The following is a 60948-nucleotide window of genomic DNA, read 5'->3' as shown; positions in this document are numbered from 1 at the left end:
TATAGTATTTCTTTATTTCGAGTTGACATTAATTTTCATCTGGATGAAACTATGTAGTATTTGGTTCTACTGAACAGTCGGTCATTGGCATTTTTTTTTACATATTACATGTGTATATATAACATATATATAGCCTAGCTGGCCGAGTGGTCTAGGGCGCTGGACTTTGTGCAGGCGGTGTTGCCATAGATGTCAAAGCGGCACGAGTTCGAGTCCCGCGGAGGGAATGACCAAAAATTTGCATCGCAAATTTGACAGTTCTAACATTGTTGGGAATTTACATCAAAAGACGAGCTTATAATAAATAGAAAATCATCCTTTATGAAAATTTAATATTGTGCAGTATTCCATATAACAGAATAAAGGTACAACAATTAAGAATTTTGTATAAAATTTTGCAAGTTAATCACAACATGAATGTAGAACAAATACTGAAGGATTTCATTGTTCACAACCTGAAAACAGGAAATTACTAAATGTAGATGTACACTTGAATGTCAATAGATCAATGTACTCTGAAAGTTTCTTTTTATTAGAAAAGGTTTCCCAAAATATCTTGCATAATTATATGTTCAAATTTGAAACAGTGGCATCAAGCAAAAATACACATTTTACGCCTACAAGGAACCAAAATAACCTTCAAGTGTACATTATCTTTTCTATTAATATCATAATTATGGACACCAGAACTTCTTTATAATACTTATGTTATCAAATTCTTTAACAAAAATTTCCCTTGAGCACAGCATTAAACAACCACAGCCAGTTAAACTCTGTTCATTTCAGGCAAGTGTAGATACAATGTTAGTTTTTGACACATTAAACATAGGTATTTACAGTTCATTTTGGACACAACAATTCATTTAAACACAATATTGCTTAATATTTTGAAACTCAATTTAAGTATAAAGGTCTCCTTCAGTGTACATTCATGGATTATTTGTACCTAATCCTCTCAAAAATAGTAAATGTTAGGGTTAATTTGGTCTTAAAGCACTTGTATTGAGGCTGGGATTTTCACTTGGAATTCAATAAAAAAAAAAATTCAAAACCAAAAATAATTTTAAAAAATTCAAATTTGGGGTGTGGTCCCCTTCAGCCCCATGTAACTCGAATACCATAAGAAATATCTGAAATCTACTGATTTAAATACATTAACAGATTTTAATGAGGAATCTAATAAAAAAAATCAAAATCAGACCAGAAATGAATAAGCTATGGTCAAGAAATCAGAAAAAAATACTTGTTACTGGCCCCTCTAACCTGGCTCAAAATCAATCCCAGTCCTCCTTTTGTGATATGGCACCTCGAAATACGATTTCAAAAAGATTCATTCACTAATAGTAAAGTTATTTGCCTGGACATCATGAAAATGCATGTTTCTGGCCTCTCTTTTTTGCCCCTAATTTCTGATAAGACTTTACCCCAAAAATCAATCCAAATCTGACAATTGTGGAACAATATCACAGACATTCCTACACTTTTTATTGGATTTGTATAGTTAAATTCCATGAAATGCTTGTTTTAGGCCCCTAGTTCTAAAATGGTTGTGGGGCCATAACCCCCAAAATCATTACCAACCTTTCTTTTGTGGTTTGAAACCTTGTTATAAAATTTTATATGATCAACCAACTAATACTCAAGTTAGTGCACAAAAACTAAATGTATACAAACAGTAATGACGACACAGATGAGGACAATGACAGTGCCATACCAATATACTACCACAATTTTTGTGGTCACATGAAAAGAGTGAAAAGGATTCTACAGAGCTGTAATATATGAGACCATGTAACTCCTATTGCCAAACCTGGAGCTGCAATATGAGACACCATATCACTCATATCATTACAATATCCTTCACTAAGTAAGAGTCAAGAAAAAATGATGGTGTAAGTGCCATTAGCATAAATAGAAGAACATATAATCTCTCAAGGGTTGAATTATAATAAAAACAGTACTGATACACAACAATAAGAATTACATGGTTCACATAGGTGCAAATATTATAACGACATACATATTATTTTCCAAAGTTAAAATAGTCTATTAATGCTGTATCTTGTAATAATAAAACTACTGGAATTTTCCTCAAGTTTGTAATGTGAAAAATGTTCAATAGATGACTTTCACATCCACTTCCGTTCTGGAAAGTTTTTTTTTTAATTTGTAACAAAGTCAACTAAGGTCAACAGGTGTAAGAACAAAGTCACTGCAATGGAAGGCGAGGGAACAGATACTTGATCACTACAGAGAATTATTAAATGATACATTAATCATAGAAGTATTTAAGATATTTTAATGTTCTGAGTCACCTAACTATAACTGTTCTTCAAATCTGATATCCTTTCTTTTCTGGTATGAAACCATAAACCAGTATCCACCAGATTTGATGTAAATGACAAACATGAAAGTAATCTATAGTTTCAACATTTGACTTGAAATAGGTAATAACAGAAACTAGAAATCAAAATAGGTAAAATAGTAACTATTCAAATAGGAACAAGAAATAAATCAAGCACTCCATTAAAGTAATGGTCTAAAAAGAATCTAGAATTATCAAAATGTAGCCCTTAGGAGCCTGATGGCTCACCATGTCAAAACTACATACTGATGTAAAGTGGAACAGACAACTTTGATACAGAGTTTCAGAACTTAAGATATCTGAATTAAAATATTGTTATTCTAATAGTTTCTGTTGTTCTACATTGTTTAGCACTCTCACATCATTTATCTACAGAATATGGATCATGTGTTTTGAGTCAGAGTACAGTCCTGTTATGTTTAGAGGACACAAAACTACAAAAAAAAACACCAACAAATTAATCTAATTGGAAAAAAAAACAGGACAACATAAACTAAAATTAGGAATCATCATATAAATCTGTGTAATGTTGAAGTATTTAAGTTGTTCTAGATTTCCTTCTATTAATTTGTTTTTAAGATATAATTTTGGAAAATTATCAATTTAAGATACATGAAACATTGATGAGTGCCAAATAAACTGGCATGGCTACGATGAGGTAATTACCTAAAACAGAAACAAACTTTTATCACAATGAAGAGTTGTAACAAATAACTTCAACACAGGAAGAATAAAAGAATCAAGGAAAAACTCATGAATTGTGGTTATGTACTTCAATATTATGCTATTAGTGTAAATAAACAAAAGATAACAAGTGTAAATATAAAACATTAACTAAATCACCATAACTATAAATAAACATTGAGTAGAAATGTCACTGAATGCTGCTGTAAACAATCAACTTGTTCAGTCTGTGTTCGATGTTAAAATGTACAGTATAAATGTATAATAAAACACACAGATTCATTGCAAGAAAAACAAAATTAAGTTTGGTTTATAATAAATATCAGCCAGATAAAAAACACCATATACCATACATTTAATATTAGTTAGAGACTATACTAACACAAAGGGCTTCATTTCAGCATCGAATTTATCATTTTTTAAAATAGTTTTAGTATTACATACTAATAAAACATGTATAAGGTTGATACTGTGGAGTACGTATAAAAGAAGAAAATACTATGTACCAAGGTTCTGACATTGTTGTCGTAATATCAATAATTTCCATTATTTACTTTAAGTAGATGTGACTTAACAAATATGTAAAAAAAGCAAATGAGTGGAGAGCGGAATACTGTATCCCAAATTACCACATATCATATATCAAAGAAGAGCATATTTAAGTATTCACAAATGAGATTGTTGAAATTAAAGCAACACAATCTCATAAAAATGAACTATAGGTAGAGTGCAATAAATAAAATCTCACAGAAACGAACTATAGGTAGAGTGCAATAAATACATTCTCATATTGCACTAATGCAAATTTGATCTGACACAGGCTATATTGCCAAGGAAGTGCAATCTTACATTCTACCCAGCACAATTTTTCTTACTATTCACACAGTAAACCTATAGTACTGTAAACTTGTTAATTTTTGCACTTGCTTTTTTCCCAATAAACGTAATCATAGTAGTCGTTTTATGTAGATATAATTAAACACTTCTTTGTATGAAAAGTAATTTTTTGGGATACAATCTTTCACACCATATATTCACTATGAAAATAGTGAATATTATTTCAATGAGAAAAATACTACATTCAAATTTCTTACTAAACAATCAAGTATGAATAAATTTATCAAATAATGAGGAGAGTTAATAATTCACTGTTGTAAGGAATGTATTGTGAACACAAATTTGAGATTACCGACTCGAACAAAAGTTACAGTGTAACTAGTTTTAAGACTCCAACAGAACATGCCAGCGGCATACTTGATCTCCTTTGTTTTCCCTCATATCTGTCCAATGTGATAGCTCTTCTTCTCCACTACTGTTCAGTCCTGAAAGAAGACTTTTCATATTTAAACTTCATATCAGTCATATAATGGTTTTGAAAATATAATAATAATACCCTTTAAAAAGCCCCTTTCTTCTTATTATCATGTTTTATTTGTATTTTATTCATATTTAGTTCTATTTTCACCTTTTTAATAAGGCTACTTTAAATTGCATAAGAGTAAGCTTAAAGGTGTTTCAATTCAAAATTACATGTGACTTGATACCCTCTGTAGAATCCATTAAAATCAGACCAAGAGACCTCAATCTTACCCTCTGTCGAATCCATTAAAGTCAGACCAAAAGACCTCAATCCTACCCTCTGTAGAATCCATTACAGTCAGACAAAGAGACCTCAATTTTACCCTCTGTAGAATCCATTAAAGTCAGACCAAGAGACCTCAATCCTACCCTCTGTAGAATCCATTAAAGTCAGACCAAGAGACCTCAATTCTACCCTCTGTAGAATCCATTAAAGTCAGACCAAGAGACCTCAATCCTACCCTCTGTAGAATCCATTAAAGTCAGACCAAGAGACCTCAATCCTACCCTCTGTAGAATCCATTAAAGTCAGACCAAGAGACCTCAATCCTACCCTCTGTAGAATCCATTAAAGTCAGAACCAAGAGACCTCAATTCTACCCTCTGTAAAATCCATTAAAGTCAGACCAAGAGACCTCAATTCTACCCTCTGTAAAATCCATTAAAGTCAGACCAAGAGACCTCAATCCTACCCTCTGTAGAATCCATTAAAGTCAGACCAAGAGACCTCAATCCTACCCTCTGTAGAATCCATTAAGTCAGACCAAGAGACCTCAATTCTACCCTCTGTAGAATCCATTAAAGTCAGACCAAGAGACCTCAATCCTAATCAATCAATAATCTGTTATCACACAGATTTGACTAGCCTGTTGCACATGGACACTGTTAATCAAAAGTTGATAGTCACATTGTTACTAATTTCAAAAATTTTGAACAATATAAAACCATTTGACACCAACAAAGTGGACAGATTCCTCAGGTACAGTTGATTGTATGGAACTGTGTAATGAAGTGATGATTCAATAATGTAAAATTCAATAGACTATGACTTATTTAGAAAACTTAACATTCAAATCTTAATATGGATGCCAACACCGTAAAAGTAATACTTTAGTCTCACCTTCCACATCCTTTGTCTCAGGTGAGACAAAAACTTGAAGGAAGACAATTTGCAATAACAAATCAGTATGTGTATATGAAGTGAACTAAACTATGGAAAGACTATGACAAAATTGTCATTTCATACAAACAAGTTATATCATAGTAGCAGTGAAACACCATTCTGCTGTAGTGCCATTAATCAGTATGTAATTAAACAAACCTAAGGAGAACCATCCAATCATCTCTTTTTTCTTCATACTTCGTTTATTATATACAGATACCATTAATGTGACCTCAGCTAACTGAAATAGAGCCACCTGGAACATGAATGTCTCCTTAAACAGTGGATTAGGTTGTCCTCTCCGTATTGAAGTCTTACTCCTGGTTATCTCCTGACCAGTCGGAGACATCAGTGTCAACTTTACATAGGTATCTGGTAATCAACAGAAATAATATACAACAATAGTAACATACAGAGTAAGTTGATGAAATTTTCAAATGAAATAACACAAACCTTTTTTCCCATAATTTATACTTTACACATGACGGAACAAAATCTCTTCAAGCTTTCATTTAAATTTTGAAATGATAAACAGTGGATAAAGATCAGGATAAATGGACACAATTTTATCACTGTAATGAGTTTCAATTTCAGTAAAACAATGGAATTTTATATCCTGGATCTTTGTGCAATGTTTTGATCCTGCTATTGAAATCATGAAATTTGTGAAAAAATTTGTAAATTTAAAATAGTCACAAACAAATAAGTCAGAAACCAAAATTATTCTTACAGATAATATACATATTAAATCCACAATCAAGAAAATAATCATGATTTAAAATACAATATCTTAATTCTTTGAAATTTTGTATTAAAAAAAAAACAACAACAAAAACAATAAAAAAGCCCACACATTTTTATTAAATGACTGTACTGCCATTGTCAAAGAGGACAGCATGAGGTTCAGTGTAATTTTTCTGGAATTTAATTCATGGGGATATTGGGCCATGGCCCATTATTTGTTATCAAAAAAGTTTTACTAAATATACTAATTGTTTCAAGTTAGACCTTTTACATCAAGATTTCTTTAAGTTACCATTTCCATTTATAGAACATAACAGAACATGTGTATAAAGTTGTTTAGATCTTCAATATCATGTCTTACTGAACTAAATAACAAAAGCATTTTACCTGGAGCTCTATTCATAGCCATGTTCCTAAAGTTACTTCCTTTGATCACTTCTACAGTAAGACGACCAGTTGTGCCATTGTACCCTAAACCTAGGAGAAGTTCTGGCATGCCTCCATGCTGCATTGACTGGGTGGATGAAGCACTGTCACTCCTTGACAAGCTGGAAACATCAAACTGAGAGTCTCCACCCTGAAATAGGCAAAATAGATTAAATCAGTGGCAGTTGATTAACCACAGTTACCAAATCAATCCAGTCATCTCAGTACTATTACCTTTTATAGTAATGAAGTCAGCTGAGACAGTAGAAAGTTATATACAATATGAGATGTCCCTGAACATTACTTCACCTTCCTATCCATCTAAAGATTTGTTTTTTATGTTTAGTCTTCAGCAATATTTCTAAATTTCATTTTAATCAATGAAGTACAGTACTCCTCAGTTTAAATTGTGATAACTGTAGTCATTAAAGTGAAGAAACCTTAGTATTTGTGAAAAATGTATACCATGCCACTTCTTGGAAAAAATGTGACTAGTAATAAAAACTAGAGCCTGATTTACTCACCTGTTCAAGAAAAGTCTTTTTGGTGGAAAGGCAATAACTAATATAATTCAATTTGGATCCTATGATACTCATTTCATTAGTTCAAAGTTTCTTTTTATCTATTTTAGTTTTTAAGCTAATATACAGGCATAAACAATTCTTTGCATTTTAAAGGCAATGACTCTATGAAGTTATCATCTTCCATACACAAGGACTATTATAGGTTTTGTATTGAGGATCATAACATTAACTGAAAGTTTCTATCTGTCATGATTCTTTTAAAGTGATAATCTAAAACCACAAAAAGAGTAATTTTGCCCTATTATGGGCAATAACTCTAATAAAGAGTCTTCATACAAAATGAACCATATGAGAACTTCTGTAGACCTTGACATCAGGATCATTTCACCAACTTGAAGTTTCTTTTTATAATGGTTATTTAGTTAAAACAACAATAAAAAACATCACAAAAAAAAACACAAAAATTATGATTTTTGCCTTCCCAGGGCAATAACTGTAATTAGGAGTCATCATACAGCTTGAATCCTAGTTGGACATTTATAAGATGACTCCTAAGGATCATTTTAAGTAGTAGTCTTTGTAAGAGTCATGCAAAGTCTGTAAAATGTGGTACACCCCTAAAAAACTACACATATTTATTTTTGTTATTAAGTTGCTTTATATGTCTATATGAAAAAATGTATAATAATTATTCATTCCAATCTTTCTGCTCTTAGGAGATAATCCACAATGAACATCCAACAGTTTCTATTACATTTTAGTGTCATTTACAGAGTTATCTCCCTTTATTTTGAATTCTTCAGTAAATTCTATATAATTTTTATCTCCTAAGGGCATGGGTTATACGAAAAACCACATGTTAATTTCTGTTAACTATAAAACTTTAAACAAAATATCAAAAATAAAAATAAGTAGGTTTTCCAACCATGTACCCCCTTGTTCTTTATTCAAAAACTGCAGCATTGCTTGATAACAGAAAAAAAATTCCCATCTCAGTTTTGGGCAAGTGACTCTAAGGAACATTAATACCAAAACTGGTTCCAATTGGTCAGGAAGTTTCAGAAAAGAAGATTTTTTAAATATTTTAACATTTATATGGAAACCAAGTGGTCGTTAGGGCCATGTGGATATTAGATTGTTTCTATCTAGCATTTAAAAACATTTCTTTGATCAAAAATCAAAATTCACTTTGTTTCCCAAACCAAACAATTTCCCCACTCTTAACCTTTTTTGTGTATTTTCATTTATTTAGAAATATATCTTAGAAATACTTGAACTACCTAACATTCATCTTAGTATTCATAGGGTAAGTGTGACATAATAATTATAAGGTTGGCCTATTAATGCAATATGTACACAATCCCTTCCCTTTGCAGAAGATTAAATGACTGGTTGATCATAACAAGCTGTATCGTGAACAATTGTAATGGACCCCCTCAAACAGGAAGTTTGTGTTGAGTATCCCACAATATGGCAGACTTAAAGAAAGCTTTAGGAAAAATATCAAGATGCTGTGATGAGTAGTTACAGGGAGAGGGGATTTTTTTTTACATATAAACCCCCTGTCAGAAGTCTTATTGAATAGTGATAAAACCATATAACAGGCAGGTGCATGTTTTGTATTTTACAAAGTTCTAAAACCATTAAATAATTAAATGTGTCTTAGTTTAACTAAGCTGATCTCACTCAAGTTAAAGCCTGGATGAACTCATGACACCCAACAAAATAAGACTCTGTAAATTGACAGGGGTCTATAATTCTCTGATGTACCAAGTTTGACAAAAGCCACTGAAGGATGTTGATTCTAAAATGCTTCAAAAGATATATGAACTTAGACTGTAGTGTATATATATATCATTTCAAATCTTCCTTTCATAATATATATACAGTCGAACCTCATTGTGTTGAACTCGAATTAGTCGAAATCTCAGATAACTCGAACTAATTACAAAGTCCCAGCAAAACTCCCCTTACTCCAATACAATTTTACCTCGGATGACTCGAACTCGGATGAATCGAACTCGGATGAATCGAAACCTCAGATAACTCGAGGTAATCAATCAGTCCCCTCGATAGGACTTCGAGGTTAATTAACCCTGATGTCTCAAATTGAACTAATTAGTCGGAAAACTGATTGCTTTATTACAAACCATGATCGAAGTGTGTTTTAACAACAATTAGCATGGCTTTTAAAATTACTTCGTTGACACTCTTTATGGTTTGATTTGTTTATTTAATCAATTTAAAATTGTGTGTGTTGTTAAAAGAAATGAATTGTATTAATAACACGTCGGAATTTACACTACGAATTTTAGGATATTTTGATACTTTGAAAAAAAATTTTAAAAATACAGATGAATTGTAATGGTATCTATTTAATGAAACATCAAACGGGTGATAGTAAGGATATTTCAACAACTACATTTGTTTCGCTAGTGAATCTGAAATTTTATCGTAATATTGTAGAGCACATGGTTTGACGATACTCTAGATTGTGAATCAAACAAAGCAGCATGTTATGAACTATGACATTTTTGATATAGAAAAAATAAAAAGGAAATTTCACTATAACACTCGGTGCCATTCAGTATTTCAAACATGATATACAACATACAAAAAAAAATCTTCCAATATGAAATGTATGACATTACGAAGTACCATGTAAAGTGAAGTACATGTACATGTACAAGCATAACAAATGATGTAAATACAGAAACAATCATGGCCCATACTACTAGTATTTCCGGTCTATCCTCGACCTCAGATTACTTGGACCTCAGATAACTTGAAATTTTTTGCATGGTCCCTTCGACTTCGACTTAACGAGGTTCGACTGTGTATATATATATATAATATATAATATATAATATATATATATATATAATAATAAATAATATATATATATATGTTCGAGCTCGAGTCCCGTGGAGGGAACGACCAAAAATTTGCATCACAAATTTGACAGTTCTGGCATTGTTGGGAATTTTTCAGTATCAATTTGATCCGATGGAGCAGTGTAGCGAATAGAGTTTTCACTTTCTGATATATATATATATATATCTCTATGAGAACTTACACCAAGGTTACTCCTAGGTTCTAGAATGATGAAATGAGTGGAAGCATTTTCAAGATTCAGAGAAGCAAATCCAATGATACTCTCTCCAATCATTCTTTCTCTTCTCATTCTCTCTACACCATATAATCGAATACGTATGCCCATGCTGTGAACCTCTTCTGCAAAACACAAAACCAGAAACTCTAAAAAATAATCAACCATATCATACTGATACATGTAAAACATAACTTTCATATAAATTAAGCAATATATTCAAGATAATTGAGTAATGCCAATTTGGGCCTGCTTGTAATCACCTCAGAGGTGTAACTCTAAACAAATGGTACAAGTATGGACAAAACATTTGATACAACTCTAAATTTTGATGAAATGTTGAACAAGATTCTATTCATAATTAAAAATGGTCAATAAATTTAATAAAGAGCAACATTGAGTGCAGCAGGTCTATTTTAGCATTTTTAGTTTTTGACACACAAGTTCTGTGCCACAGGGCCGATTATCAGCCCAAAGTAATGCTTCTTTCAGTGCCAGAGGTCAGATGCATTGGCCAGTCAAAAACTTGTTGTTTTCTTGGCGTCACAGTAGCAAGGCCTTTGTGACAACGAAACATTATATTGAGAGGCAAAAGGGGAGGGTCAATAAAAGAAAGTTTTGGTAGTTCACCAGTCATTTTATCAATCAATTACCGCTTATACATATTTTTAATTTACTCGGCTGGATGACTGGCAAGCCTAACGTCAACAAGTTTTTCCCTCATGCTGTTACATGTACTTGTTATCACAACAACTAAAACATTTACGGTAACAAATTACCTTATGAATTACTTACATACCCTTTAGTGCTAGACAAGAAGTTACATGAATTCAATAAACAGTGCACTTGTATTCATTTAAAGATATGAGCCTTCGCTAACATGAATCTCATTTTACCAATTAATTGTTTGTCTTTTAAGACTGCAATTAAGCCGTTATTTGATTTATATCAGTTGCTAGAAACAAATGTTTGATTTTTTATTTTTGTCCTGTTTTTCTATTTTCACATTTTCTACAAAACAAGGCCACGCATCTGGTCCTATTCCCTTAATCCCCCCCCCCAAAAAAAAAGCTGTAGGCGTTGTTTTGCTCTAGGCATGCAAAACTTTACAGGAAGCTGATATTGGAGATCGACCAAAATCACTAACAACATATGCCCCATCTTAATTCTTTATAAAGCCACGACAAATTTTAAACCAAACCCATCCATTGGAAGCTGAGATAATCAGACAGAATGAAGGACAGACAAGGTGGTTTCAATCTCGCTGAGTGAGGGTTTAAGGTGATAAAATAAATAAAAAGTAAAACCAATGAATACACTAATATGGAGGCAAATATCTTGAATTTTCAACTTATTATCTTGAATTTTTTTTTTTTATTAAAAAAAGAGTGGCCGATATATAGCTTCCATACACAGATCATAATTTACTTCACACTTCACATAAGTGGATAAGATAAACAACGTAAATTCTCTTTGCTTAAGTTTTGTAACCGTGGTACATTCATTTTTATCAAACTTAACCGCAAAAACAAAAGAGTGAAGTGTTTGCCAAAAAATAAGGCACAGTTAGTATTGTCTTTGTCCATATATTAAATGGATGGAAATTTAATCAACTGTAAGATAATGTGAATTTTAAAATCTGTCAAAAGCTTTCTTAGCTATACCCCCCTCCCCCCCCCCCAAAAAAAAATATGGTGTGATGGGTAAGAGTCCTACCGTAGGACTCGCCATGCATGAATCATGTCTGCCTTCCTATGTTTTGCTTGCGCTTGTCCTCTTATACTGCATTGTATGTGAATGTATATGTACAATGCAGTAAAATTGTGACCAAGTATGGCCTGCATATTTTGAAGCTCATAGGTGAAACTCCTCCTAAACCATTCATTGAATGGAAAGACAATGGAATGCAAACTAAATAATATATCTTTAAATGTATCGATGAATAGCATTTTCCATGAAATCATCTTTGTCTGATAGTACTTACTGCCCTTTTTATGTTATTTTTTATGAAAAAAAATTTTACATGTACAATATAAGTTAAAAGCCTACTACGACTGTAGTTACAATATCCTAAGGAACATTCACAAGGACAACAATGACATTGGACGCCAAGTGATGGCAATAGCTCACATGGCCCTTTGGGCTAGGTGAGCTAATAAAAATTGGATATTTTTTCTGCATGGTCCAATTTTGTACCCTTTTTTACTCCAAAATAGTTAAGGATAAGTCTACCCTGTAAAAACTATTATAATAGAATTTCAAAAGAAACATATTTACATCTAAATAAATGGATCAACAATCAACTTCAATTCTAATGAAAACACCAATTTTTTTCCCCTTTAACCCCCTTATTTTCAAATTACATGGGGCAAAAATCTTAAAAAAATAAAGTGCCCTTTGCCATGTCCCAATGTTTGATATCTTAAAAAATTTCAAAAGGATTGGATGAGTTTTACTCAAGTAATTGTAAATAAAAGAAAGTTAACCGACCTCAATGAAAATGACGGAAAACTATGACGATGATGGCAGAAATAGGGTGATACCATTATACAATCAAAACTTTTTTTGTGGTAGGATAAAAATTTGCAATTAAACATAAAAAAAGGCAATTTATATCAATAGAGTGTCAGCAACTTCCTCTACACCAAAACTAAGAATGGCTAAAAATATATTCTGTCAGAAGTGAAGAAATTTGTCGACACAGAAGTAGATTACTGAGCTATTGCAGAAGCCCTGTTTTGTCTAAAATATGTCATGGAGCGCCATCTATCATTGGCAAAGCCTAAAATCATATTAGAACGTTCAAGAAAATTCTTATTTCTTATTCCTTTGTAACCCATAACTCCTAACAGAAGGCTCTCAAAGAGCCTGAATAACTCACCTTGTAAACTAAGTATGTAAAGGTCTCATGATTTGTTACCTTGTTTGTTAAAAAATTGCTGAATAAATAAAAAACTGCTGTCTGATCCCTATGTTCTATTTTTTAGTAACGGCAGCCATGTTTTTCTACCAATCAAAAATCGAACATACACTTTGAGCAGGATATCCTAAGGAACAATCATGCTAAGTTTCATCTAAATTCATTCAGTAGTTCAGAGGAGATGTTTGAAAAAATGTTAAAGATAAGGACGACCAGGTGAGCTAAATAACCCTTAAATGCATCAAAATATTCATTTGTGGTATAGGACCTAGTAGTACAATTTCATTTGAGAGGTCATTCACTTTTACTGACTGGAACCCCAGTCAATACAAGCCTGACTTTGATGGTATGAAACTTTGTGATACAATATCACAGAGATCCACACAAATATATAGGATTTATAAATGCTTGCCTCTGACCCCTTTTTCACCCATAATCCTAAATAGTAAATGTTATAACCCACAAATAAATTAAAATGTCCCTGTGGTGGTATGGTACAATATAATAGATATTCTACATGTATTGTTTAAAAACGATAATTATGTTTGTTATTGGTCCTTTTCATTCCCTAAATCTGACACAGTTCAGTTCATAACCACCAAATTCAATCACAACCTGACTTCTGTGTTACTGAATATTGTAATACAATATCATATAGGTCCATACACTTGAGCTATACAATTAATTTTAAAAAGTTCTAGTTTTTGTAAAATATAAAAATCAACCAACTAATATTCAAATTATCCAGTGAAAGCAAGCTGTCAATGGACGACAACAATAGCATGGATGACAACAGCTCCATACCATTATTTGATCAAAATATTTTTGTTTCAGTAATTCAGAAAAAATTAAGTACTGGTATTGTGATTGCATTACAGTTGAATATTTTGCAAATAAAATCTAGTACCATATATAAGGTACATTACAGTATTTTTAAAATTTCATGCTCATAGAACTCTACTTCCTGCCTGTAAAATCTAGATTATGTTCTAAACATATAAATTAACCTGATATGTATGTATACCTGGTGGTATCTTATTGAATATGAAACTCTCCTGAAATACAGGGTTGTGACCAGATTTGACTTTAGTTTTATATCTCTGCTTTTTATTTGGGAGCAAGAGAATCCTGACTTGTGAATGGCTGGCACCTCCTCTGTCTACACTTGGTATCTCCTGAGCTTGATGTACAGTTATTGCCATTTTTCCACGATTCATATTGTAGGAAAATGTCATTTCTATACTTCCACATTTTGATATTAATGGAGGCTCTTTTTGCAGATCACTTACATCAAACAGGTGCTCCTAAAACAAGAAAACAGAATCTTTGTAAAATACAAATATTCATTACATTAACTGTATATGCCAAGAAAACTCATCATAACTACTGAAGAAAATTATTGAAGTTCCCTTAAAGGTAAAATCTCTGGAGTTCAGCCAAGCACCAAAATCAATTCAAGTTCCATTGTCAGAATGATGATGAATTTTATTAAAACACATTTGTATAAACATTAAGTGCTTTATTAATTGGACCTTTTGCCAAAATTCATAATCAAAACACCAGCTATTACTAACATGGTCAAGTCATAAATCAACAACTCAATATGTTCTTATACTATACAAAAATATCCTTGATCACAAAAACATTTTATGGCTGTAAGACAGTCCATTAATAATGTACAACCTTGATTGTACTGTGGTCTAAGATTACAGTAACAGTTCTATAAACAAAACTACTTACAACAGATGTTTCCTCCATAGTACGGCATTCTTATAGAATACTGACATATCTCTAAATGTTAATCAATATCATTCTAAAGCATACTTGATTATCTAGTGACTCATACTACATGTAGTGCCAATGGATACCATTTAATTAATCTTGGTCAAAAGGTTACAAATAAATTCTTCAAATTAATTTGAAATGATTAGAAATTGAATTATAAGGAGTTCGTAACATTAGATAGATGATTTTCTTCAACCTAAATCACATTTTTTTTAATTATTAAAAAGGGACTTAAATTTTACTTTATTTTATAACATATTTAAACTTTTTTAACCAGCAAGCAATACTTTACCTAAATTTTGCAGACTGAAATTTTCTAGATGATAAACCTCAAAGCCCATGATCATCAGAAATGTTATAGAATGATTAATAGTTCAACCTAGTAATATGCTTAAGAATGTAATTGTTTTAGTAATAAATTAAGAAGTTCAGTGGATGGTTCAGTTTCAATTCAGGTTCAATTATAATTTGAAGTAAATAATGAAATTCAGCCTTATTTCAGAAATGAATCTATTCCTGTTGTCTCTAACAGTTAAAACAGGCATTGCTGGACATAGAAGTGTAACACAATAATGGTTTATCACCACTCATCACTGGTGACCTCAACATTATTGAGTGATGTCTGAAATGCAACAAGTAGATTAATACCATAATGGATGCAGGTGAAGATTATGCTGAAGAAACAAGAACCAGAGACTAATTGTTAGATTGGGTGTGTGTCCTAACCTAACACACTGCATGAATGATTGAATATAATCAGTGTTCAAATACCAAGAAGAAAATAAATGTCTCTCCCACTTTCATGAGAAATATGTTGTTGTACAAAGCCTCTAACAACATTGTTTGTACATTTCTACCAATGCTTAGGAAAAGGAATCAACAAAAGTATGGGTAATCCTACATACAAATATGGTACTTTTAACAGGGATGAAATCCTAGTTCATCACAAGACCTTCTTTCCCTTGTTTCTGATAAGTCTACAAACTGATTGGATCTTCACTGGAATGAAAAGTTGTTTCATTGGCATTATTTCTGAAGTTAACTATTGACAAAATCCCTAAAACAAATTTCTCAATTTAAAGTCCTTCCATTATTAATGTATTGCAGCACTTCCCATTTTTTCTATACTGGTATTATCAATAGAAATATTTATGAATCTAAATTTTAACAACTTCTGTATAGAAGTAGTCTGATTGGAACCATTGGGCTGTTCAAAACATGAAATATGTTTTCATATGACTCATAACAAAGATAGGGTGTCAGGACATGCTGGAAATGGTATTTAAGTACTGAATGTTTTAAAATATCCAAACATATCATTTAACAAAACAAAACTGAGTGTAAACTTATAAATACTACATACAAATGTAACTAAACTTTTACAAAATACAGTACTCATAAAAAAATATCTCATTGCTCACTAACTTGATACCCTCCTTCCCCACTCTGATAACATGCACATTTTGACCACCATATTGATTTGGATCAAAATCTAAAATAAGAGTGCACAATGGGAAAATGTAATAAAGATTCTGAGAAAGTTTCATTCAATTCCATTCAGTGGTAGAGGAGAAGTAACAGATAAGGGATTGGATTGATTGATTGATTGTTGGGGTTTAACGCCTGAACAGCATTATTTCAGCTATATTCAGGCGATGAACATGAAATGGATGATAAAATGAACATGAAATGAATATGAAATGAAATATAGGATGGGATACAAGGATAATGGGGTGGACAAATTTTGATTGCCACTGTAAATAAGGAGAAGTGGGTAGGGTTGGACAATTTAGCCTCCTGTGGCGGAGCCCTATGGTACCTACTCCGGGAGAATACCACAGAAGGGTTCTTTTCTTTAACGTTCGAGGAACATGGCTTCTTTCCCAACATGGTGCATCACTATGGTTTGTGATCATGTTTTCCCTATTATGGCCTGACGACCCCAGCATGTAACATGCCAGCGTTACCCTATTCCACCACCTGGGGGACACAACCCAGTTGCTCTGTTGGCAGAGTACCCTAGCCCCCGGCCAGGGTTCTGAGCACTATTTAGTTGCCTTTTACGACCAGCTTAGTGCTGCTGTGGGCCTATTCTTTTGACACCTTTTGGACCTGCACAGGGTGATATGTCCCACATGTCACTATATTCTCAAATGACAAAGTTCATGTTTAGCGCTATGTAAAACCTATAAACTGATTCCAGTCAAAATCTGAAACAGGAGGTGTACAATAAGAACATGTAATAAGAACATGTGGAAGTTTCATTCAGATCCATTCAGTGGTATAGGAGATATGTGATTGGTCCCCCTTTGTCCCTATAGTCACAAATGTTGAAGTCCATGTTTTGCTATGTGACACTCCCAAACTGATTCCGACCATAACCTGAAATAGGAGGTGCACAATGGGAACATGTAAGTAATTAAGATTCTGTAATAGTTTCATTCACTTCTATTTAGTGGTATAGGAGGAGTAACAGATAAAAGATGACCCCCCTCCCACTGTTTAACAGAAGGAAGGAAGAAAGGACAAACAGACACCCCTAAGAGTATCACTATATACCTGGGGTATAAAAAAATAAAGTTAATCTATATTCTAACAACTATATTATTTTGGTTGGCCCACAAGAATGAAATCACAATACTTGTAAATTTTAGGCTGTATGGCTCACCTAGATTTAATCTGTAAAGCAGCTCAATGAGCCACCTGAATGGCATCCAAAATTAATTGTGGAGAGAGATAATTTTAATCTATTCAGGAATGATAAGAATTTTGACATGCCTTTTCCAAGTTTGCAATGAAAAATGTACATTTTTGACTTCATTTTCAAGATATATATGTCCATAGTTTTGTTCATACTTTTAACAGTTTTTTTTAAATTACATGTTTTTTTAATAGCAGTATTATTTAAAAAAAAAAAAAAGACAGTTGAAGATAAGTGCATTATCTTTTCATTATATATTCCTATTATAATTCCAGACACAATGTTAACAAGTACATGTACTATCTTTAAAAAGATAGCGGATGCTTATTCTCCTTTAATTATACCCAAATCTGATTCAGATTTTATCTGGTGAACTGTGTGATCACTGTTCTATGTTTCCTATTTTAATTCTTTTATTGGTTCTACAAGTAAAATATTTCCAAATATTCGATTTATAAAAGGTTATTCAATTTATAAAAATGACTGAAAATATTCGAGACACCAATCCCCCAATGGAGCCTTGAATTACACAGTTGCTATAATATTTGTCCAATGAATGCATGGTTGTAAGTTACATGGGTTAGGTTGCCATAGTTACGCATCATGGATGACATGTGATGTCAAAGCAACTCAATACTGACTGTGTTGGAATAACGATTATTTTAGTGTTTTTTATGAATAAATTTGCATGTACAAATAAAATGATCAGCATTATGCAGCTTAGTGCCACCACTGAGGTCAACCTTGAACAGTTGAGACAAATACGGACATAACATTCAAACTTGATACAGTTCTTATTTGTTACAGTTGTAATGTTTGTCTAAAGCTACTGATGTTAAGACAATGCAACTGCAGTCATTTGAAGAATTTATACAGGTTGCCTTGAAACAATAAACTGAAACGAATGTAGCTAACATGAACACCTAACATTTCTAATATTTGTAGATAAAGACCAGCCTTTCAGTCAGTTTTTTTTTTTCAGGTCAATAAGACACCAACATTTTCATTTCAAATTTAATCCTAACCCTTCTTCTTGATAAAAGTAGAATGCTCACACCCACTTCATAATGTAAATTATCTGATCCTTGCTAAGCCCTTTTTGAGGCAATCTGATTAAAATCAGCTGTTTATTTGGCTTCAATAGCCACACTAGTGGCATAGTATGTAGTAATCGGAGCCAAACAAACAGCTGATCACGTTTGTATGTACTTATTTGGATAATAAATCATATGGTGATTACTAGAATCTCTAATGAGGGCAAATTGTATAAGGTACAAAAAATGTATGCACACAACTCATGTACCAAACAGCTGGTAAAAGTTATGTTGATTTGAAAATGAATCTAATGATACAAGCTGTGATTTGCATCTGAAGAGAGAAAAAAATGGAAAATTTTACTCTCTTCCAAATAATGGCACTTATTTTATTTTGAAGCAAGTGCTTTCATATTTTTATGTATTCAGCTTTTTAAATCACTGATGCTCTCTGTGAAATAGAGACATACTGTCAGACTCATTATTACTGTGATATTGATTATGAATACTCAGCAAATAATCTGCCCTTGCTACATAATCATATTCCTCTAAAACAATGATGGTCACCTACAAGCTATAACCTAAAAATAAATCATTTTACACTGAAATGGTCTTAAAGATTTACATATTTTTTTGGGGAAAAAAATTGAAATGAATACTGAAAAAAAAGAACTACCGATATAACTTCGACATGTAAAATAAGTTTTTTGGAAGTGAAAAAGCATTATTGAACACATTTATTCCTATACATTAGCATTCAAACAATTCTAAGAGTTCATGGAACCCTGATGTCTTATCTGATGTTTTCTGTGAGGAAAACAAAAGTAAAGATGAAACAAAACATAGATGATAGAATGCTAGTATATTTTAGACTTACATCATTGTCTTGTGAAGCAATGTCCTGCAATTCTGCATTAAAATCACTGCCTGATAATGAAAGTGTTGGTTCATTCTGGTAAGCTGCATTGTCAAATATCAACTGGGATTCTGTACGACCTACATCAAGAGCATTTTTGGTTTGATTTTCTTTTGAAACATCAGCCTCTGCATCACTGACACTGTAGGAGTCAACAGGTCTTTCCCTTAAAGAATCAGGTGTGCTAATCACAGTTCCTGTGGAAACACATGTAGTTCATTCATTTCAACTTAGATAATTGGCTAATCAAGTTCATGGTTTACCAGTATAAATATCTAATTACTTCATTTAAAGGCAACAACTAAAACAACAAGAGACTCCCAGGAGCCTGAATAGTGTTGAATTTTGCCTTTCAAAGGCAATAAATTAAACAAGAAGTTGTCCAACAATTTTGACTCAAGAAGTCTTTGGTAGGACTTATCACAAGATCTTTTCAACAATTGAAAGTTTCTTTTAATCTATCATAGTTTTCAAGATATTGACTGAAAACTATTAAAAAAAAGTCATTTTTCCCCCTTCAAGAGTAATAACTCTTACAAGGAGTCTGAAGACTTTTGTAGTCCTAATAATATGGATCATTTCAGCTATTGAAAGAATTTGGATAAACCTAATGGTTTTGGAGATATATGTGAAAAACTACTGTCTGACTCCTATGTTCTATTTTTAGTAACAGTGGCCATGTTTTTGACGAATCAAAAATCAAAAATCCCACATCAGTTCTATGCAGGATACTCTAAGGAACATTCAAACCAAGTCTGGTTTCAATTGGTCAAGTAGTGTCAGAGGAGAAGAGTTTTGAAAGAAATAACATTAAAAATAGCAAAAATCGTTGAAAAAGGGCAATAACTCCAACATGGCTTAGCAAATTAAAACCAAAATTTGACCAGAGATAGATCTCATCATGCTGAACACTTTTAACCATGTCAGAATTCAGCTAAACTTAAAGGTTTAGGAGATATATTTGAAAAATTACTGTCTGACCCCTATGTTCTATTTTTAGTAACGGCAGCCATGTTTTTCGACAAATTAAAAATCCCCACAACAGCTCTATGCAGGATACCCCAAGGAACATTCATACCAAGTTTGGTTCTAATTAGTCAAGTAGTTTCAGAGGAGAAGAGTTTTGTATAATTGTTAATGACGACGACGGACAACGACGATGGACGACAACGACAGACGACGACAACGGACGCCAAGTGATGGCAATAGCTCACATGGCCTTTGGCCTGGTAAGCTAAAAATCAAACTGCATTACAATACTTTTTTTCTACATTAGATAGAGAATTGTCCCTCAGGTTTTTAAACTGACCTCTGTCTGTTTCTGTCTTGCTTTCTTTAGTACTTCTAATACTATGACAAGTAGAAGAACGTTTTATTTTATGTGCTTGTTTAAATTTGTTCTGCATCTCATCATCACTATCACTAGATGTGTCATCATGATATGCAAAAGCACTCCCTGCAAAATAAAAAAAACAGCATAAAATTTGAAGTATACTTATTACACATATTATCCATTTTTCTTTTTCATTTAGTCCAATTTTGTTTGATGTTTGTTTGTTTGTTTGTTGGGGTTTAACGTCCGAGCAGCAATATTTCAGCTATATTCAGACAATGAACATGAAATGGATGATAAAATGAACATGAAATGATAACAAAAAAGAATGGGTCACAAGGACAACAGGGTCAACAAATTTTGATTGCCACTAGAAAAAGGGGGGATGGGTAAGGTCGGGCAATTTAGCCTCCTATGGTTCCTACTCCTATCGAATACCACAGCAGGGTTCTTTAACGTGCGAGGAACGTGGCATCTTTCCCAACACGGTGCACCACTATGGTTTGCGGTCAGGTTTTCCGTATTATAGCCTGACAACCCCAGCATGTAACATGCCAGGGGTACCCCATTCCACCACCTGGGGCACACATCCCAGTTGCTCTGTGGGCAGAGCGCCTAACCCTCGGCTAGGTTTCTGTGCACTATTTAGTGGCCTTTTACGACAAGCTTAGCGCTGCTGCAGGCCTATTCTTTTAAACACCTGGACCTGCACGGGGAATTTTGTTTGAAAATGACATTGAAAAGTAATGTACCAAAATACCAAATGAATATTTGAAAGCATATACTAAATAAATAAATCAATGGATCAGAACGATAAGGTTCATAACCCCCCACCAAATCAATCGCAATCTTTTTTAAGTGGTATGGAACTTTCTGGTTCAATATCATAGAAACATTCTCTTTTACTCAAGTTACTGTCAAGAGACAAAATGGAATCATGCCTGACATTAAGCTTTTTTTACAACTTATGTCTAATTAAAAAGAGACATAACTACAACCTCATCCCACAAAATGAATCCTAGCTTGACTTATGTGGTACAGTTTCAGAGAGAGCCCCACATTTATATTAAAGTTATTGTGTAGACACAAGTTCTGTTGTACAAATAAAATCAGAAAATAAGTCATCCAAAATCATTCAGTGCTTTAGAATTCTACCTTCCGGTCACCTAGGACAAGTGTAATTTTGGTGTGGGAAAGTAGTATATTATACTCTACTTTCCCTTTGGTAAGTAGAAAACTCAATGAACTTTCTACAGATTTTACACAAATAATTTCATAGAGGGTTGACTTTGATAATTAGGACCCAATGCCTCTCGTAGTCGTTCAATGAAACATGATCATATGGTAAGTGGATGAATTGTCTTATAGATGTTCATTCATTCACCATAGGTTAAATAAATGAGATAAAGGCTATTTCATGTTTTCTCAAAGACAAGTGTCAGCAAAGTCAAGATGATGGCCATAGCTCATTGGTTTCTACTTTAAATTAAAAATATATCCACCAAATTGCACTTTCATAATTGTACAGTATAAAAATTCAGAAAAAAATGAAAGGAAGTGTCTTCCTCACAAGAAATAAAATCCATCCAAAAGTTACAAAATGCATTGCAGAACACACTTTTTACATATGAAGACAGATTCTTTTTACCTGCTTTAGGTTGAATATATAGCAAAAGATGCAACAATTTAAAAAAAGCACATGTATTGATAAAAATAAATGAAATTATGTACATAGGACAATTGACACATTGAAAGTGAACCAAATACAAACTACTCACTCTGAAATAATTATCATAGTGATTACACCATACTTAATTATGTGTCTCCTTTGCTAACATGGTTATTAGGGTTCAAAATATCAATACTTCAGTGCAATGTACTCAGCTTTGTAGAAGATATTGTATGGACTGTTGAAAATCATAGAGGTTTTAAAGTCCCTAAGGCACAATGCTATTGATTATGTTATCACAAGTCATGACAGTGTTTAATCTAAATTATGCCCAATGTATATTGTAGGTCTCAAGTTTTTACAGAAGCCATGACCAATTATACCCAAGAGAATTTCTTCCCCCAGATAAAACATTTAGGAAAATAACACATGTATTTCACTCTCACTAACACTCATAGGTCATGTTTCCTGAAATACAATGTTAACCCAAATTTGAACATAAACATCAAAAGCTCTCCAATTGATAAGTAAAATTAATATAATGTTCAGAACAAAATACTTTTTCCACGAAAGACAAGAAATAAGAACCATTGAATACTTGCTGTGAATGTATTAAACAATAGATTATTACCCAAGATCTTACCATTTACTTCATCAACCAGAACATGTTCCTTCTGTATAGGTGATTTAATCTTATCCCTAGACAAGTCCTTAAAAATCCCACAGCAGGAAAATATCTGTATCTTTCCAATTTCAAAACTTAATATTTTCCTGAACATCTCAGACCAATCATTTTTACAGTCATTGATTTTTCTGATAATTATTCAGATGTAACAATAATTTGTCTTATTTCCATGGACTGGAAGTGTCATAAAGGTAAACATAATTGATGAAGAACAATCTACATCAGCTCCATTGTTCAAATGTTTCAGGAGCCAAAAATCCAAAGTCCAATGTCAAGAAACCATTTCAATGAATCAATTATTTATATAATTTTCAACATGACTGAGACTTATCCAAGTCAATACAGAAGCATATCAATATAATTTTACAATGTTCTTAACATTAAACTTTCCAGCCTGAAGAGACCATTAGATAAAGCTAAAAACTATTATACATTGTAAAAGCAACATAACTAGAATTCTACAAAGAGAAATGTGTTCTAAATGTTAAGAAAAGTAAAATGAATTTCTTGTACATGTATATCTAATTTTCCTTATACATGTATATCTAGTTTTCCATCCTGAAAATAAACAGCAACAATGAATAATTTAACATGGTACAGATATTAATATAAAAGAAGACACAGGTTTCAGGCTACAAATGATCACTGCACACCAAATAGGAGCATTTTCTTGACTAAGACAATACAAGATGTTGTTATTAATAAGATCAGCATGAACATTCCCCCTTGTTCTATTGGTTACTATTCAGGTCATATTTATAACTATGACACTATTGTTGTGAATACAGCACATTCTTTTGTATTTTGTACCTTTGTTTTATTGGTGATGCTAATGTCAGTGACGTCTCCATGAACTATATCTTGTATATCAAAATGGTTGAACTTGACTGTTGACTTGTTACATTATTCTAAGTTACACAACATTTTATGGTGCCATGACTGTCGGAAAAGTTATGGATTGCCTCAAATAAAGGAGTATTGACAAAATTACTGAGGAATTTTGACGATTTCAAACAGAATTCAGACTTTGAACAAGAAGATATACTGACTTTATCAGAAACATTCATGCAGAAACAGACAATTCTCAAGAAAATCAATGAAAAAATACTGGATTTGACAATGGAGGAGGATGTGGCAAAAGAACTCGAGGAAACAAATGAGTATATGTACAATTTAGAGACCAAAATCAAACAATTAAGAAATTCATGTCCCTGAGTAAATCACAATCCAATCCCACACATCCAGCATCAGCTACCCTGAATCCTCATGAAGAAATTTTTTAACCCGTGAATATCAACCCACCATACCAGCAAATGTCCATCAGGACCAATAGTGAGATAGCCGCATACATGAGACAAACCACAATGCCCAATCCTGCACACAGCCCGCATATACAAAGTCAAGGACAGTTAACTAGTGATATGCTCAACCCAAATACTTCTATTTTGTCAAATGCAAGTCAGAATCATCACCTTCCTAACTTAACCTGCCATATTTCGACAGAGACATTCTCAGCTGACAAACTTTTTGGGATGCATTTGAATCCACAATTCACTACAATACTAGCCTTACAGGCATACAGAAATTCAGCTATTTGAAGGCCCAGTTTCATGGTATTGCAATACAGTCTATAGAAGGGTTTCCATTAACGAACACCAACTATGCGACAGCCGTTGAATTATAGAGAAAACGTTTTGGTAGACCCCTCAAAATTATCAAAACATACATGAAAGCACTCATGGATCTGCCACCACCAAACAATGAGTAAAATAGCTTACACAGCTATGTAGATAAAATTGAGATGTACATAAGGGGACTCGAGTCACTAGATCAGTCAGAAAACATGTATGGATCATAACTTGTACCAATCATTATCGAAAAACTGTCTGTAGAAATAAGAAAAGATATTGCCAGCAAAAATGGAAGTGACATTATGCATACAACTTTGCGCAGAGCGCTTGAGAAAGAGGTAGACATTTTAGAAGATGGACTTCTCATTGATGTAATTAAAAACAACTCAACAGTTGCATTTTACACTGGAACCAAGTCAAAAGAACAACAAAAATCAACATGGAATGAATAAAAAAAACATACATGTACATTCTGTGAAGAAGCCCACTCATTGATAAATTGTGTCAAAATAAAAACTCCCAAAGCAAGAATAGCAATCGTTAAACAGAAAAAATTATGCTTCAACTGTCTATGTTCCCATCGAGTTCAGTACTGCAAATCAAAGGGAAAATGTAAAAGGTATAATCAAAATCATCACATGAGTCTTTGTGGAGGAACATTTGTATCTAACGGGAAATCAGGAACAACACAAAAAGAAGTTACCGTAAATCTTGTTCGACATGACGAAAACACAAATACATGTATTAGTGCACAGGCAAATATGTATACATGTATACAAAAGCTGGAAACAAAACCATGATGATCTACCAACTAACTACACAATGGCTAAAGCCAGAACAGATAACACAAGTCTTCTTATTGTGTTTTCTGTTCTGGCTTTAGCAATGTGTAGTTAGTTGGTAGATCACCATAGTTTTGTTTCCATAGCAATTTTGCACTATAATGAACCACAACTTCTGCAAAAGTACACAAGAATAACTGAAGAACAGGAAAAGAGGGTTTTTATAAAAAAAAAAGAAAAGACAAGTGAGGAGAACGTACCAAGAATACACTACATTCAACATCATGCGGTGAGAAAAGATTCTGCAACAACACCTGACAGAAAAGTCTATGACTGCAGTTGCCGAAAATCACAAGAACATTCGAGCTTAAATGAATGTTTGATGTCTACTCCACCAGCAACTAATGATCTGACAAAACTACTTATTAAATTCCGACTTCACAAATATGTCGTCAGAACAGACATTGAAAAAACCTTTCTTCACATACAACTTGACGAAGGAGACAGAGACTTCACCAGATTCTTGTGGTTAAGCAATTCAACAAATCCCAACAGTGAACTCACAATTTACTGCTTTAAATCAATATTATTTGGAGCAACCTGCTCACCATTTATTTTGAATGTGACATTACTTAAACATCTGGATAAAATATGGAACAAGCACTGCCCTAACAATGAAAGAAGATTTATACATAGACAATATATTGTCAAGTATGGAAAAGTAAACGGAACTTACCGATTACTTCAATGAAGGAAGATCACTCATGTCCAAAGCAGATTTCAAATTACAATCTTGAACTTCGTATAGTATGGCACTTCGAGATAAGGCCGAGCAAGAGAATGTACTGGACACGGACATCAAAACTAAGGTACTTGGATTACGCTGGAATACTGCAACTGACAAACTGTTGTTCAAATATTCAAACATTGAGAGTAGCTCTGAGTTGACTACAAAGAGAGAAGTTCTAAAACAATCTACCCGCATCTATGACCATCTTGGACTATTAGGACCAGTTACAGTAAAAGCTAAGATTTTTATCCAGGAACTACGGAAATGTAAACTAGATTGGGATGAACTTACTCCCATTGACATACATTCGTTATGGATCAACTTGGCAAATGACCTGAAGACAACCAATACAATGGAATTTGAGAGATGTTACTTTGCCGATTGGCCCTGTGCAGGTCCGGGTGTTAAAAGAATAGGCCTGCAGCAGCGCTAAGCTTGTCGTATAAGGCGACTAAATGGTGCTCAGAAACCTAGCCAGGGGTTAGGCGCTCTGCCCACAGAGCAACTGGGATGTGTGCCCCAGGTGGTTGAATGGGGTACCCCTGGCGTGTTACATGCTGGGGTTGTCAGGTTATCATACAGAAAACCTAACCGCAAACCATAGTGGTGCACCGTGTTGGGAAAGATGCCACGTTCCTTGCACGTTAATGAACCCTGCTGTGGTATTCGATAGGAGTAGGAACCTTTGCGCTCCGCCACAGGAGGCTAAATTGCCCGACCTTCCCCATCCCCCCCTTTTCCAGTGGCAATCAAAATTTGTCGACCCTATTGTCCTTGTGTCCCATCCTTTTTTTTCATTTCATGTTCATTTTATCATCCATTTCATGTTCATCGTCTGAATATAGCTGAAATATTGCTGCTCGGACGTTAAACCCCAACAAACAAACAAACAAACTTTGCCGATTGAATTGGTGACAAGAATAACTAAGAACGACATGTATTTGTAGATGCTAGCATGACAGCATACGGAGCGGTAGCCTTCATTTGCAAAGAGAAGGAGTCAAATATTCTGACATTAACACTAACATTACCTCAAGTACAGCTGATGGCAGCCTTGATTGGAGCATGTTTAGCACAACACATAAAGGAAACTGTTGAGTTGAAGCAGATTACAAATTGTATTACAGTGGCTAAATATAACAAAGCAGATGAATAGATTCATTGAAAACAGAATTGATGAGATCAAGACAATGACAAATCCAGATCAATGGAGATATTGCCCAACCACCGATAATCCTGCAGACTTGAGGTATATTGGCTACAGAGTTTATGCAAAATAAACTACAGCTCAAAGCACCAGAGTGGTTACCAATTCAAGAAAAATGGCCATCATGGAACTCAAAGAAAATTACACTATTACACTGTACTTCAGAAATAGAGGATAAGGAAACACATGAAACTGTGCAACTGGACATTAATGAAGTAAGAGGACTAGATAACATCATTGACAATTGATTAGAACATACCAGAGACTAATGTGTGTAACTGCATACAAGGTGAGATTTATAAGAAACTGTAAACTGCCAAAATGGAACCGAGACTTTGAAAACTTATCTGTGAAGGAGTTACAACATGCCATGGATTTATGGATAACAAACTGTCAACAAGCAAAATAGAAAACTTGAAAGCAGAAAGTGATAAAAGATGCACCCTTGTTAAACAACTTCGACTCTTCTTGGATTCCAGGGGAATGATTCATTGTGGCGGGAGGATCCATAATGCAACGATATCAGAAACAACAAAGTTTCCATACTTATTACCACAGAATCACCAGCTAACCAGACTAATCGTAAATGACGCTTCCATGCATTCGACAGTTCATCAGGAAAATCCTACATCAATGCCTTATTTGTCGAAAGTACGAGGGAAAATCTTATTGTGCACTTGACCCACCGCCTCTACCGAAGATCAGACTGACTGAAGCACCACCATTCACTATCACAGGCATTGACTATACGGGCACATTATACATGAAGGAAAAACATGGACCAGAAAAGAAAGTATATATCAGTCTCTTCACCTGTGCCAACACTCAAGCAGTTCACCTAGAAATTGTGTCCGATCTTATAGAAGAATTGTTTCTACTTGCATTCAGACGGTTTACGAACTGCAATTCCTTGCCATGGATCATGATTTCTGACAATGCCTACACCTACCTTGCCGCCTTGGAAACGGTAGAACATCTAACAAGGTCTACAAAAATTTGAGATAATCTATCGAAATATGGAACATCATGGCAATTCAATCCAAATAGAGCTCCTTGGTATGGTGAATTCTGGGAACGGATAATTGCCGTCACAAAATCATGCTTAATAAAGACACTCGGGCAATCATATTTAACAATGGAAATGCTTCAAACAGTTACAATAGAAATAGAGGCAATAATTAATGACAGACCATTGACATATTATTCTTCAAGTGTTGAGGACGAGGAAGCTTTAACACCATCCCATTTACTTTACAACAAAGACACCATACCCCACTGCTGACATAGACTTTGATATCCAGAGCAACATATATCAAATTCAAAAACGTGCACAAATTAAAAAACTAATTCTTGATCACTTCTGGAATAGATGAAAAATGGAACATCTCACTTCACTGTGAGAATTCCACCAATCTACTGGCAATAACAAAAGAATAATCAGCATCGTAGACATTGTGCACAATCAAGATGAAAAGTTACAAAACGGATGGAAGTTAATTAAAGTAGAGGATCTTATCACAGGGAAGGATGGACGTATGCGAGCTGGAGTGGTGAAAACTAACAGTGGACTAACATCAAGGCCGATTGTGAAATTGTATCCCATAGAACTGAAAACAACAGTGAAACCAAAGACAATGGAAGTTCAATAACTACATATGAGACCATTCGAACATTACCTCAGCACGAAGCCTCTAAATGAGCTAAAGAGAATATTTACAAATGGACACATGGACTTTAATGTGATAAGTGTGAATTGGTATTATGAACTTTGATTTGAGAGGTCATAGGCTAAGTGATGATGAGAAAAACACAAAAAATTTTACTGATTTCAAAGACAGTTAATTTCAAATATTAATTGGTCACAACTTCTCATATTTTCATTTGTTCATTCATTTAAACATCCATTCTGATTATTTCTTTTACAGCCCCCAGAATGTCATGAATACAGCATGAAGTATGTTCACATTCTTTTGTACCTTTGTTTTATTGACAACGCTAACATCAGTGACGTCACCATGAACTATATCTTGTATATTGAAATGGTTGAACTTGATGGTCGACTTGTTACATTATTCTAAGTTACACAACAATTATGTCTCAGACAAAACAACACTAAAGGAATCAGAAAATAATATCATAGACAATTTCCTCCAGTGATCACATGTTCATATGTCATTTCATTTACTTCTTTAGCAACATGTGTTACTTGTTATAGGGTAGTACCGGTAATTCTCTTTGGTGCCTTCACTCTTACAAACTTGAGGAAATAGACTCATATTACATTTATATGGGTCATTACATATAACCATAAACCTATACAAAATTGTGACAGCTTTTTCCATGTTTTAACTTCATTCCTGCTTCATCATCATACTATGACAGACATGATTCAAGATTACATGACTTTTTGAAATTGCATTAAGTCTAAAAATTGTAGCTGACTATCAATCGGTAGGTTGGCTGCCTCAATTGTCTGTGGCATCTTATTACTTGAAAATAATATCCAAATTTTAATCAAGAAAAGGCTTGTTTTCTTGTTAAGTAAATACTGTATTATTCATCTGCTGATAATGTGTCTAGACCTGTGTAACCATCATATTTGTAAGCATATAAATATATGCATAAACACTAAGCAAGTTAAAATTACAAATTATTTCAAGTATTTTCTTTTGAAGATATGTACAGTAAAATTTGTCAAGTTTATCCATAGGTGGAGGTGCATAAAATTCCAATACTTTTCAGACATATAAGATAGTGTAATACCGAAAACTCATAAAATCATTGCTTTTCTTTTCATTTATTTATAAATTCATATACAAAATTACTTTGGGAGAAGTGTGGTACACTCCAGAACTACTGAATGCCTAATATACATGTACATGAAAAGGAAGGACAGAAAGTATTGTCCCATACATATAAGTTAATATTGAAAAAATAATGCAAGTATATGTACAACCAGAGGTCAAAGGGTAAAACAAAAGCCATATTAATTTTGCCTTTAGGTAGCAAAATGACAATGAGTGAAGGTTTTCCATGGACAGTGGATTCAAGTAATGCCAGTTAAACCTACCACACCAAAAAACTCCATCAAATATCACTCACTTAACAACACCAGCATTGGACTATACACCTATAAGTCAGTTTTAAGGAAAGACAACTTATATTCTTATTGCACTCACCTAAGTTTTCAGCTTTAGATTGTTTCTTTGGAGGCTGGTCAATACAAGGGAATCCACCAAATGATTTAAAGCATACCAGTTTATTCAGGTACAAGAACAAGACTATCAACAGGAGAAGAAATGTTCCAACTGCACTAAGAAAAGCAATTGCTTCTGTTGGTACTGAAAGCAATCATAAGATCAATGTTTTACACATCAATATAAGTATTTACAAATTGCTAATGACTCTGTCAGCCATATACTTTGCCATTTTAAATCCTATTGAACATTTTTGACAGTTCAAATTCAAAGCTAAAACAGTTTGTATCATTAACAGAATATTAAATAAGACTGGGTCTATTGTTATAAAAGAACAATAACAATGTTTTGTGGAACGTTCATCTTTAGAAAGATAAATACATGTATATGAAATTGTCTTTCTCTCCTGATAAACTTCATACTTTTTCAGTCTTATTTGCATTATTCTAGCTAATAAAACTTTGCTGAAAAGTTTCCCTAAATTAGATGTGAGGGAAATTCCCCCATAATTAAAAAGGTTGGAGTTAACGAAATATAATTTTCATTCCACAGTTTTGGAAATTGTCCAATTATTAAAATAATACTAGCAAGCAACACCAAGCAGAGTGAGCTCTACAGTTATTACATGTACTATAATCTAAATTTCATTAATGTTCCCCAATATACTGGTACTAACGAAAGAAAAGCAGTGTCCCAAGAGTAAATATATAGGTTAAGATTATGTTTCAGTAAAATGAATTCACCTTTTCTGATAGTTTTCGAGTCTTTCAATTTTTTTTTAACTTATTAAAAGAAAATGATATGTTTTTAAAAAGTTCGTGAAAACGTGGATGGGCATATGTGTATCTCCACTGTTCCACTGTTGCTGTTGTCATGAACCTAATCTGCCTCATAAAAAATATAACTCCAATTGTGTTATCCAAATTGAAGCATAGCTTTTTGAGAAAAGAAAGGCAATCGTTTTCTTTTTGGAATTTATAGCTGTCAGTTTTGTCTGAATTTTGTTTACATCACATGATATGTGTAAAATATTCCCAACATCTGTGGAGAACTGTAATATTTCTGGTATCTGCCAAATTAATTTAGTTGCCAAGCTTAAACTGAAAAGGATGTTGCTCGAGATGTCCTTAAAGGTTGAACATTGTAAAGTATGGCGACATGCTACAAAGTCATTAACCATTTTGAAATCGATGGGAAAAGAATGGGGCTGGTGGCTGGGATCTTTTTGAAAAAAAAAAACAATAAATGTTCAAAATTTTAGAGAAAAAAAAATTTTTTTACTAATTAATTGAAAAAAAAACAAAAAAACAAACATTTCCCCCAATGTACAACAAAGCAGATTTTCAAATAAAATATTGATTTGGCTTGCTACTGAATTGTAAATAAAAACATTGCACTTGGTGAAACAAAAATTCTCATCAGACCCCACCCCTTTGTGTTAAAGGAGTTATGATGTCGTTTACTATTCTTACAAGTCTTGCACAGACGGTGCAATTATGGTTAAGCTCATGGCGCTCATTGACATGGGCAATGCCTACTCCATATTAAAAACTTTACAGATGAGTTCTTTAAGTCCATGTATACCATATTTAATTATTTCATTTGATATTAAGGGACTGGCTGTTGATTTGCCATCTTTAAGTTTTAACAGCTCTCAATATTTCATCTTTACTAAAAAAAATCATCATATATTTGTGGTAGCCATCATCTTCTGATATTGACCTTCAACGTGTGAATGTTTAGTTAAGTTCTTAAACGCATACAAATTAAAGATCATTCTAAGGTAGTTCATTTTATTTTAAAAGAATTTAAGGTTCGAGATCTCCTGTGCAAAATGATGCTCCGTTACACTATTTCATATATATTATCAAATAAGGTCAAATGAGAACAAAATTACAGAATATTGTAAGTGTAAAGATAGGAACTTACATTGTACCATTTTAGGTTCCAATATTAAAATGGAAGTGGAAACTACATGACAGTCACAGCCTCAAGTGTAAATAAACCACGACTTCCTGTCGGTGGTACCAAATAAAGTCGAGATAAGACTGGAGAAGACGGGCGCTTCAATCAGAATGTAGCACCATAGAGTAAACTCTTCGGCTGCACTCAATAAACAAGCCGCTATAAATAATTTTATGTCAATTTGTCTATATCTAGACACTCAGACATGGATATCAAGTTCAAGTTCAAAAGTTCCATATATGGTAATTAAGAAATAATTCATGGAGGGGGTAGATTTGTACTCATTTTAACATAGGTACGGCATTTATATTCGATTATTTAAATGAGAATATAAATGCCAAATTATTTCTTTTCTAAGAGTAATCAAGGGAACCAATGTTATAGCGGTAATCAAAAGAATGTAATCCAGGGACAAAGACCCGACATGGAAAACAGACATACAAACAAAGAACATAAAGTAACTAAAATCATACATACAAAGTAATTTTCTTTCTTCTTTTCTTTTCTTTTCCGTTTAAGTACAGTCCTCCACTGGAGTATCGTCGTACTTTTATATACAGTGGTCGATGCGAGAAAAACATCTGTGTGCAAATTTGTACAGTGCTATGAGTGATCCATATATACAATGCGATTAAAAACGACGATAGCTGTTTATCTGACTTGGACGGACTGCACTCCTGACTTGAAAGTATCAAGAGAGCTGCTGGATATCAATGTGTCTGGTAGCCCGTTCCACAATCTTATAGTGTCCGGAAAGAATGAGTATCTAAATACTTCTGTTCTTGCGAATGAGACGAGATAGCTGAACTGGTTGTTCCGTCTGGTGTTGGTTGTGCGTGATGTTAGATATGCACCTGGTGGTATGGCAACCAGACCATGTACTATACGGTACATCATGATGGCTTTACATCTCGCTCGCCGTTGTTGTAGGGGCTCCCATTTAAGATTCTGCAGCATTGATGTTATACTGCTGGTCCTGTTGTAGTCATTCATAACAAAGCGTGCTGTTCTTTGCTGTACTGCTTCTAGTTTGCTGATGTTTTCCTGCGTGTGAGGATCCCATATGGTACAGGAGTATTCCATCAATGGTCTGACTAGTGTCTGGTAGCAGAGTGCCTTGGTGTTACTAGGGCAGCTACGCAAGTTCCTCTGGAGAAAGGCTCTGGTGGAATTGGCTCTTTTTGTTATGTTGCTGATGTGATGGTTCCAGCTCAGTGTCTTGTGGATTGTCACTCCTAGATATTTTGCAGAGTCTTCCTCTTCAAGTGTGTGACCATGGATGTTGTATTGGCCATTGACTGGTGTCTTTTTGGTGGTAATTCTCAATAATTGGCATTTTTGGGGATGGAATTCCATTTGCCAGTCAGACTTCCATTGTTGTAAACCATTCAAGTCATTTTGTAAGGTTTCTGTGTCTGCTGTATTCTTGATCTGGTGGTTAAAGGGCACAGTCATCAGCAAATAATCTTATGATTAAGTTGATGATACATATTCTGGTAAGTCATTTATGAAGATGAGGAACATTAGAGGTCCAAGTACACTCCCCTGCGGAACTCCTGATTGGACTGGAGCTGTTGCTGAGCATTCACCTTCCAGGAGAACTTTTTGTTGCCGATTACTTAGGAAGTCTCTGAGCCAGGTTAGGGTTGAACCTCTGATGCCATAGTGGTCAATCTTGTATAATAGCCTCTCGTGTGGTACTTTATCGAAGGCTTTAGAAAAGTCTAGTAGGATTAGATCTATTTGTCCCTTGTCATCTATGTTCTTGGCCAGGTCATTGACTGTTAGTATCAGTTGGGATTCACATGATCTTTCCTTTCTAAATCCGCGTTGCGCGTCTGTCAAGATGGTGTGTTGCTCCAGGTGTTTATGGATGTTACTGCAGATGATGTGTTCTAGCATTTTACAGAGTATTGCTGTTAGTGAAACCGGCCTGTAGTTGGATGCTTGGCTACGGTCCCCCTTCTTGAATATTGGAACTACATTGGCATTCTTCCAGTCAGTTGGTATCTTGCCCTGGTCTAGTGAGGCTTGGAAGAAGACGGTGAATAGTGGTGTCAGCTCTGGTGCTAGTATCTTTAATAATCGGGTTGAGAAATTGTCTGGTCCAGTTGCTTTGTAAATATTGAGGTCTGATAGTAGTATAAGTACTCCTTTTTCTGTGACTGTAATGTTGGTCATTGATGGATATGGATCATTTTTCATTGTCTTAATGGTGGATTTATCTTCATTGGAGTTGAAAACGGAGGAAAATTGATTATTGGGTATATTTGCCTTGGTACTGTTGTCAGAGTAAGTTAGGCCATCTTTGTTTCTCAGTGGTGATACTCCTATGTTGTCACATTTTTTGCTTTTGATGAAACTGTAAAACTTCTTTGGATTTCCTTTGATGTCAGGGCTTATGATGTCATGGACATAATTGGCATAGGCGTTCTTACATTCTTTCTGTGATGTTTTCTTCAGCTTCTTATATCTTTTGAAGTCTTTCTCTGATTTTGTTCTTCTGGCTTTTTTAAATGCCTTTTTCTTTTTGCGATGTTACTCTTTTAACGTCTCTGTTGATCCATGGTTGGAGGAACCTTGATGGTGTCATTTTTGATGGTACGTGTTCCTCTTGTATCCTAAGTAGTTCTGTCTGTATGAAGTTCCACATATCTGCTACCTGGCTTCTGACATTAAACTGCTCTTTGAATTGGTATACTATTCCAATTGTTGCTGTTCTTAGCCCATCTATATCTGCTTGTTTCCATAAATAGATCTTTCGTTTTGTCAGTTTTGGATTTCTTGTTGCTATTTTGGAGTTGATAAAGACTGTATCATGGTCGCTTATCCCGGGTAATGGTTCACATCGGTTTGACAGGGTTGGTCTATTTGTTAAGAATAAATCCAGGATTGATGTTCCTCTAGTTGGAAAATCTACAATCTGTTCCAGGCAGCATTCGTTTGTCATATCTATAAATCTGGTGTTTATCTGGGATGAGTTTTGCTGTCCATTGATAGTTGATGTGTTCCATTCTATGTTTGGTAGGTTCAGATCTCCTCCTAGCCACATAACTGAGTTTTTGTGATGTTGATATGTTGATTCGATTGCAGAACACATATTATCAATATAGTCAATGTCACTATTTGGTGGTCTATATAGGCATCCTTTAATGGTTGTTCTATTCCCCTGGCATGTCAGTTTAACAAATACTGATTCGGTTCTGGTGTCGACTTTAAGTTCTTCACTTGTGATTTTGTTTTTTATCGCTATTAACACTCCTCCATAACCATCATTTCGATCGTTTCTATATACAGTATATGTTGATGGAAAAATCTCAGAGCTCATTATATCTGTTCGAAGCCATGTCTGTGTGCCTAGGATTATGTCGGCGTTAGTTGTTTCGATCAAGTTGAGTACTTCTTCCTTTTTATTTTTAATGCTCTGGAAGTTAACCTCTATTATCTTGGTGTCAGAAGATTTGGTGGGTTGTATATGTTTATTCTGGTTTGGTCTACTTTTCGGTGAAGATGAAAAGGTTGGTGGTCCAGGGCTGGTTATACTTTCATCAACTGAAAGTGATGAAAAACTGTTGTTGGTAGTGGAGTCGATGATAGTTGTTTCAAATAGTGAGGAGGCAAAGTTGGGCATTCCACAATTTACACATTGCCATGATATATTGGAACAGGCAAGGGCTTCATATATTGGAGTTGTTATGCCCATGCATTCAGCATGGTACCATTTAGAACAGTCATCACTGGCTACTCCCCTTTGCTTCCAAGTGACAGCTTTTGAATAGACTTGACATGGGTACTTTGGTGTTCGTGGGCCTGGATTGCATTCCACATCTGCTGATCTTATTATGAGTAACATGCTGAGGTATACAAGTGAGTGTTGAAGAGGTCTGACACTGGATAGTGTTTGGAATTTTCTGAATTTGACTGTCATTGTAACGCTACAGTGTATTTACTTCAGGTAAGTATTTCCTTGTATATTGTTATATTTCCCATTGAGGTACTCCGATTTGATGTGTTGGTCATTGAGATCTACGATGAGTGTTGCAATCAGCAGAACTGACAGCAATACGTGTTGAAAATCAATCAATTTCATGTTTGTTTACATTGGTTACAAATTCGAAAATGGCGCCGATCGAGGACAATGGATGTTATGTTTTGATAGGAAAAAAGCTGGATTAAACCTCGATATTTCTATTATTATGTAATCATATAAGCTACATCGTTTTTAGTGTTGTAGAACCAATTTGGGGGATAGGGAATATCTGTGATCTACAAAATTCGATGTTTTTGGAGCTCTTCACAAGATGTTGTTCACGCATCGGTCACTGTTCTCAACCGAGAACAAAAGTAAATGAGCAACTCGGACTCCACTAAAAACTGGGAGCATGGACCAGGTGCACCGGTAGGGTAAGCGTCCTCTACTTTTCTAGAAACACCCGCCGAGTTGCTCATAAAAAGTAAAGTAATATGACAAATACGGTAATTTTTTAGACAAAAATTTCCCTAGGCGTAGCCAAAATAACGGCTGTTCCGTTCATTCTCCCCGTATTGAAGTTAGATTAAGTAAGAATTAAACCATATATACAAGTAAACCATCTATTGAATAAACATCAGTATCAGTATAGTGCTATATAACTTCTCAGTCGTTAAATCACTGCGTAAACGTTTTTAAATGAGTGTTTTGTCTCGAAGCGACAGCGAAAGAAAAGAGACAGCGCACAGGTGCTAAAGGTGGGGCTGTACCGACATATACTGTTTGACGATATGAAGACGTCATATTAGAAGTGGATGTTACTTCCGGTTTTCATTAATGCATATTAATTAGGTCGTCGTGATAAGACAAATAAATCATTCTAACTTTATATAGCGCTAACCTGATGAGAAAATGTTTGTTATACTCGTATCTAAACAAACTATATATATATATTTTTTTTTTAAATATAAACGTTTAAAAAATGAAATTTTTATGTCCTGTCTCCTTTAAAGTCGGTATATGTAAAACATTTCAACGCAAACTTTTACAACCGATATATATTACAGTAACAAAAACACACATAAGACAATCAAGATACACAATACATACAGCATTAAAAGAGGCAAAGCAAGCAAATGAAAATGGCAATAATTCTAGAGCCAGATCATGTACGTGTTCTGCACTTCAATTACATACACACAAACTATAACAAAAATTACTTAGACTGTAAATAAACTAAGGCTAAGAATAAAACAGCTAGCACCAGTTTAACAAAAGCATGAGGTTATGTGCATGCAGTGCGTTTGAGACTTTTAAACTGATTGAAAGAAGTCTGGAAATTCTAAAATGGTTTGGAAGCTCGTTCCATAGCTTGGCTACAGTGTATCTGAATGATTTTATGCCATATGTGGTTGTTCTTACTGAGAATTTAGGAACTGCAGCTAAATTTTGGTTCATAAAATTCTAAGTATCAGTCCACATAAAATTCAGACATGGTAAAGTGATTCACGGTGAAGAAAAAAAACACCCCACAAATGATGCTTTTTCATTCTACATATGCTATATTTTAAGGTAAAGTAAGATCAATAACTGTATCTGAACAAGAAATAAAAAGTTCAGCGGAGTTTTAACATGCATGAATCAAAAATATCCAACTATTATAATATCGTCTACTTCATTGTATTTCGCATTGCAGGTGTACTTAATCAAAATAGAAAAATAAGGTTTATTCATTTAAAGTCGGCAAGTTAAATAACATTAGAACCCGGTCAGGTCTTAAAATAACAAATGATTAGAAATTCGTGTTGCACATCCTTTCAAGAATTCATACAAGGATGAAAGGACATATTTTATTACTTGTTTGTCTTTTTGACTTGGGAAGTGTGCGTTTAGTGTAGTGTGCACGTACAGCCCTTTTGTACATAAATATCCATTGTACATTTAATACAAAAGACGTCATTTTTATATCCCGTAATTCACCTGTAATTATGGGAAAAAATTCCAAAATCTAAATCATTGGGTCAAAGACACCTACATTATCCTTATGAACATTCCAAATCATGGAATCTATAGTTATAAAAACTGTATATATGGACAAGCCAAGTACCTTTAATTCCGAGTGACGAGCGAGAGAAAATTACTTAATTATTATGACATGAATATTGAGTACACAACTGACTTCCTGCTTTAATGCTGATCTACATACAACACACCAGAACACGATGCACCATACAAAATTCACAAGAATACCAGCTGGTAATCGAACCTACGACCCGGCCTGGCACTGTAATCCGATGATCTAGCAAATGAGCTAAAGGAGTACTTCATGAATAATATTACCACAAAATATAGTGGGGATAAAGCATATGTTAAAAATGAAATTACAGTAAACTGTTTTAAGTAATAAATTGCGTTTTAGAGATCTTTGCGATTTGTATTGAAATTAGATCAAGTTGAAAAAAAGACGTAGGATACATAAGCATCAAGTAGTTTTGTAGTACTGTTTTGTACTGTTCTTTTCGGATTTTATTTATTTGTTTTCATTACAAAAAATGCACTGCGCGCTTCATTTAATGAAATATTTATTAGAAATTTGAGTTGAATTTGTGTATCAAATGTGAAAACGTGTATTTTTAATTTCTTATCAAGTGTGTGGTAGACTCTAATGAAAAGTGAACATTATTTTACCATTTATTGAAAAGCGAAAGGTTTATAGTGATCACGATGTCCGTCCGCTCGTCCGTCCTCAGTTTTCATGCCAGTAACTTATTTTTCATTCATGTAATTACAAAAACATTCTAATAAAGCCATTGAATTAAATGTGGTTTTATTTATTTTTAAATTGAATCTTGGATTGCTTGTACATTCATACATTATAAAATAATCATCAGTAACAAGCTTGGTATAAATTTATTTAATAAATTCGCTCAGTGGTATTTTTAAACACACACACACTTTCATTACCACAACTATGAGGTACAATTCTCAACAACTCAAACTGGTCTAACACTTCTTAATAATGTATACTATAGTATATACTGTACATATATAATGAATACTAAACATATAGAGACTAGCTTATTCCATAATTTATTGTCCAACAATGCAAACTGGGTTTCATAAACCATCTTAAGTTGTGAATATCCTCGATCAAATCCTTCAATAGTTAACTATATGGTTTTTGACCAAACGCTCATAGTACCAACAACATCAGCATCCAGTCGGGTTGAAAACAAATCCTGCATAATTTAAATGATAACGGTAAACAAGTTTTTTTTGGAAAGCTTATTTCAATGTTTTCTCGAACTCTTGTAGTCTTTGGTAGCCTTTGATGGACTATTTTTACGATGACCAATCGGAAACGTTGTGGAAACCGTTTCTAATATTACTACTAAGCATAGTACTTCCGGCATGTGAATACTGATCAGCCAGTGGAAACAAGAGTTCGGAATTCTCGGACTTTTACGTGACTCTTGAACTAAAATCAGATTTCCGAACGCTATTTTATGAAAAACCATGCTGTCACATTAGGGGGGTCGTCTGAATTTGAGTTTCGTGTACTCACATATGGACATATATTCCACCAAAAAGTAAGTGACTCATTAAGGTGAATACAAATGAACCTGAAAATCGTAGTTTGAGATAATTCCAAACCTTCTACAAAAAACACCAAACTATTTAAAATTTTCTCCATTTTTTATCAGCAGCTTACTTATGAACTTCGGCATATTTGTCGCTAACATAATGTTTCATTTGAGTATATTTTTTCATTTCGAACATGACAGTTTGTTTTTATTTCAATTGTTTGCTATATTTTCTTGTTTTTATATTTTTATATATCAAAAAATTGATTAGCAAAACGAACGAACATTAATGATATGCATTCATTATTGTTTACAGTGCCGCCATGATGAAAATACAAATATTTTATTTAGCTCGAACACAGTTACAATAATGAAGAATTATGATAAATAACGTAAGTGTTTATCATATACCATGTATTTGTTAATTATAATTTGTCTAAATCATGTGCTGTAGTCTAAGTAAATGTGTGTAGTATGAATTACAGGAGATATGGTACACAAGAAACTTTCTTAAGTCTTACATGTGTACTGACTACTGTATACATGTTCCATAGTCCATACAAACATTTTTATAAAGACATGAAGAGTTGTCGTTGAGTCAATGACTGTTGATTTTCATTTAAATGAAACAGTCTATGATACAAACTTGTTGAACATGATGAGGGTAACACAAACAAAACCTTACAAGAATCTGTTATTTGCGTATACAGTACCCCATATTTCATTTTTGAGAACAAAAATAAATTCATGTACAAGGTCAAGGAAACTCCAGTGAAACAAGTATTGCTGAACAGTTGACCAAGAGCAATCAAAAGCAATATTTAATGTTCCAATGTATTGTACATGTAAGTCATATGAGAACATTTCATATATAACTAGAAGTAAACTACATGAATTATATGATTTGGAAATTAATCTAAACATTAACATATACATTTGTATGACCTTGTATATGACACAATTTTCAATTTTTTAAGAAGTTTATGGTGCTATTTTTTTTTTTACTTTTTTAATAGATCCATAAATACAAGCTGTTTAGAAGACAATTATATTTTTGACTTCAATTTTCATATGTTTTTAGATAACGTTTTTTTTAATTAGCTTTATTTCTTTTCACTTTTAATTTTCATTGATAATTTTACATAGAAATCGAATTGTAACCTTGATCTAGTTAAGATAAGATAGTCGTTGTTTGTCTGGTCATCCAGTACTTGGAACTAATTAATTATTTTGATAGCGGTCAGCTGTTTAACATATTTAATGATCTGTATCAGACAGACAATGAGAGAGTAAAAGTTCAAATTGGTAATTTGGGGAGTTTTCCGTTACATTTAGGTTAATTGGGTTTATTAGTTCAGATTCGGCACATAATTATGGTCAGTTAGAAATCAGAGTTCGATCGGTAAACATTGTATTCAAATATGTGAATGTATATATTATGTAAATAAACGTAGGATTAGAAAGATCGTTTTTAATCGAAATCATGGTCGTGGACAAAAGTTATAGTGCTCGACGTCTAGCTTCCCAATTACATAATTGAACAAACAATCGTAAAATCGCTTCCACTGCGCAATCACTCTGCTCCACAAGCTGTTGACTTACATTGTATATCAGTAACTAAGGATAATGAACTAGTTTTATCAGTCATCAGATTTCTTTTGCACAGTATGTTGTCATGAACATGTACAATTATACCATAGTCATCACAGTATGATAAAAGTCTATCTATGTTGATTTTCAGTATCTCTTTCCATATTAAAAGGAAATATGTTTTGATATTTTCCAGAAAATTTTGGATGCAGCCGTCATGTTCACCTACCAATGATACAAGTTACCAGACAAATCATACATAACAGGAAGCTCTGTTCAAATGAAGTATGATAATAGATTGTGTAGGTATTTGAGGTTCAGTATACAATATTTTTATGCCTTTTTTTTTGAAAAAAAAAATTAATATTGATTTGGGGTGTTCCAAAGGTAGGACCCACCTCTTTTGTTGGGAAATGTTGGAAGTAATGTGGAAAATTTTTGTAAAAATGAGGAAATTATTAGCTTGGACCCCCACTTTCAAAGTCTTTTGATTGTTCACTAGAAACTCTCATTAGTCAATTTATTTTAGAAATGTATTTGTATTATTTCTACATGTGTAATGTAGATAGATCCCATATGTGTTTATCGCTTAAAATGTAGCACTACAGTTCCCATGACACTTAAATGAAGGTTGTAGCATAGACATAATATCTTAGCATAATGGGATGTTTTGTTTGAAGAAAAAAAAACATCCAATGATCCATATAATGTAGGGTTTACTTAAATAGAGGTCTACTTCAATACAAGAATCATGAATCACAATAACTTTGAATATGAGTATTATGCATATTTATTACTGATTTTTATACTTCCAGGTCATCCATGGCATATATATGACTGAAAAGAATTCATACATGTATAATGTAGATGATCTTCAATGCTGTTCAAATCTCTGCTTGCACTGTAATGAAAGCTAATATGAAGCTGAAGTTTGAAAATAAATATTTTCAAAATCATATTTCTTATTCAAATGTACAAGATTTAAATGTGTTGTGCTTCAAAAGTAAAAGTCACTTTCATACATGTATACAATAACAGCCATGTATACTTCTTGACAGTACCATCCTGGAATACAACCTAGAATCCCTTGCATTGCAAGCTGTCACTCTATCAACTGAGCTAAAAAATTACTTCATTGTTTTCTGTAGATTAGGTTGATTATGGTCTTTTGTAAATAGTTTTACTTTATTTGTTTTTGGGCCTTTTTATAGATTGCTTAATGGTATGTGGTATGCCCATTATTGATAACCATGTGGTGATTTTACTTGTAGAAGCTTAATGGTTACTTGCTTTGTTTTTTGAATGACTATCTCATTGGCAAACATAAATGGTACATGTATTTAAGTTTTCTACTTATGACTAGTGATTGCTAAATCTTTCACTACTTCTCGAACAAGTAATTTTGTGTAACAACTATTTGGCTAAGCAACTGTTGATTCTGTGGGGTAGCACTATGAAACTGCCTCAAAATGTCATAATAGTAGAGTAGTATAAAGCAGGATCATTTCATACAGTAAAACATTCTTGTCCTGAAATGCAAGAAACAATTGCAGTATGCATTGAAACCACAACCAATCAATGAAAAAAAAAACAAGTTCCATGGGTAAATAGAATAAAATGTAAACATTCACAGACATTAAACATTTTGAAAAAGAAGAGATTTATTGTTGAATTTTGAGCTAATCATAATCATGCCATGTACTTGCACCTATAATTTACATTGAATTGATCTGAATTCATGGTTTCCTTGTATAAACTCTACAAGACTGGTAAATTGTGATTTTTTTTGGTTCACAAGTTAAGAGAGATAATCATACCATGAGCTCATGATGCACCTGTTCAATAGGACATCTTATCGAATGATAATTATTAGTCAACTGTGCTGGTAATACCTGTTCATTGATCAGAGGGGTTGGCACACCTCCTTTTTACCAGAAAATTAGTCATATTCATGTGTAAAATTGACAAAACATGGAAAATAATGTGTTAGCATCACCATCACTTTGGCTTGCACCCCTCCTTTTCAAAGTGTCTGGAGCCGTCCCTGTTCACTAATCTGTAAATAGCTTTCATCATATTTTGCTTTAACCGTCTAGCATGAAACAAGTTGCCTGTTTTGAAACTATTTTAATATTCTCCATAAAAGCAATAAAGAAATATATATAAAAAAAAAAAAAACAGTGCTTAGGTAGCAAACCATATTATACTCCAGCAATGCTAAAGTTTGTCTGGCAAGCTACTTTCTGACTTGGTGCCATCCTAGGGTATAGAGGAACGGAATTCCAACCTCTTATGTTGTAGGAGTAACAGGGACGGATCCAGGATTTTAGATAGGGGCGCACAGTAAAAATTCTGCCGAGCAGAGCGAGGTTGAATTTTGAAACATTATAGAGTGGGTGCAATGTTGATATCTTTTGTGGTAAAATTAGCGAGAAATTTTAAGTTTCAACTTGAAACCACCTAAATCTACCCATGACAACCCATGCTTTGCAAATTTTAGGGGGCGCACTCCCCCACCAGAATACGCCTCCGAGTAACCATGTTGATTTTTATGAGTGGGGTCGGGGCTAGGATCACATTTGAAATAGAAAGGCAGGACAATGATATATGATTTTATATAAATACAAAGATGCAATAGGCGAAAAAAAGGTTCTGGTTTGAATATTACATAAAAAGATCCGGGACACAAAATTTGACTATATAGCCCCCTTTTCCCCCTTCAAATGGATATAGGAATGTATCATTATTTACCTGGGATGGGGACCGGTCATTTTGAAATCATATACATTTTTCTTGACCCCCATGATATTTTCTTATCCCCCTTAAAAACATTTTTTTTAAATGTGATATCTCCTCTATTAAACATGCGTATGGAGTTTTCGTATACATGTACCAACTACTACATTATGCCAGAGCTTGTCGAAACTACGCGGAGTTTTTGTATCGCGCTAGAATTCTAACAAATAAACTTCTGGAACAGGGTTGTGTTGCTACAAGATTGAAGTCATCCCTATAGAAGTTTTATGTTATGGTCGTCATCCTGAAATCGTGGATCGCTATGGTGTATCCATCTGCGCCATGAAAACTGAATTGTTCAACGTGTCATGGTTTTCCTTTCCTCTTTCGTCTACCCCGGACTTGTCTTTTTATGAGCAATTCGTTTGGTGTATCTAGAAAAGCAGAGGACGCTTACCCTACTGGCGCACCTGGTCCATGCTCCAAGTTTATAGTGGAGTCATAGTTGCTCATTTGCTTTTGTTAATTTGTATATTTGATTTTATCAAAATTTCACGTTCTTTGTACGTCTGTTTTTCATGTCTGGCCTTTGTCCCTGGATAACATTCTTCTTATTACCGTTATAACCGTAGTTCCCTTCACTACTCTTTGAAGCAAAAGCTGTTGAGATGTTAAAGAATTCTTACAATAAAAAATTCAAGCCTTCAATTCCAAAACTTGATACTTTGGAAAAGTCTTATCAAAATCAAGCAGAATCAGACACAGCTCTTGAGATTCAAGATATTGGTAAGGGAATTGAATCGTCAGCAGATAAGTCGGACCAATTTGATTTAATAACTGTAAATGTTTGAGGTCCTGATGGTTATGTTGATATGTGAACTTGATTTTACCAGAGATCATGCATGTGACAATGAAATAAAATGTTTAATGGTGGTAAAATATGTTTTAATTTGACTGGTGTAATGCTCTGCTTAACTAAAAAATTGGATCCCCCTTGAAATCCATGTGCAAAAAATGACCCCCCACTTTGAAGTTATAATACAACTGAACCCCCTTTTCCACTTACAGAAAAAAATGACCCCCTGGATATATGTACTTGGTATGTTTAAATTTTCAAATAAATGTCTACGGTTTGAATATTATTTGTAAATTGTTATATGAAGGATGCCGAATCTAGAGGTTAAACCTTTAAAAAAAAAAAAGCTGTTATGCACGTGGCTAATTACAATATTCGTTATGTTTCGACTAAGTTTACAGCCAATGAAATGAACATCTCGTTAGCGAGAACACAGCGTTACTTTATATATTTATCGGGCATTTTTAAAGAACCCAAAGCTTTTCCGAGAGGAAATAATCGCCATTTTCTTGCAGCATATTTCTCTGTTTCCTTCCCCTTGCCCTATGATAACCCCTGTACTGATCTCTTGCAGACGAAAGTCATGGTTTTACCGATATTTAAGTTAGGAATTCTACTTATAAAGCAGTTTACTCGTCCAGTTGTAAATAGTTTGAGTGAATCCGCAAAAAAATATCCCAAATTCCGAACAATTATCGTCAGACTTGCACAAAGTATGTATATTACACACACAATTCTTACATTTTTATTTCATCACCTAACCTCAAATCTTTATCTAGGCAATCATAACTCCATTCAATCTTTTAAAGGCTAGTCTGTAGCTTAAGAACAACGTTCTACTTGACTAATTTTGTTTCATTCTGTCACTAAGTCACCACTTATTACTATTAGTGTTAAGTCAGACCAGTGTAATTTGATGGCAAAATTAATATGGTTTATTTCAAAATCTGTACTTACTTGTCTGAAAACATTTGCCCATTACCCTTAGGAACCCCATACAACAGATACTTATCTCCCCTTATACAATCTTGGAAGAAAGAGGTCACTTTTTACCTTTAGCGTTGAAACTATCATGTTTGATTTTTTTTTCGGACCACATTACAATCACATTTTTCCTTGTAAATTTCATGACATCAAAAGATTTTATTGATATGGAGGACACATTCAAGTGTTGTGTAAAATGTATTATTGCTATTTTGTTTAAAATCCCTTTGATCTTGCTATACAATAATTTTCAATTTCACACCAGTGTTAAGTTAACAGAAACACCAATTGAAGTCAAGTAAAATAGACATGATGAATTGTTAGCAGTGAAAAAACATGTTTCAAAAAATTTGTTAACAATACTTAAGTGAAACATTGATATGCAACTCATGTAATAAATTGATATTTATCATATTTTTTGCATACTTTCCTCTTGAAAAATAACGCTTCGTGATATCTTCCCTATTGACCACTTTCAAATGAAGGAGATCACCCTCATTGTAGGTCACATAAGTTGACATGTATTTCATAACATATTGATTGTAATAAAATGTACTCTAATTTGTTTAGAGTGGCATATAAATTGAAAAAATTTTGAAGATCTGTTTACATCGACAAAGTGAATGAAGATTTTCATACCTTTCTAATTTTCTGTTTTCAAGTTTATAAAAAATTGTGGAGGAGTAATCAAGGGAACCAAGGTTATAGTGGTAATCAAAAGAATATAATCCAGGGACAAAGACCAGACATGGAAAACAGACATACACAACAAAGAACATTAGTAACTAAAATCATACATACAAAGTGGAGGTATATAAAAATTGTAAATGGTACATGTATAACATGTCTTTGTCTTTAATGTCGTTGGTAATTTTATGACAAGATTCCCTAACTATAAAAGTAAACTTGTAATTTATTTCTCCAATCTTAATGGAATTAGTGACTTAAAAGGGAGCAGAACAAGTATTCCATAAATTTAACAACTTTAATTCCAGTAAAAGCATATTAATGTTGTTCCACAATACGCTATACCTCAGAGGTCGGACTGGAACTGATTTGGGTGTTAATACCGTTACAGAGATGAGGAGGATAAAGGGACTGGAAATAAGCATTTTCCTGATGTCCAGACAATAACTTGAGTATTAGTAAATGGATCCTTTTGAAATTTACAAGGTGCCATACTACCAATCTGAAGGAAGGTTGGGATTAATTAACTTGAACCAGTTATTAATTAGGGGCCACAAAGGGGTCAGAATAAATAAATAAACATTTTTTACCTCCCTTAGAATGTTACTATGGCTTCAAAATGTATTAAGTTTGTTGATTTTGTAAATTCAAGAACAATTTGCAGGTATGATTTCCTTGCAGTTTACATATTTTGTTTTTTTAGGATACCATTCAATGGATTTCACATCACAAAGTAAACTTTTTGGATTTGGGAAACCAATAAGAGTCAAGCCATTGTCTGAGGATGAGGCTGTGAATTTAGGTACAAAATTAGTTGGAGAGACATTTGTGTATGGAGTATCAGCTTCCCTTTTGTTATATGAATATAATAGATCATCAAACAATGAACAAATAAAAGAAGAAAAAAGACGTTATGATATAGCAACATTGCAAAGAAAAATAAATGAATATGGAATGATAACTGAAAGACAAGAAGCTGAAATTAAAGAAATGCAAAGAAAACTGTTTTCTTTAGAGGACTCAAATAAGAGTTTAGCTACAAAATTGATAGGTGCATTAAAACCCAAGTAAATTTATTAAGTGGTCTTTAGTAAATATTAGAATTTGGAAATCATGCATAATAAATTAATGAAGTATCACTATAAAGCCAACATATAACTGGTAACATATATATCAAAATGTACCTGCTGCATTAGTTATGTTATCAGTCATTTCTATTTTAGCTGGCTTGGACTTTAGTTCCATGTGAGATATTACCCCTTCATTGTTTGTTCTATGTCAACAAAACTCTTTCCTTTGTGTCAAATCAATCCTAATTCTAAAAGGGGTTTTTTCTTTGTTATGTACTGTATTTAATGCAGGTTGACTATGTACTAAGGTATTTAGATTTCATATTTTTGTATATTTTGTGGTTGTATAATTGTATTTTGCTGTGGATCTTTTTTGAAATTTAAACACTTTAAACATTTTATTCAAAAGTTCAAAGTTCAAAAGCTGTATTTGAAGTTGGTACTTGTAAAACATTACAACAAAGCCAAAACAACATTCCTAAGGACATGGCAGAGAGCCCCCTAGTTTTTGGAGATTCTTTGCCCACCCACCTTTGAAAATAAGGGACGAAAAGGAGCTTTCAGTTTAGAGTGATAAGAGGCTAATGGGTGACACACACAAAAATCAACATTTTTCCAACACGGTATAGTTTCGCTTTTTGGCCTTTGACCTTCTTAAGACAATCTTCTATGGAAACGCATGTCACTTGATCGCAATTCTGTTTCCAAATTGGCTAATACTGATAAAACCATTGGGTTTAACCAAATTCTTTCAATTGCTGAAATGATCCTAATTATAAGGCCTTCAAAAGTCTTCAAGAATCAAAGTTGTCAGGTGACTCCTTGAAAGATGAAAAATGACATTTTTTTGTTTGTTTGTTTTTTACAGTTTTCAGCCAATATCTTGAAAACTATAGTAGAAAGAATAACAGTAGTATAAAGTTTGTTTTAAATTGGAACTGGAAGCCCCAAGTTTTCAAGGGAAAGACTTTTCAATTGTTTGACAAACAATTGACATACTAGTATTAGTTAGTTGATCTTTATAAAAAAAATATAACAGTTTCAAACTACAAAAGGATTGGTATTGATTTCTTGGGTTATAGAATAGAGGTTTGAAAATGGGCATAAACATAGGAATGTCTATGACGTTCCACAATATTTAATACCACAATGGTCAGATTGGTTTTGATTTAAGGGATAAGACAAACATTTTAGAAATTATTAGAGGCCAAAAATGGGACCAGAAACATGGATTTTCCTGATGTGCAGATGATAACTTGACTATTAGAGAAAAAGAATTGCTTAGAAATTGTATAACAAGGTGCCATACCACCAAAAGAAGGCTGGGATTTATTTTAGTGGACACAACTTGAAATTTTTTGGAATTAGGGGCAAAAATGGGCCTGAAACAAACATTTTCCCTATGTTCCCTATGTTCAGACAATAATTTGGGTGAAAATTTATGAATCTTATGTAAATTTTACTACAAGGTGCCAGTACCACCAAACAAAGACTGGGATGTGTCTTAGGCCAAGTTTAGTTTAAACATATTTTATTTGTATAGTAATGTACCAAAGGGATACAATTATATCTTACTTATGAAGTCTTTTAACCGTTGAGCCAAGTTAGAATAAGGGGCCAGGAACTAGTACATGTATTTTTTTGTTTCTGGATAATAGTTTGAGTAAAAGAGAATGTGAAAGTGTACCACAAGTGCCATACCCCCAAAGGAAGGTTTGGATTGATTTTCGAAGATTCACCCAAAAGTGACTGCTTCAATTCTGATCAAATTTTTATCCTGTGTCAAATATCTATTTAAGTATAAGTCTCAAGTTTGAATGGTGTGTCCATACTTGCCCCAACTGTTTGTGGTTCGACCTCTGTGGTTGTATTCAGCTGTGCCCTACGAAGCATTTTATTGATTAATTCTATTGAACAGTATGGTTTTTTTTTATCAGAATGATATTGTATAGTAATGATGCATAAAAATGAATAAAACATTGACTTAATACCTTTCAGTTTATTTACAAAACAAGTGGCTCTTTTGAGTCTAACTTTCTTCATAAACATTTGAAGCTAAGAATAATTATATACTCGTCAAAGACGGGTTGTTTTATATGATATTAATGTCTGTCTGTCTGTTGTCAACATATCACACTGTAACTTGAGAATGCCTTTTACAGTATACTTCAAACTTTTGAAGCCAAGAATGTTGTTTTTTAGTATATTAATGTCTCTCTGTCTGTTGTCAACATACCACACTGTAACTTGAGAATGCCTTTTTTCAGTATACTTCAAACTATATATATATGTTTGTTGTGATGGTTTTATGTTGTATATACTTTTAGAGAAATTTCTGATATATGTTTCAGAGTAAAAGGCTTTATTTTGAAAATGTTACATTCTGTGCCATAACCAATGAAAATGCCTGATTGGACTATTTTAAGTGAAATTTTGATTTTTTCTTTACCTTAATTTGACTTTAATTGGTTCGAAATTTATAAAACTTTAAAATAAGGATTGTTTTTAATTTTTTCCCAAGTAATGCTCATATAACCAGCTTTGGGAGCAGTTTACGTTTTTTCATGAAGCACAAGCTGCCCTGAAGTTGGTGGGGTATGCAAATGTTACTCATTCTTTGTTACAAGGTCTCAAACACCATTTAAAACCAGTACATTTTAAAAGGGCATACCCTAAAATCAGACAACTGCAAAATACCTGGGTATAACAATCTCAAAAGATATGAACTGGGACACACATATCAACAATGTCACACAGCATAGGCTTTTTTTAGAAGAAACCTGTAAATCCAAAATACTGAAATAAATAGTTTTGCAAATCATTGGTAAGATCTAACCTTGAATACTGCTCAAGTGTATGGTCAAATCACACAGATAAACTTACTAACAAAATAATATGAAATAAAGCAAGTTCAACACAGAACAGCAATTAATACAGTGTAGGACTCAACCATCTGACAAACATTGAACAAAGGAGAAATATAACTAGAGTCATAATGACAGTACACATATTGATGAATAAAATGACTCATAATTTAATGCATTGGTCCCATAACTCTACTTTGATCTATGATGACGTCATAACTTAAGACTAATTTTATACTTATTTTTTAGTGTGAAAAGGACTGCAGATACTGGGTCCCAACGTCTAAATCTTATTACTAGCTATCTTATATAATTTTTTTTTCTGTGTGAACCATTTTGTTTCATGAGGTCACTTATTTGATTTTTTTAAATTGAATTCAATAGTAGTCATGATGAGTTTTGTCATGGATCATCGTATGAGGTAGATAAAGACGTAGGGAAAAACGGGTGTTATCATTAGAATTGATTAAAAAGGCTTATTATTGATCTGATTTTGATAATTCAGATATCAATGTATTTCTTACAGACTTGAAATTCCGTTTTATAAGGTTTTACAGGGTAGACTTATCATGGACCGTCTGGTAGTTAAAGGGGTAGAAAGTTGGGCCATGCCTAATGAAACGTTTTAGAAATTTTTGGTCCGAATTTGACAAAAAACATCAATTCCTTATGAAAATACCTACCAGCGTTTACAGCCAGATTTCATATATCTCTTACAGATTTCGAGTTTTAAGGGGCCACAGGGACCATGCCCTAAAACATTGAGTTTTTGTAAATTTGGTCCAATTAATTTGATTCCAAATGAAAATCCTCTCCTGCTTTTTTTCAATTAGTTATAATATATATGGGACCAAAGGGGCCCACGCATAAAAAAAAACTTTATTTTTTGTCTGATTTTTTATTTCATTTTTTTTATTGGAATCGTTTTGAAAATCGCTGTCTGTTCTTTTTTATCAATTTAGATCGAAGATCAGAATTGATATAGCGTCGCCAGAGCCTTTAGAATTGTAATGCCTGCAATTATCTTACAGTATCGCAATAATTAGTCCCATTACTTGGCATACTCCACTTCGTTCAAATGCAGAAAGTCAAGTCCATTTTTTAGGTATTTTTAATATCAAATTTAATTCTATTTTATCTACGCCAAAAAAAAAACATACCCGATAGGGTTTGTAAGTCTCGTTCTAGTTTCAGTTTTCCTTCCGAAATTTTAGATGTAGAGGTTACAGACCACCAATTCAACCAATGAGCATTTGGAACGTAGGCAAAAATAGTCCTACGCAGAAATTACCCCTGTTCCTCATAGTGCTGTGAAAAAAGTTCTCATCTTATTTAAAAAAATTAAACAGTTTCTGAAAGGAAAAACATTTCTGTACATTTTATAGGTGCATTTTGCTTCTTGTGATGTGAAGCCTAATCTTCATAATGATTTTTAAATATACCCCTATCTTGTGAAAACACTGGGATTTCCCATGCTATTTATAGACCCTTCTCTTCCGGTGACCAGTGCTGCACTGCAAGTCTGCTAACCCCACATGCCATTCTGAGGATTGTGAGCTGACATATGTAGAATCATGCTGATATATAGTCCTCTGCAGGTTAAAGTTAAGGTAAAGTCCAGAGAAGCCATTGAATATTGTGAAATTAGCATAGAAGCCTATGGAAAGTGGAATTAGTGGTTTTTAGCCTTAAGCTGAAGCCATGGCAAAATGAAAAGTTTCTTGAAATAGCTTTAAACTACTTGAAGATCTTGTTAACTTTGCCATGAGAGGAATACACTACAAAAATCCTTCAAAATATGCATTTTTTTAAGTTATAGGTCCAAATTATGGAAAATTGGTCTTTTTGGCTGATTTTTATGTCCTATCTTGTAAAAAGTGTAGAAAATTTAGTAAAAATATCAAATATTAAACTTTGAGGGCTATATTTACCTAAATATGGTGGTAATAAGCACTTGAAATCAAGTTTTGTGTAGATTTGAGCAAAAATTAGGTTAGAAATGAGGAAAAACTCACTTTCATTACTGCGGTTAAGGCCATATCAGCATTCCCCTATGGCAACATGGAAAATCCATTATTGAGTACTTTTTTTGCTTTAGGTGCCCTTTACTGGTCATGTTTTAATGTGAAAACACTGTATTTACAAATTTAAAGCCAAATATATCACCTTTTGTGAAAATTTAAAGATTTAGGATTTTTGACATGTGATCAAGAAAAAGGGGGAGGCATGTCAGAAATAAATTTTTAAAAATAGACCAATTTCTCAGAAAATGATTACTTTTAAAACTATTTCTTCATTAATATTGTTAAAAAACAAGTTGTGATTGATATTTTTTATTTGAAAAGTCAGAAAAAGTTCTTTGCAAATATTTAATGCATTTAAGTATGGTAGAATATTGTCACTTTTTTGCTCGGACAACTTGTTTACCCTAGATTTAAAAATCAAATATTTTTAAAAAAAGTGCTTGTCACATGTCACTGAAACTTTGCAAATGCATTCAGTATGTGTGTAGGAAGATACCTGTATAGTTATTTATTTTTTCTAAGACAAAAAGTGACTCTTTAGGTTACAGACCACCAATTCAACCAATGAGCATTTGGAACGTAGGCAAAAATAGTCCTACGCAGAAATTACCCCTGTTCCTCATAGTGCTGTGAAAAAAGTTCTCATCTTATTTAAAAAAATTAAACAGTTTCTGAAAGGAAAAACATTTCTGTACATTTTATAGGTGCATTTTGCTTCTTGTGATGTGAAGCCTAATCTTCATAATGATTTTTAAATATACCCCTATCTTGTGAAAACACTGGGATTTCCCATGCTATTTATAGACCCTTCACTTCCGGTGACCAGTACTGCACTGCAAGTCTGCTAACCCCACATGCCATTCTGAGGATTGTGAGCTGACATATGTAGAATCATGCTGATATATAGTCCTCTGCAGGTTAAAGTTAAGGTAAAGTCCAGAGAAGCCATTGAATATTGTGAAATTAGCATAGAAGCCTATGGAAAGTGGAATTAGTGGTTTTTAGCCTAGAACGTAGGTTACAGACCACCAATTCAACCAATGAGCATTTGGAACGTAGGCAAAAATAGTCCTACGCAGAAATTACCCCTGTTCCTCATAGTGCTGTGAAAAAAGTTCTTATCTTATTTAAAAAATTTAAACAGTTTCTGAAAGGAAAAACATTTCTGTACATTTTATAGGTGCATTTTGCTTCTTGTGATGTGAAGCCTAATCTCCATAATGATTTTTAAATATACCCCTATCTTGTGAAAACACTGGGATTTCCCATGCTATTTATAGACCCTTCACTTCCGGTGACCAGTACTGCACTGCAAGTCTGCTAACCCCACATGCCATTCTGAGGATTGTGAGCTGACATATGTAGAATCAAGCTGATATATAGTCCTCTGCAGGTTAAAGTTAAGGTAAAGTCCAGAGAAGCCATTGAATATTGTGAAATTAGCATAGAAGCCTATGGGAAGTGGAATTAGTGGTTTTTAGCCCGTATTGAAATCCGAAGGCCGGTCTGCATTTTATTGTTCACTTCTGGGAAATGAAAACGCTGTATCACTATGCAAAATCTTCTATTTCTATGTTTTTCTTAACATTTTTATTCAGTAGAACTAGATATTTGTCATTTTTTATCAGTATTTTTTTCTTAAAAATATATTTTGCTTTTAACATTGAACTCAATGCTATGTTAATGACGAATCTCTATGCATTTGAATGGGAGATAAGGACCCATTCTCATGAAATCACGGAGTCACGTGACAAGAATTCCATACCCTATAAACAACTTGTACCGCGAACTAGATATGCTGATTAATTAGGATTGCAACGATCCAATTAAAAACATTGAATAATAATATTGATATGTCGGGTTGCCGAAAGAAAGAGGAGGGTTGCAGGGTCGGAGGAAATTCGGACTACAGTTGAAAGAGCTGCCTTCAGATATTTCGTGCAAATTAAAACATTTACAAAAGGGGGCAGCGGATTCGATCAAGAAACTTATATAAAGAGAGGGGTTCTATGCTATTATTTGCCGCTCATTTTTTTATTGGCAACTTTTTAATAAAAGGGTAGCATAATCCCCGAAACCATTCCGATGTATCACTTATTGTATCGTGTATTTTCATTACGGTTACTGCCTCGTGACATCGGAACTCCGGAGATGACAAATAAAAATGAAACTTTGCTACGACGATGGCATAAGAATTTCGATAATCCATTTTGTGGGAATGGTGCCAGTCTGTAGTCTATTGATACTGCTTTTTTTATAATTATCATTCTATTTTATTTGGTTTTTTTTTTTGCCATATGTAGAGATAATAGAGCTGTATGTGATCCGGGACCGTAAGAGCGCATGCCTAGTGTTTTCTGCACCAGGCATACTTGTCGAAATTTTATTCGAAGCTTTTTGGCGTTTATGTTGCAATGTACTAATGTATTTGTGTCTGGAACTACGTGCCTGAGAAACTAACGACACATAGGTGTCTATGCGATGATGTAGCACTTGAGCTAAAAAGCGTATGAACTGAGGAATGTAGCTAGTTGGGGATGTGTATCTAAGGACATGATTAATTTCTATGATTGTGGCTTAAGTTTGAATGATTTGACAAACAGTTTCGACATGGGGGTCAATAAATTGAATTCCGACTTGAAAAGTTAAAAACTGGGAAAGGCCAACTAGTAGTTTGTAGTTCGACTACACAGTATGTCGGAGAGTTTTGTGTTCATTGGTCTAGGTGTTAACCGAACTGGACCTGAATATCATTCAAACTGGCACACTGCTACGATGCATCATTGCATTGGTGTGTTATGTAATGTTCTTCGTATCAGAATGGTAAATTTGAAAATAAATTGAAGAGTTCAATAATAACCATTTCAGCAATAAGGTTGTGTTTAGATACGTTTGGGTTCAATCCCTATATTCTTTTATCCTCGCCCCCGTGCGAGTCCGGGTGTCAAACGAATAGGCCCGCAGCAGCACAAAGTTGGTCGTAAAAGGCGACTTAATTGTGCTCAGAAATGTTGATTATCAGCTTATAAGCAATGGTACTTATTTTTTTCTCTGGAATGTTTTTTTTTCTATAATTTTATTATTACCAAAGCCCCATATTTCACAATCATACAGTAGGATTGGCTTGACAAGTTTATCGACCAGACACAGCTGGCTTTTAATTGAAAGATTATGGACTCGCCCTTTTTTCAATAGGCTATACATGGCTTTATTTGCCTTTTCAGCAAATTGATGTTTGCAGGTTTTCGAGTTCCGACTCTTCGAAAAATGTACACCCAGGTAGTTAAAGTCATTTATGATTTCTACAGCAGAATTGTTGTAGACAAAATGCATATTCTGTATTTGTTGGTTTTTTTCGAAAAAAAATAATGTTTTTGTTTTTTCGATATTAACTCTTAATTTCAATGTGTTAGTCTTTAAATTTGTTCAATGAGTATTGCAGATCACTTACCGATTCAGCCATAATGCCAGATGTCGTAAGCATATAAAATGACAAAAAGTTTTAAAAATAATTCTAATTCCTTTTCAGTTGCAATAGCTACTGTATTTTAGCCCATAACATTTTTACGGCTAGGAAATTTCTCGAGATCATTCAAAAATAAAGACAATAAGAAGGGGCATATTTTCACCCTGATGCAATCCTATTTCACATGGGAAATAGTCTGATTCCTGACCATTATCATTTATACGAGATTTGATATTTTGACACCTATTGTGTGTAATATTCGTATAATTATACCTTCCTCGGAACATGTTTTATTGTTCTTTAATTTTTTTTTCACACTGATATATATATATATATAAAATTATTATCTTCCATAAAAGACCTGTTAGTACCACTGAACTCGTGCTGTCAATATCGGACTGCACTACAAGAGGCACTGAGCTTGTTAGTTAAGGATTTTCCATAATTCCTTTTGGTCTCCGCATCTTAAGTTATCCATTCGGTTTCTGAAGGTTTTTCCGTATTCAGCTCGTGCCTTATTTGGAAAACTTTTATAGTTATTTTCGGTATTTTAAATACTTTGCGGATGTTTTCAGACTTTTTTTTACTTCGCTTTAGTTTTCCAAACTCCTTAATTTCTTGCAACTTTTCATTCATTATTAAACCAAGATTTTATTTTAAAGGTTGCTTGAAAATGGTTTCTTTCGGTGTCAATTTTATTCATTTTTTTTTCAGTTCTAAAAGTTAAATAAGCTGTTTTGTAGAAAACCTTACAATCTTATCTGACACAGAATTAACAAAATATTGATCAGCTTCTGTGTTGTCCTCCAATTCTTTGAGAAGTAAATGTATTTCTTCGCGGTCTATATTATCTAAAAAAGATACTGCTCAATTCACTTTCCCATTTATTTACCTTTGTTTTACTTATCCTGTTAAACTCGAGGTTTACATTAGATCTTACTATTTTACCATTTTGAGAAACATTTAGCTTCACATACAAAGGACAATGTACATCAGAATATAGTGTTGAAAAATCTAATACTTCAAAATCTATCAGATACTTCAAAAGAAATAAGTTGGTTGCAAAATGCAGTAGTCAACGACGCTTGCATTCCGACACGTAAGTTTACCCGTAGTGTCGCTTTTTGACCTACCGTTTAAAATAAGTAAATCGTTGACTTTACATAATTCCAACCATTGGTTTCCGAATCTATTTTTACCACTATCCATACTTATTTTTTCTTCTCTGTAAATTAAATCGCTCATTAACGCCATCATTTACATCTCCCCTTTCGCCTTTTTCTATAAACTATTAACTATATAATCCTTATACGGGCATTAAGGTCTCTTATCAGCATTATATTCTTAAAATTAGTTGAAAAGGATATATGTTTTCAATTTCACTTACTGAACTAACGGAGGAGTACAAAGTGTGTTATGGTTTTTCTATAATGCCTAATGTAATGTCTTCTCCCTGGAGAAGCAAATTTGTGATATTCTACACCAGAACAAATTTACAAGAAGTGTTAATCACTTCAATAGATTCATAGAGGTTGTGTTTATAATATAAAGCTATTCCGCCGGACTCCCCCTTGAAACTTACCTGTTTCCTGTTTTTCGAAATAAAATTATACCTTTTCAATTTTATTTAATTTAGATAGTCAGTTTTTGTCTCCGTAATGCGTGCAATATCATTTTTGTATATTAGTTCAGCGAATTCAGGATAGTTAAGTTCGGTTTCTAGTCCACAGCTATTTACACATAAAATGTTCATATACGGTTCTAGGCGTTAAACGCTCATAGCTCACCCAATTCTTACACTTAAAGAATTGGCAACGAACTATGGAAAGTCGCCTGTCAATATTAATGTTTTGAACGACCTAAAAAAATATGCAACAAGTAAAGCGCATACAGATAGAAAGATTTTTACGAAAAGTGAACACGGAACGAATATGAGCAGTCTATTTCCACTCAGGCAAACCATAGCGCTAAGTAAGTTTCACTGGTAAAACTATATTTTTGGGGTTAAATATTAAAGCTTAATTTCTCATATAAAGTAATAACATCATGAGATATCTGCAGATAACCATAATCAAAATGAACTTTTACTCAAGTTCTCTAGATGCTTTCAATTATTCAAATTTTAAAATATACAAAGAATACAAAAATATGTAGTTACTTGTATCGAGATTTACAAATGGCTTACTCTATATGACCTGTAAGTGAAACCTGGAAGAAAAAGCACCCTTCATCTCTACAAAATGTCTATCAGTGATATCGAAATAAAGATATTGGGTGGAAGTAAACCATATATTTCTAAAATGTTTTTTTCCTTGCAAAAGAGGAAACTAATGCCGAACGTGTTAAAAGTGTTCTATAAACGTGCTTAACTTTATGATAACGAGCACCTTCTGAACTCAACCAATAACAAACGATCCCGAAGATTCTTTTTCTGTTAACGGCGCGTCTATGGTTAAAATTTATCCAAACGTTTTTTTTTAATTGTTTGTACGCAGAGTAGTTCAGACAAGTTTGGAACGATATTAAAGTAAAACATTGAAATATTTGCTCTTCCAAATGCATCGACTGTCGATTTTGTCAGAATCACTAGAAAACTACAATTACCAAAGTAGAATGAAATTCACAATGCAAGATTTTGGTGAAGGGGTAGTGGAAAAATGTTTCTGAAATTTTTTGACTCTGATTTTGTTTTTGTTTTTTTTTTAAAACGCGATCGGCACAGTGGCGGATCTAGAAAGAGTAATCAAGGGAACCAAAGTTATAGCGGTAATCAAAACAATGTAATCCAGTGACAAAGACCAGACATGGAAAACAAAGAACATAAAGCAACCAAAACCATACACACAAACAACAAAAGAAAATGAGCAACTCGGACTCCACTAAAAACTGGGAGCATGGACCAAGTGCATCGGTAGAGTAAACGTCATCTGCTTTTCTAGAAACACCCGCCGAGTTGCTCATAAAAAGTCAAGTCCGGAGTAGACAAACGAGGAAAGCAAAACTATGACCCGTTGAATAAATCAGTTTTCATGGTGCAGATGGATACACTATAACGACCCATGAGTTCATGATGACCGACCATAAAACTTCTGTAGTGATGACTTCAATCATGTAGCAGCATAACCCTGTTCCAGAAGCCTATCTGTTAGAGTTCTAGCGCGATACAAAAAGTCTGCGTAGTTTCGGCAAGCTCTGGCATAACGTATGAGTTGTGATATGAACACTCCGTACGCAGGTGCCGAAGGGATGTTGCCACAGATGAAAGGAAAATTGACAATTCTGAATGAAAAGTCATCACGTTTGTCGTAAAGTTTGGCCATTAGTTTTCCTTTTCCATCGATTTCTAAGTGTAGGTCAAGATATGAGGCTGACTTCACAGTATCTGCAGTATCCTTTATCTCAAGTTCTTTTGGGTAGATGCCATGTATCAAATCCCCGAAATTAGGATTGTTTAAAGATAATACGTCATCTGTATAGCGGAAACTCAGATTGAAGGATCTAGCCAAACGATATTCTTTCTTTCGGATCAGATCAGCTATAAAGTCAGCCTCATAAGAGTGAAGGAATAGGTCAGTAAGTAAAGGAGCACAATTTGTTCCCATTGGAATGTCGACCGTTTGTTGAAAAACACGTCCACCACACTGGACAAATATGTTGTCGATTAAAAATTTCAGCATTTTGTAAACATCTTCCTCTGTATATTTGGAAGATGTTTAGGAATTATTTCTTACAAAGTATGAGGAATCTCTACCAAGAACTATAATTTGTATCTAGGTGTACCATCTTTTTTGGAAAAAACAACGATGTATAATGTTTTTAAGTCGGGATTTTAACTGAGTATGGGGAATAGAAGTATACAGTGTCGACAAATCATAGGTTTTAATAATATTGAAACGAGGATGGGGCACCGACAAAGAGGGGTACGCTCCATTGATTTTCTATATAATCAACCAAATTTTCTATAATAACTTTTTATGTGGCGGAGCTGGACCTGCCTATGTTGGAAAAAATAAATAAAGTATGTTAAAACCGAAATGTGTGAATTAACATAGAATATTTCATCATAATATTACAGAAGTTTACATTTTGTAGAACTAATTCCTCAACAATCATCAGTTTTAGACACAGT

At 33.6% G+C, this 60948-nt stretch overlaps 4 protein-coding genes and 1 long non-coding RNA gene across 5 annotated transcripts in view; 2 read left to right on the top strand and 3 right to left on the bottom strand.

Annotated features, from left to right (window-relative positions):
- Positions 1-315: 315 nt before the first annotated feature.
- Positions 316-33062, bottom strand: LOC148623591 (synaptotagmin-14-like). The gene is made up of 9 exons (XM_088565512.1): positions 32953-33062; positions 31006-31167; positions 21039-21185; positions 19691-19926; positions 14318-14597; positions 10341-10498; positions 6702-6891; positions 5730-5942; positions 316-4371 (listed from the first exon to the last, which is right to left on the bottom strand). Exons 1-9 carry the CDS (start codon positions 32960-32962, stop codon positions 4271-4273), a joined length of 1497 nt encoding a protein of 498 aa, XP_088421638.1. The 5' UTR covers positions 32963-33062; the 3' UTR covers positions 316-4270.
- Positions 33063-35500: 2438 nt separating this feature from the next.
- LOC148623590 (uncharacterized) lies at positions 35501-36916 on the bottom strand. The gene has a single exon (XM_088564867.1). It carries the CDS (start codon positions 36914-36916, stop codon positions 35501-35503), a length of 1416 nt encoding a protein of 471 aa, XP_088420993.1.
- Positions 36917-40395: 3479 nt separating this feature from the next.
- Positions 40396-43088, top strand: LOC148623589 (uncharacterized). Its single transcript, XR_015919462.1, has 4 exons — positions 40396-40548; positions 40859-40934; positions 42329-42434; positions 42948-43088. It is a non-coding gene; the product is annotated as an uncharacterized LOC148623589 (long non-coding RNA).
- A 3158-nt stretch (positions 43089-46246) lies between these two features.
- On the top strand, positions 46247-50839 carry LOC148623588 (optic atrophy 3 protein homolog). The gene is made up of 2 exons (XM_088565511.1): positions 46247-46437; positions 48099-50839. Exons 1-2 carry the CDS (start codon positions 46308-46310, stop codon positions 48464-48466), a joined length of 498 nt encoding a protein of 165 aa, XP_088421637.1. The 5' UTR covers positions 46247-46307; the 3' UTR covers positions 48467-50839.
- Positions 50840-60683: 9844 nt separating this feature from the next.
- The window catches only part of LOC148623587 (uncharacterized), a 1953-nt gene continuing 1688 nt past the window's right edge, over positions 60684-60948 (bottom strand). Inside the window, exon 1 of the mRNA XM_088565510.1 lies at positions 60684-60948. This exon is cut by the window's right edge and continues 1688 nt beyond it. Coding sequence (XP_088421636.1) covers positions 60922-60948 — 27 coding nt within the window. The 3' untranslated portion in view covers positions 60684-60921.

Source organism: Perna viridis, chromosome 2 (genome assembly GCF_037379345.1).
Source record: "Perna viridis isolate PV_CMFRI_1.1 ecotype Kerala chromosome 2, ASM3737934v1, whole genome shotgun sequence".
NCBI classification, from domain to species: domain Eukaryota; kingdom Metazoa; phylum Mollusca; class Bivalvia; order Mytilida; family Mytilidae; genus Perna; species Perna viridis.
The sequence above is the reverse complement of the archived record's forward strand: the minus strand, read 5'-3'. Positions and strand labels throughout refer to the sequence as shown.

Coding starts and splice junctions, on each gene's coding strand:
- LOC148623591 (XM_088565512.1), bottom strand. Junction 21,186..31,005: donor ATCTAAAGCTGAAAACTTAG/GTGAGTGCAATA, acceptor TTTATTTTGCAG/GGAGTGCTTTTGCATATCAT. Junction 4,372..5,729: donor GATTGGATGGTTCTCCTTAG/GTTTGTTTAATT, acceptor GTCTTCTTTCAG/GACTGAACAGTAGTGGAGAA.
- LOC148623588 (XM_088565511.1), top strand. CDS start 46,308: ATGGTTTTACCGATATTTAAGTTAGGAATTCTACTTATAAAGCAGTTT. Junction 46,438..48,098: donor TATCGTCAGACTTGCACAAA/GTATGTATATTA, acceptor TTGTTTTTTTAG/GATACCATTCAATGGATTTC.
- LOC148623590 (XM_088564867.1), bottom strand. CDS start 36,916: ATGACAGTCAAATTCAGAAAATTCCAAACACTATCCAGTGTCAGACCT.